Source organism: Gossypium arboreum, chromosome 3, assembly GCF_025698485.1.
Source record: "Gossypium arboreum isolate Shixiya-1 chromosome 3, ASM2569848v2, whole genome shotgun sequence".
NCBI classification, from domain to species: domain Eukaryota; kingdom Viridiplantae; phylum Streptophyta; class Magnoliopsida; order Malvales; family Malvaceae; genus Gossypium; species Gossypium arboreum.
Genome location: NC_069072.1, coordinates 343,323 through 404,270, shown reverse-complemented (window position 1 = coordinate 404,270; position 60,948 = coordinate 343,323). Strand labels below are relative to the sequence as shown.

General features: G+C 31.3%; 10 protein-coding genes and 1 non-coding gene across 15 annotated transcripts; 4 read left to right on the top strand and 7 right to left on the bottom strand.

Moving 5' to 3' along the window:
- The first annotated feature begins 1,739 nt into the window (after window positions 1-1,739).
- On the top strand, window positions 1,740-4,502 carry LOC108474966 (squalene monooxygenase SE1-like). Its single transcript, XM_017776992.2, has 8 exons — window positions 1,740-2,126; window positions 2,210-2,321; window positions 2,661-2,835; window positions 2,915-3,083; window positions 3,163-3,381; window positions 3,471-3,746; window positions 3,838-4,116; window positions 4,209-4,502. Exons 1-8 carry the CDS (start codon window positions 1,917-1,919, stop codon window positions 4,311-4,313), a joined length of 1,545 nt encoding a protein of 514 aa, XP_017632481.1. The 5' UTR covers window positions 1,740-1,916; the 3' UTR covers window positions 4,314-4,502.
- Window positions 4,503-4,578: 76 nt separating this feature from the next.
- On the bottom strand, window positions 4,579-8,123 carry LOC108475958 (LL-diaminopimelate aminotransferase, chloroplastic). 2 transcript variants are annotated; one of them, XM_017777968.2, is made up of 10 exons: window positions 7,913-8,123; window positions 7,688-7,767; window positions 7,410-7,477; window positions 7,105-7,221; window positions 6,893-6,955; window positions 6,549-6,653; window positions 6,406-6,456; window positions 5,478-5,798; window positions 5,179-5,385; window positions 4,579-5,102 (listed from the first exon to the last, which is right to left on the bottom strand). In XM_017777968.2, the coding sequence occupies exons 1-10, from the start codon at window positions 7,993-7,995 to the stop codon at window positions 4,809-4,811; spliced, it is 1,389 nt and encodes a 462-aa protein (XP_017633457.1). In that variant the 5' UTR covers window positions 7,996-8,123; the 3' UTR covers window positions 4,579-4,808. The 2 variants fall into 2 exon arrangements, with proteins under 2 accessions (XP_017633457.1, XP_017633458.1); XM_017777969.2 differs by having other exon boundaries at window positions 7,688-7,764.
- A 182-nt stretch (window positions 8,124-8,305) lies between these two features.
- LOC108475960 (uncharacterized) lies at window positions 8,306-10,249 on the top strand. Its single transcript, XM_017777972.2, has 4 exons — window positions 8,306-8,468; window positions 8,914-9,087; window positions 9,399-9,669; window positions 9,750-10,249. The coding sequence occupies exons 2-4, from the start codon at window positions 8,919-8,921 to the stop codon at window positions 10,066-10,068; spliced, it is 759 nt and encodes a 252-aa protein (XP_017633461.1). The 5' UTR covers window positions 8,306-8,468; window positions 8,914-8,918; the 3' UTR covers window positions 10,069-10,249.
- Window positions 10,250-11,698: 1,449 nt separating this feature from the next.
- On the bottom strand, window positions 11,699-15,163 carry LOC108475959 (DUF21 domain-containing protein At2g14520-like). Of its 2 annotated transcripts, XM_017777970.2 has the most exons (11): window positions 14,612-15,163; window positions 14,343-14,419; window positions 14,152-14,235; window positions 13,817-13,930; window positions 13,655-13,741; window positions 13,313-13,452; window positions 13,127-13,214; window positions 12,769-12,842; window positions 12,514-12,638; window positions 12,107-12,372; window positions 11,699-12,020 (listed from the first exon to the last, which is right to left on the bottom strand). In XM_017777970.2, the coding sequence occupies exons 1-11, from the start codon at window positions 14,787-14,789 to the stop codon at window positions 11,976-11,978; spliced, it is 1,278 nt and encodes a 425-aa protein (XP_017633459.1). In that variant the 5' UTR covers window positions 14,790-15,163; the 3' UTR covers window positions 11,699-11,975. The 2 variants fall into 2 exon arrangements, with proteins under 2 accessions (XP_017633459.1, XP_017633460.1); XM_017777971.2 differs by lacking the exon at window positions 14,343-14,419 and having other exon boundaries at window positions 14,612-14,745.
- A 6,459-nt stretch (window positions 15,164-21,622) lies between these two features.
- Window positions 21,623-25,328, top strand: LOC108476078 (uncharacterized). Of its 2 annotated transcripts, none has more exons than XM_053025334.1 (2): window positions 21,623-21,746; window positions 23,428-25,328. In XM_053025334.1, the coding sequence occupies exon 2, from the start codon at window positions 23,481-23,483 to the stop codon at window positions 25,095-25,097; it is 1,617 nt and encodes a 538-aa protein (XP_052881294.1). In that variant the 5' UTR covers window positions 21,623-21,746; window positions 23,428-23,480; the 3' UTR covers window positions 25,098-25,328. The 2 variants fall into 2 exon arrangements, with proteins under 2 accessions (XP_052881294.1, XP_017633638.1); XM_017778149.2 differs by having other exon boundaries at window positions 21,628-21,887.
- Window positions 25,329-25,517: 189 nt separating this feature from the next.
- On the bottom strand, window positions 25,518-25,601 carry TRNAL-CAA (transfer RNA leucine (anticodon CAA)). Its single transcript has one exon. It is a non-coding gene; the product is annotated as a tRNA-Leu (tRNA).
- Window positions 25,602-28,809: 3,208 nt separating this feature from the next.
- LOC108474633 (uncharacterized) lies at window positions 28,810-30,725 on the bottom strand. The gene is made up of 2 exons (XM_017776625.2): window positions 29,872-30,725; window positions 28,810-29,787 (listed from the first exon to the last, which is right to left on the bottom strand). The coding sequence occupies exons 1-2, from the start codon at window positions 30,456-30,458 to the stop codon at window positions 29,037-29,039; spliced, it is 1,338 nt and encodes a 445-aa protein (XP_017632114.1). The 5' UTR covers window positions 30,459-30,725; the 3' UTR covers window positions 28,810-29,036.
- A 7,739-nt stretch (window positions 30,726-38,464) lies between these two features.
- On the bottom strand, window positions 38,465-39,270 carry LOC108474967 (agamous-like MADS-box protein AGL62). Its single transcript, XM_017776994.2, has 2 exons — window positions 38,944-39,270; window positions 38,465-38,850 (listed from the first exon to the last, which is right to left on the bottom strand). Exons 1-2 carry the CDS (start codon window positions 39,259-39,261, stop codon window positions 38,470-38,472), a joined length of 699 nt encoding a protein of 232 aa, XP_017632483.1. The 5' UTR covers window positions 39,262-39,270; the 3' UTR covers window positions 38,465-38,469.
- A 3,613-nt stretch (window positions 39,271-42,883) lies between these two features.
- Window positions 42,884-46,531, top strand: LOC108474652 (probable E3 ubiquitin-protein ligase ARI2). Of its 2 annotated transcripts, none has more exons than XR_001869915.2 (7): window positions 42,884-43,323; window positions 43,694-43,726; window positions 43,810-44,095; window positions 44,601-45,081; window positions 45,155-45,703; window positions 45,786-46,072; window positions 46,153-46,380. XR_001869915.2 is itself a non-coding variant. In XM_017776646.2 (7 exons), exons 1-7 carry the CDS (start codon window positions 43,201-43,203, stop codon window positions 46,287-46,289), a joined length of 1,776 nt encoding a protein of 591 aa, XP_017632135.1. In that variant the 5' UTR covers window positions 42,905-43,200; the 3' UTR covers window positions 46,290-46,531. The 2 variants fall into 2 exon arrangements, 1 of the variants encoding a protein (XP_017632135.1); XM_017776646.2 differs by having other exon boundaries at window positions 42,905-43,323; window positions 45,786-45,952; window positions 46,153-46,531.
- A 127-nt stretch (window positions 46,532-46,658) lies between these two features.
- Window positions 46,659-47,317, bottom strand: LOC108474968 (uncharacterized). The gene has a single exon (XM_017776995.2). It carries the CDS (start codon window positions 47,208-47,210, stop codon window positions 46,773-46,775), a length of 438 nt encoding a protein of 145 aa, XP_017632484.1. The 5' UTR covers window positions 47,211-47,317; the 3' UTR covers window positions 46,659-46,772.
- Window positions 47,318-49,083: 1,766 nt separating this feature from the next.
- Window positions 49,084-50,048, bottom strand: LOC108475831 (uncharacterized). The gene has a single exon (XM_017777806.2). The coding sequence runs from the start codon at window positions 49,997-49,999 to the stop codon at window positions 49,286-49,288; it is 714 nt and encodes a 237-aa protein (XP_017633295.1). The 5' UTR covers window positions 50,000-50,048; the 3' UTR covers window positions 49,084-49,285.
- Between the last annotated feature and the right edge of the window lie 10,900 nt (window positions 50,049-60,948).

Genomic DNA, 60,948 nt, shown 5'->3' with positions numbered 1-60,948 from the left:
ACTTAAACTTTTAAACATATTTAAAGTAAGACATGTTTGGTATTGAGTGAGCAGCATTGATTAAAGTCGACCAAAAAGGCAGTATTAAAATGAATCTTGTGGTTTTTAATTTTTACCTACTACATACGTGTTTGATAAAAGAGTACACGTAGTTAAATTAGGTTTAAGTCAATTAAGTACTAATATGGATTATTAACGTAGTCAAACCCCATAAATCTTTTATTTCCTTTAATTAGACAACAAGTCTTGGTTTAATTTAATTTATATGCTCCAATTATTAAATATTTGTCATTCATCCAAATGAAATTATTTTTTTAAAGAAAGTCTTCCTTAAACTTCAAAATATTCTAATTACATCCTCAAGTTATCGATGTTAAATCAATCAAGTCCTTTCATTATTGAAACCATGAATTTAACCATAATAGCATGTACATTCTTATGCGATATAAATTTCAAAATTAGAAAAACAAAAAGTAAAACCGAAAAAAAAAAGAAGAGTAAACTTTAGTTTCTGTGAAACCTTCGAAAACCTTAAAAATTTGATTTTTTTTCATTTCAAATTTTGTCATATAAGATTTGATGTCACATTTAACGGTTAAATTAATAATTTTAGTAGCAAAAGGACTTTATTAATATAACATCGATTGTTTAAGGATGTGTTTAAAATATTTAAAATTTAAAGACTAATTTAGAATGAGGTTCATAGTTTCGGATATTTGTGCAATTTACTCATATTAATTTATTAAGAATTCGAGGTGTTCTTCCACTTTATTTAAGGTTTGAATCTTTCTTCAAGAAAAACAAGTAGGGAATCTTAACAACTCAAGAAAATATAAGGTTAAATTCTAATATTAGTACCTTTATTATATGAAAATTGTAGATTTAGTTCCTATAATTAAATTTGATTATTTTTAGTGATTGTACTTTTGAATTTTAAAATTTCAACCATGACCAAATAGTAATTATTAAATTTATTAAATTCTGTTATTTCTATACACATATATAATATGTAAAAAAATTTATGTAATTACAAATTGAAAATGAATTGAATATGATTAACTAATCTCTGTAATTACAAATTAATATAATGATAAATTTTAACATTGACCTCTCTAAAAATTTATTATTCAATTTTGGCCCTTGGTTGCCGCTGCTGTCCTTATATTAAAAAAAAAAATCATTTTGTAGTAAAAAAAATTTGATCCTAAAGTTTGTATCAACTCCACTTTAAGCTAAAATCAAGTGTCTAAGTAACTATGATTCTTTACCAGAATCATAAACTGTGTACTAATTCAATAGTTAACCCATGGTTTACATAGTTTAATAATTTAATAATCTTGATTAAGAGATTAAATGGTAAAAATAACATGGAGGCCCTTGTATTAGAAGTCAACTTGCATTTTGTTCTCTATACTAAAAAATGGACAAATTAATCTCCGTATATTAGATCAAAGACCAAACCGATCCTTCTATTAAAAGTTCCATCAACTTTTTACTGTTAAAAAACTGGTCTTTGTACATTAGCATTTTGTTAATGACGTCTGTTTTTAATAGTAGAAATGGATGGAATTTTTAATAGAAATAACGATTTTGCTCTTTGATCTAATGTACTGGACTGATTTGTTTATTTTTTGATACAAAGTATTTCATGATAGTTTTACCGAGATTAAATATATATTATGGATACCTAGCAAACTGGAATTAAAAGGTCTCAAAGTTTGGCAGTAATAATAGCGTTCTAAAATCACAACAAAACATAAAACAGAACCTTCGTTGAACTTTAAAACACAAAAAAACTTCATAAATTCAGACAGTTTTACATTTCATTATATATATAGAGAGTACCGTCAGCTATCTTATTCCCTCACCAATTAAATCATTTATTGTTCTTTCTTATCTACAGATCTTATAATATCATGGCTTACGAATATATATTTGGAATCTTTGCCTGTTTTCTTGGTTTTGTTTTGTTTTATTACAATACAAGAACCAACAAAACAGCGGCCGCGGCAGCGTCAGCGGTGGTTTCTGCCCGTAATGGTGAGGTTACTGAGGGTACTGCAACCGATATTATTATTGTTGGTGCTGGTGTTGCTGGTGCAGCTCTTGCTTATACACTTGGAAAGGTCCTTACATCACTTATTTCACCTTGTTGTAACATGTTTTCAATGTTAACATGTTTTCTTTTTCGGTTTATTGAACGATTCAGGACGGACGGCGAGTACGTGTGATCGAAAGGGACTTAAATGAACCCGATAGAATTGTTGGTGAACTTTTACAACCAGGGGGATATCTTAAATTGATTGAATTAGGCCTTGAAGGTATCCGAGAACGTCATGCCGGTTGTTGTACGGTAAAAGTATCATAAATGTTCTTCTATTAGGAGTCGGATTGTATTTTGTCCATTGTACGTCAGAATGGACACTTTTATTCTGTCAGCCACGTCAGTTTTTAATAATAAAAACAGATAAAAATTTTAACAAAAAAATCAATTTACTCTTTAATCTAATATAAAATAATTAATATGTCTATTTTTTGAGTAAATGGGACAAAACGTAATCTGACTACTAGTGCAGGAGCCTCTACGATACTTTTATGTTGTTGTGATCTTTGCTCTCTCTCTTTTTCCGGATTTTTAACATTGGTCTTTGGTGTTGCAGATTGCGTAGATGAGATCGATGCTCAACGAGTTTTCGGGTACGCTTTGTTCAAAGACGGAAAGAATACGAAGTTGTCTTATCCTTTGGAAAATTTCCATTCCGATGTTGCCGGACGAAGCTTTCATAACGGACGTTTCATTCAAAGGATGCGCCACAAAGCGGCTTCTCTTCCCAAGTAATAACGCTCTTTTATGTTATTCCAACTTTTCTTTTCTTTTTTAATATTCATATACGATGCACGTATTCATATACAGTGTGAGTTTAGAACAAGGGAGTGTCACATCTCTAATAGAAGAAAAAGGGACCGTTAAAGGAATTCAATACAAAACTAAGGATGGTCAAGAATTTATTGCCTATGCTCCCCTGACGATCGTATGCGACGGTGGTTTCTCAAATTTACGACGCTCTCTTTCTAACCCGAAGGTTAAGAATCTTTTGTTCGAATATTGTTTAAATCAAGCACTTGATCGATGATTTAATGATGTTCGGTTTTTTCGTTCAGGTCGATGTACCTTCTTGTTTTGTCGGTTTGATTCTCGAGAATTGCGAGCTTCCGCATGCGAATCATGGACATGTTATATTAGCAGACCCTTCGCCTATCTTATTTTACCCTATTAGCAGCACTGAGATTCGTTGCTTGGTCGACGTACCCGGCCAAAAAGTACCTTCGGTTTCCAATGGTGAGATGGCTCATTACTTAAAAACTATGGTGGCTCCCCAGGTAACTCGGAGTTAGTTTATGTTCCGTTAAGTATGTTTCGAATCCCTAGGAACATTTAACTGATATTTTGGTCCAATTATGCATATCAGATTCCTCCACAACTATACACGGCGTTTATCACTACGGTCAACAAGGGAAACATAAGAACCATGACGAATAGAAGTATGCCGGCGGCTCCACAACCAACTCCAGGTGCACTTTTACTCGGGGATGCATTCAATATGCGACATCCTTTAACTGGAGGAGGAATGACTGTTGCGTTATCCGATATTGTTCTCTTAAGGGATCTTTTAAGACCACTCCATAATCTTCATGATGCATCTGCTCTTTGTAGATATCTCGAATCATTTTACACCTTACGAAAGGTAAACTTCAAACATGTTCTTAAAAATTCATATAATCGAAGCAAGTAAACACTTACCGGATGGTATCGGCATCGGTTTTTATGACCTGCAGCCAGTGGCATCTACAATAAACACATTGGCTGGTGCTTTATACAAGGTATTTAGTGCCTCAGCTGATAAAGCAAGGGAGGAAATGAGGGAAGCATGCTTCGATTATTTGAGCTTAGGAGGCGCATTTTCCGAGGGACCGATATCTCTACTCTCCGGTCTAAACCCGCATCCTATAAGCCTAGTGCTACATTTCTTTGCCGTGGCAATATACGGTGTTGGCCGTTTGTTACTTCCATTTCCTTCTCCCACACGTATCTGGACTGGGGCTCGATTGATTTCGGTTTGTATCTAATCTATCTTCTTGTTTCTTTTACGAATCGTGTTTCACCACGATACATGACATTTTTTGCTTATAATAATCCGTATTTTCAGGGTGCATCGGGCATCATCTTCCCTATTATCCGAGCTGAAGGAGTTAGACAAATGTTTTTCCCTGCAACTGTGCCTGCATATTACAGAGCTCCTCCAGTTGATTAAATTGAAGGAACAATGGAAAATTTCAGAGCAAACCAAGCTTTATTTTCCTACCTACTAAACACTGAGTTGGAAAATTTGCCACATTCTTTTAATACTTTTTCTAGCTAAGAAACTAAAACAAATGTCCAATAGGAATTATGTAAGCTATTATTTCAGAGAATTATATCAAAATTGGCATTATCAATACCTGTGATCTAAACTGCCATCTGCTTTAACAAACAAGATTTTCATGGAAAATCATGATACTTTCATGGAAAAATCGAGATTTTTCTTGCTTTATTTGCTTGGCGAATACAAGCGGTTATTTATATAAATAAAAAGGTAGTTTTCAGTGAATGTTACAGGATAAATAAGAAGCATTACTAGTCTTTTCTAAGCATAGAATCTGACGAGATATTACAAGCAATATTACGGAATTGAGAACAAAAATCATAGAAGCATACGGCCTTTCGTCTCGGGTCTGAAACCGAGGTAACCAGTCAAATGCTATTAGATTCAATTGTAAAGCTGCTTGAATCTTCTGCAAGCTTCCAAGACATTCTCCCTGTGACCAAATGCGCTGACTCTGATGAAACCTTCACCGCCAGGTCCGAAACCACTTCCAGGCGTAGTAACAATGTGGGTCTTCTCGAGTATTTCGCTGAACACATCCCATGAGCTACGGCCAGGGAAGTGAACCCACACGTATGGTGCATTCTTTCCTCCATATACTTTAAACCCAAGCGAGTTGAACGTTTCTACTATAATTTTGGTGTTTTCTTTATAGAAGCCGATCACCTCTTGCATGGCCTACGAAGAAACAAAACCCAAAATCAGGAGTTTTTCTCTTGCATGCTTTGACAATAAAGCGGCCAAGGACACTAACCTCGAGCCCTTCGGATGAAAGGCAAGCCAAGCCACCAGCTTGGGCAATATTAGATGCACCGTTAAAGCAAGTACAAACGATACGGTTGAAGTCTTTGGCAACAGGGAATCCATCTGAGAACAGAAGCTGTTTTGGAATAACAGTCCAACCGAGACGAACCCCAGTAAACCCAGCATACTTACTAAAAGAAGCTGTTTCAATTGCAACCTACAATATCGAGTAAGGAAATTTACACATCAATTGTATATTTATCCTTTAGTTCTCTAGATAACAAGATAACAAGCAGGGGTGAAGGGAACCTCTTTTGCTCCTGGAATTTCAAAGATAGAACGAGGGTTATCGTCTGACATATACATAGCATATGCAGAATCATAGACTATGATAGACCCATTGTCCTTCGCAAACTTAACCAATCGAGTCAATTGCTCTCGTGTTGCAGCAGCACCAGTAGGATTGTTTGGTGAACAGAAGAATATGATATCAGTTCTAGCAACTTTGGATAAATCAGGAAAGAATCCATTCTCGGGTGTACACCTCATATACTCGATATTTCCATACTTCTCAACATCCTTTTGAAACTGTCCGGTCTGACCCATGATAACGCTGGAATCTACGTAAGCCTGCATAGAATAGCAATAATTATAAAGACACAAGAAGCTATTTCTTTTACAGCTAAATGTTTCTCTTCCCCACATTCCGTTATTATTATTTGTTTTCCACAGGTCTACCTAGGTCAAATAAACAAACTAAAAAGTCGTTCATGGTAAGAAAAACCATGGAGGCACTTGAACAAAAAGTCAAATTGCATTTTGCCCCCTCTACTAAAAAAAATGGACAAATTAGTTCTTATACATTATATCAAAGAGCAAATTGACCTTTCTGTTAAAAATTCCATCCATTTCAACTATTAAAAACTGGTTACTGTTTGTCAGTATGAGGTACACATGACATGCCATATGTCAATATCTAGTTGTTCTGTCAACCTCGCCAGTTATTTACAATACAAATAGACGAAATTTTTAATAGAAAATATCAATTTGCTCTTTGATCTACCGTACAGGGACTAATTTGCCCATTTTTTTAGTAGAGGCAAAATGCAATCTAACTCTCAATACTTTTACCATCATCGTTGAAGCTTCATATGCCAGAGAACCAGACCAGCTAAACATGACATGAAAAAGTAGATCGAAAAAGATTTGACATATTAAGACTACAAAGAAAAGTTACCGGGTATGACGGGTCTTGCACTGCCATTGTGACATTAGATCCAAAAACAACCTGGCCCAAAGCAAAACCGCAACCACCAAGATTATTTCGGATAGACAAGTTAAAATACTAATAATAAAAGAAATCTCACAACTAAATCAAACCTGAAGGCGAGATATGTCACATTTAGCACCATCTGAGACAAAAATATCATCATCCTCAATGCCAAGGTTGCGATAGAATGTTGAAGCAAGTGCAGCTCTCAATGCCTGCACAAATTAACATTAAGGTTGTGTTTTGAAACTTAATATTTCACATCTAAACATAATAAATGCCATTGTATAACACTAGTGGACTTATTTATAGTCCCAATTAAATCCAATTGGGGCCTTTAATTTGTGGTTTGAAAATAATTTATGCGTACTACTAATAAAACCAAACCATAACTTCATTACTGAGCTTCAACTTTGAAGTTTACAATTTACGATAAAGACTCAAAACGGCATACCTTTTCACCTTGTTCAGCTCCATAACCACTGTAACCCTCCAGCGTAGACAATGCATGAGACCTCTGCCAAATAGAAAATAATTCAAATGAATATCAGGCCCTACTTGTTACATAAGCTTGAATAGATTTTGATGATAGAAGTGAGAAACCTCAGGTAGAAACCAATATTTAGCCCTAAATTGACAAAAAAAAAAAAAACAAGGAATACTTACCTTAGCCATTGCAGACGTAATAACATCTGGAATAGGTTCAGTAGTATCACCTATTCCAAGGCTTATCACTTGAGCATTCGGGTACTTGAGCAAGTGTGCAGCCCTTCTCCTGGCAACCTATTACAAAAACATTAAAAAAGTACACTCAAGAGCAAATAAATGGAACTCGAGAAAACCGACTGAGCAAACCATGTCTTCTTATAAAAACCAACGGCAAACATAATCAGTATCTTGAGGGAAAAGTTTATATATAACACCAATGACAACAAAGAAAAGCATTAGACACAATGAGAAATGACACGGACCTCTGGAAACAGGTAACCAGCTTGAAGCTTAGCTATGTTCGCATTGCGAGAAACTTTAGTTTTGTAAGCTTCAAAACAAACAGAAACCATAGCTCAGTCATAAAATTATTGAAGTTTAAAAGCACTTATTGAAAATTAAGTCATTTGCGTAACTACTCATGAATTGAACAGTTTGTTCTCAGTAACATTACCAACTCAACTAGCTTTAAAACAACAAAAATTCAAGTATTAACATACCAAAAAAAGCAATAATAATGAAAAATTATAAGAATGATCACCATTTTGTTGTTCTTGAGGAGTGGCAACACATTTAACTATATTGATGCTTTTCAATGGAACTGAAACACTCTGGGTTCTGCTGCATTGTACCAATAAATAAAAACCCAACAAAAGAAATTAAAAAATAAACTAAGAACCTTGTTTAATGATAAAATGAAAGAGAACTTGGCTTTTTGTTTTCTCAGAAACCAAACAGAAGAAAATCAAAAGGAAAAAAGTAGTACCTTGAATTGAAACTGGTTGGAGCCAAGAAAGTAGATGAAGATGAAGAAATCATTGAAGTTGATAGATTGTTCATCAGAGACATTTTCAGATTTTTTTTTCCCCTTTATTTTCCCTCCGAAATTAATGGAAAAAGCTGCTTCTTTTTTATGCGGCCAAATAACCACAAATGTGATGCCTTCACGATTATAGGCCGAAGCTGATATTTAACCCTAACGGGCTAACCCTAATAGTTGGGCTCTTTGAGAGTCAACGTTGTCAAAATTAATTACCTTCACGCACCCTATGCCACGTCATGTAGGGCCCAATTTTTGTCTTGTTATTATCCTACGTGGCAGAAACCTTTCCACGCGAAATAAAGGAAAATAACATTTACGCGCTAATTTTAAAATAAATAAATATATACATACTATTTAGGAAAAGTGAAAAAGCCTTCACCTTCAATCCAGAATAAATTTTGGATTAGGGTTTTCGATTTCAAAGGAGAAAAGCGGTGTGGTTGCTTAAATTGATCCAGATTTTCACTTTGGATTTCGCATTAGCCGTTTAATTGATTGGGTAAGTTTACTGATTTTATTGTTCTTGATGTTTATTTTGCTTAGAAATCTTATTGTTCAAGTTGTTTGTGAGGCAAAAAAAAGGGGGTTTTATTTCTTTTTTGGGGGTTTTTCGATGTGAACTGCTGGTTTTTAATTGGGTTTTGAGGATAATGAAAAAGGGATGTTTTTTTTTTCCTGTGCCGATGCGTGTCGATTAGGATTAATGTATTGAACTATGGCTTGGATAATTAAAATTTTATGTTGTTTATATTTGGTGTTGGGGCTGATAGTCTTCCATGCTAAAATCTCTGGGTTTTTTTTGGAGAAATCAAGAGAGCCTAGTTTTCATATTTGATCATAGCTTTTTAATGCCTTTTGATAGTTTTTTTGCGTTTATTTGTTCAAATTTGTGTTTTCAATGAGAAATCTGTTAAATTCATCTGGGTTTTAATATGCTATTTCAGCTTAAATGGATTTGGAAACTGAAAACAGAATAGCAGCTATTCTCTTAAAAGAGGCAGCCGAACTGAAACGGCAAGCGGACAAGGAAGGTGTTCATGTTTATCTTCAGCAGCCAAAAGTAAGGGGTCGGCCAAATTCGCGCTTCCTCACCGCTACTGTGCTTGGTGTACAGCAAGGTTTGTTATCCCATTCTTCTATTAAGCTTGCATTTTCTAATAGTAGAGCGAGTTTAGGTTAAGGTTTGTAACAACAGTGACTAGTTTTATGAATTTTCATAAATTCGAATTCGAGTGTATGAAAGAACTGAGAGATCTTTTACATACCTTAAACTAATGATGATTAGGTGCTCCTTGAAAGCACAAGTACGGTACACATGAATCCAATAGATTAGTAGAAAATAAGATGGCAACCTTTCGGTTTCCCCTTTTGGATTTTATTGCTAATGCATGAATGCTGCGTGTGCCTCTTTCTTTCACTTCTTTCTCAGCTAACCGAGCTGTTGAAGTGAATGAGATGTGGCGAGTTCGACAAAAGGAGATTGAATTAAACGATAGGCTAAAAGGAAGATCAAAAAAAGATACCAGCCACATCAGGAGTTATGGGGACACTAGCAATTCCTCCAGAAGAACCAGTGGGAAGCACGAGAGTGATTTTAGTGCTTCATGCTCATCAAGCAAGAGACCAGATGAGAGTTCTCGTTCAAGGGAAGATGATGAAGGTCTAAGAGACGAAGAGATCGAGGAATTTCTTCAGTCAAGGTTTGTACCTTTAACCGTTTGTAATTTTATCCCCGGCATTTATACGGAAAACTGACTGACACAAACCTGTTTTATGATAGGGTGAAGCGCGGTCGAGGTTCTATAGGTTCAAGGATGGATGAAACAGGACCTTACCTACCCACCGACTCTCCAGGAATGCTGTCAACGGACCCCATTATAAGGGAACATCGTGTCACATTAGGTCCCAAGAAACCACCTTCACTGAAATCCGAGGAATTTTCTTCCGATGAGGAAGTACGAGAACATAGACGGAAGAAAGAAAAAGACCATTCTAAGAGCTTAGATAAGAAGCATAGAAGGAAGCATAAATCTAAAGAAAAATATATAGATAAGAAAAAGAAGAGGAAGGAAGAAAAAAGAAGTAAACATCGGAAGTGAGTAATATAAAGGTTTTATTATCAATTTATGTACTATTTGGTGACAATCAATAGTTTAGTTTTATCTAATTTTATGTACCATTTGTGGTAATAATCAATGATTGATTGTAGCTTTGTAAAAAGGGTCATTCCCTGTTCTACGAAGAAAATATGCATAAAAGCTGACGTTGAGGCTTTCTTTCTTTCGGCCCTGTTTCATTTTTACTTGGTAAATTTCCTTTTTGTTATAGATGACCGTATAATTATTTAATTTTGTTGGTAATTTTAAATTTTACGTAATAACAATTTTAACTTTTAATAGTTATACATTATATCAATTTAATCTTGATATTAAATCATTTAACCCTTCAATTTTGCATATTGCATTATTTTATTTTTTTACTCTTCTAACCTAAAAATTAAAAAAAATAAATTAAAAGTTCATAAAACTTACGACAAACGGAATACTAAAAATTCTAATATAGTAGTTTTCATATTTTCTTATTCTTTTTAAAATTAATCTTCAATATCACAAAAAATATCAAATTACACATAAAGTTAACTTTTTAAAATCAAAGTTAAATTGATATAATTTATAAATGTTTAGGTTCAAGTTAACTATAATGCTAATTTTAAATGCTACCACCATTAGTCTGCTAATAAGCGAAAAATATAAATTAAATAATTAAGTAATTATCTTGTAACTTTTCACAATTAAATAACTAAAAATATTTATTAATAATTAGATTATTACTAATGTAGTTTACTCAAAAAAAAAAAACATGAGCACTTAAACAAACCTATAATCGAGCTAGGCTGAATCCAAATATGGACAATGTTGAGCTCGACTCAAGATTATCTTGATTAAACACAAACTCAACTCAAGATATAAGCCCTATTTGGCAATTAGTTGATTGTTGATTGTAGTGGTTGGTTTGATCAACTGATTCTATTAACTGTTTATTTAAAAGTGTTTGGTAAATCTTAGTTGATAGTTGAAAGCTGATATATGTAAAAAAAAAAAAAAAGGTAAACAAATAAGAGCATGACACATTTCATTGTTAGGTATTTATTTGTTTGTAATACTTAGTTTTTATTAGGTGAAATTATTGAAATAAAACATTATTATCAAAAAATTAAAACATTCATTATGAAAATTAATTAGTGAATATTTTTGAATTTAAAATAAACAAATTTCTTAAGTTATTTATTTGCAAATATTAATGTTGTAGAAATTAAAAATATTAAAAGTGTATTAATATAATTGCAAATTATATTCTTAGTAATAATTATGACATGTTCTTAATATGTTATCATGTCACACTTCGAATAAATTTATAGTAGCATATTTCAATTAATATAAAGTTACATAAAAATCATTTTACACAAATAAATCGAAAATAAATTAAGAATATAAATATTCAAGAAATAGATGTGGCTAAGAGTAATTTTTGAGCAAACATGTGACAAAGGGAGTACAATATTTTTTATTGAACTATAAAAAAACCCAAAACTCTGTTTACCGAACACTCCATACTCAATTTTGATTAAGCTCGTTTATCAATTTTTGTACCCGATTTTTATATTTGAAAGGTAATAACCAAATTTAATATAAAAATAAAACCCACAACCAATTTCGAAAGTTGCTCGAGTTCAAACTCAACTAATAATTATAAAATTGCGAATAACTAGAACAAAAGAAAATAAATTCGAGTTTTTACATTACCATCCATTTATAAATGGAATGTTTGCTTTTGTCCTACTTACAAAAATATATAGTTTCCATTAACTCGAATGCCTAATGCATTTCGCATACAACCAGCATGTGTCTACAATAAGCTCTAACAAACCAACTTCTACTGCGTGCCAAACAAGAAACAACAAATAATCAGTGCCGTAGAAAAACTTTGCGACGAAGTAAGGCAAATGTCATGAGTCATCGTAATGATGATCCGTCTCGTCAAAGATCTCCTCCTGAGAAAGGTCACATACAAGGCAAATGTGTGAGAAACGTTTGACGGAAATGAAATCAGAAGTTAGCTAATAGTAGGAATATGTACCTGTAAAAGCTCTTCAATGACATCTTCCATTGTTATAATGCCAACAGCCTCCTCTTCTTCAGGGAGCTGTGGGAGTGGACTGCCATTTAGATGTAAGATGTCAGAATCAGTACCCTTTGACCATTTTCGGCTCCGGGAACCACTTTTAAAAGAATCATTCGAAGTGGGAAAGCTCTTCCACTTCTTCAGTGATCGTTTACGTCTTAAAGCGTTTTCTTGAGGATATTTCTCACCATCAATGTCAACCTTCACTTCCGGCAAAGGGCCTATTTCAAGAGAGGAACAAACAGATAAAGACGAATAAAAAGCAATAGAGAATTATGCATTATAAACGAAGTTTCCATGGACGGCTAACTGGTATAAGTGGAAATTCAGTGAGAATATTCTAATAAGAGGGTGATACTTACTCATAGATGAGTTGTTAGAAGGCGGCTGGTCTGCCTTGTTGCACTGTCTTACAACAACGGCCATATGGCTATGACCTTTTTGAAATTCATTTAATATATCGTACAATGGTAGAGTTTCTTGAACCCTGTAACAAGCAAATATACAAATATAAATATGGAGGATCAACCAAAGAGTATGGTGCAGATAGTCATATTCTTTGCAGAACGACATGAATACAAGTTGTCTTCTTTTAGAGTTTATTTAATATAAGATACCTTGGAATCCTTCGTATAGTGACACTCTTCACAGGAACTTCATCTTCAGGGTGGACTGTTAATAAATTCTTGACCTGTAAGATTAAAAGATAAATGATGTTCAATAAAATACCAGAATAAAAACATTTGAAAGTAAAAGCCTAAGGAATAGGGAAACGTCAAATAAGTAACAAAATGTTAATGTTCAGAAAGGAACTCGTATACAGGTGGTGGGATGCATAAATGATTCATGCAACCATTAGCATGGCTAACTATAAAGCCTGTCATATCACAGAGCATCATCCAGTTGGAAACAATTACATAATAACACTCAACCAACTGTAAATGATGTTAGTTTTAGCTGAAGAAAAATGATTACCAAAACAAGTCCAATAATGTTTGTAGAGTGCTCATAATAAACTGGAACTCTGCTATGTCCTTTCTCTAAAATTAAACTCATCAATTCCCTGTCCATAGCAAGCATGTAATGGTACCTTAGAAAATCTGAGGGAAATTGAGAATGATATTAAATGTCATGTTTCTTGATAATTTACAGAAATCATACCTGTCAAGCTTGGCGTTAATATCAATTGCAAATGTTTCGGATATAGGAGTCATGGCATCTTTAGCTGTTTTCTCGGAGAGCTCAAGTGCTCCAGCTATAATTGTTGTCTCATCGTGCGTCAGTTCTCCACCTTTTCCAGCCTAATAAAGGTTCAATAGAAGGATCAAAAATCTCAAAATTATCATGAAAGAAAGCATATCCCCCAAAAGGCATTGCACTTACAATGGAATTGATTTGATAAATGGAAACAACCAAGTAAATAATAACTAGAAGAAAGCAATGTAAACAACTATAGATAAAAATAAAAAGCTTGTATGCAAACCAAGAAGTTGTAAACCAAACCTCGTTCCCGTGCAAATTTACTAGGGTTTTCAACTCGGCTCTTCGAAAAAGTGCTACATGTCCATGGCCTAGTAAAAAGTCTAACAGCTGAAGAATAGATAAGATCAGTCAAGAGAGCAATTTGCAGAATTCAAAGTGAGTATCTATAGCAACATTCATTACCTTGCTTATTGGGTATGCAACAGGAAAACAGACCCAAACAAGAACTTGAACAAATGGAGCTACAGTTGCACCAATTGCCAAACCATATCGAGAACAGACAGATTGCGGTATTATCTGCACAAACAATTAAATTGCAATTAGGATTTAGGACATGCATAGAACTTCTTGCCTTTTTCTACCATAGTTGCTCAGCCAAAACTTCAGTAAACGATATCGAGTAACACACATCAAAATAGTAGAAACACAAAATGTCATGTTCAGGGTGTAACAAGGATTTCTATTTTCTATCTCTGCCGAGTTCGAAACAGCTAATACGATCTAAGGTAGATCCTCACCTCACCAAACAGAAGAATCAAGGTCACTGAAATCAAGATAGCACCCCAAGCAGTGACCAAACCATCAAGGAAAATGGGAAGTGCCTGAAAAAAATAACAAAACAAGTTCCATACATTAATTAAAAATTTCCAAACAAAACCATATCACAGGTCAGGCTGAAGCTGTATCTATAACATATATATACATATACCTCCATCGCAGCAGCATTGCATATAAGTAGTGTACAAAGCAACAAATGCTGTTTTTTGACAACCGGCAATATTTTTTCTGTTTCAAAATGGGGGGATAAAATTAGCTTGTGTACCCTTTTATCTGACTAACCATCACTTAACTAGATGATCAAATTTCAATTTTGCCATCTAAGTTTTCAGTCCAACATTCCAAATTCAAACCTCGCTCAAAAAAAAGGTAAATTATTCCAATCATTCAGTTAAAGAAGAAACAAATGAAAAAGAGTACCAGCATGTTTACGATCCTTGGGAGTTCCGGACTTGGCAAGAACCTCTAGATCGACGAGACTCATCGACATAAGGCCCAAAGTAAGCCCCGACATCAAACCCGCGAACAATACCAACAACACTACTATTAATATGTGAATAAAGAACTCCAATTCACAACAACTATACTCCACCGCCATTCAAAGTTCTCTCTTTATATAAAAAAAAACAACCTCACAAATCAAGCAAAAATTAAAATAAAAACTTAGGGTTTCGTTAGAGAAACGAAGAACAAAGATGATAAAGCTCTTCCATTACGAAAGCAACATTAGCTAATAGCAAAAAAACAAAAGAGTAAAGTGAAATCCCGTCGAAACGGATTCGGTGTAGATTATTATGGTTTTTGTGGATGAAATTGAAAGCTGAAGCTAATAAATGGGTTATAATCTAAACAGCTGTGAGTTTTTCGGTTTTCGAGCTCTATGATTAATTATTTATAGTGATGTTGAGGATGATCTTCATCTACGTGTACTGTTTACTTACAGTTTAGTGTTTTTCTTTTTCCCAAATGTAAACTAATTTATATGTCTGAGCCATAGTTTAACTCGTTATTCGAGTTTGAGCTTAATTAAATTGGTGATTTATTTAAATTTGAATTGTTTAAATTAGATTGAATTAATTAAAAATCAATTCAATTTTTATTAAGTTTTTAATATTTTTATAAATTTTAATAATTATTTAATCAAATTAGATAAACCGACTTGCAAATATTGAATAGAATTAATCATTAATCTTTTATATTAAAATAACAAGTTGCTAAATACATAAAAAAAAAAAACATTTAAGGCGCTAAATTCCGGGATAAACTCAAACAAATGTTTACCTTCCTCCAATGAAAAATGGTGTTAATATATATTTTAGGTATTAATTAATTAATTGAATTTTAATTTAACTGGAATAAATATTATTGTTAATGTAAAATGATATGGATTTCATATTTTTCTATTTATAAATTTAGAAGGAATTATAAATAATTTTTAATATTATATTAAAAATATATAATCAAAATTTATAGTGAAATTATAAGAAATATATTAATTCTGGTGTAATTCCCAATTAAAGATAAGATTTAAATTTAGTATTATTTAATAAAGGTAATATATACATCAAAATGAGGGTCGGACCTTATCGGAAAAATAAATAAATGTTGGCCAGCTACCATTGATGTCAAATTGTGTCTTGACAATCAAAGGTTATACCCTTGTCATTTACGTACTTGAATAGAGTATGTCATGATATTGGCATTGACAAATGTAATGCATGCATACATTTTTGTCTATGCTACTAAATTTAAAAATTGATTGATATTATGTTGAATCATTGTTTAAAAATTAAAAATTTATAAAATTTTCAAGCTATCGTATGTTACAATATTTGAATATCACGTATAATGTTTTATAATTAAATTAGTGGTTGAATTGATCAGACCTTTCAACCGGTTTGATTGATGCTAAACAAGCAATAATTAAATAAATATTTAAAATTTTATAAAAATAACAACTCATTTATTTAACCTACTATATTGATCGATTTTTAATTTAACTGATCTGACTAACAAATCTAATCATGTTCTAAAAATATTGTTCGGATCATCAACTAGTGATATCTTGATTTCAAATCAGAGTTTGAAACTGATTTGATGTCTTGTTTTATCTGATAAACAACCAAATAACATCAATTAGGTAAGCTGTCACCATTTCAGCCCTGTCGAGCTTGCGGACCAACTCACATGATGTTTCAATACGACAACTGCATCAGCATTGCCTTATAATTCTCGCCTCGTCGCTTTTCATAGTATTAATATATATTTTCTAATCCTTACATAATTCTTTTTTATGATCTCAATCAAACGAATTTATATGATTACAGGTTGCAAGTAAGGACTTGCCTTTATTACAATAAAAATATTATCATTGAAGATTTTATTAGGGTGTTTTCAGTAAGATTGATTTGGATCGGATTTTAGATTTTTATTTTTAATTAAATACTTAGTCATGTCTATATTAAATTTGCCAAGGTTTGGTCCATTGGAGTTCAAGCTCCAACTAGCATAAAACTTACACAAGTTGAAGTTCCTTTTTGGTAATTTAAATATATATTCAAGATTTGTGATTATTTTTTTAATAATATTATTTTTAAAATTAAAATTAATTTTTTTTAAGAGTGTAATATACATTGGCAAAAAGAAAGCCTAAATATGCTAGCAAAAAACAATTGCACGTGGTATTCGGGAGAATCACCTCTTTCTAGCGAAAGAAGCTTCTACATAGCTCAAAGGCAATGTGCAAAGCATGAGTAGCCAATGGCCCTAACAAATAGATTTCGCTAAGGGTTAGATTTGGGTAGTCAATACGCAACCCAAAGCTCCATTTTAAAGATATATTACGTATCGAGTTTGACCTTTCACCTTAGATATGACGAGGATATTTAGGTTGTGTTTAGATGGATAATTAAGTGTAATGCATACATTTATTTTTAAGTGTTTAAGTGACTTAAATATTGACTTAAAAATCGAAAAACTTTCAAGTATCTTAATTCTTCTTATTTTCATGTTTACTAAAAATGACATCAAATTTGAATTTGATATTTAGTAAAGTTAAAATACATGTATTAAATTTGTAATACATAATTATCAAATGGGTAGTTGGATTTAACGTGTGAAAAATATAGTATCAATAAATATTGAGTACTAAATTATTATTAAGTTTATGTCTTGGCCACTAATCTTTTAAAAAGTTACAAAATAGTTATTGAATTATTTGAAAGTTTTCATTTAAGTCATTGAACTTTTTGAAGGTTTTTAACTTACGTCATTAGATTGTTAAGTTTTTTTTTTTTTAAGTTCGGTTAGCGAGCTTCAACTGATGATTCGACAATCGGTACGATGGATCAGTACTCATTGATGAGTAAAATAACATACTATAGATCTAAGTCAATTTGACGAGTAGTGTTGGAGATCAAATGAGAAAACTGTTTGAGTTTTACTTCACATATTTATAACATTCAAAATTATTTCATAAAAAAATTTAAATTACAGAAAAAATATTGAAAATAAAAACCTTTAATTGGTGTAAATAATACGAATAAAGAAGATAATTCAATAACAATTTTAACAACCTATTAATTTAAATGAAAGCTTATAACTTTTTGAAGTGATTAAAATTTTAAATTATTAATAATTTAATAACTCTATACTGTATTTACCCTTAATTATTACCATAACTTTACAAAGAAAAAGGAAAGAAAAGACACGAGTGCGGTGAGGTAAGCAGGGTCGGATCCGCCATAAAAGGCTGCCGGCATTGGCTTCTGGCCATGTTGGAGCCTGATACAGGGAATCTTCTCTGTCTCTGCAACTGTGTCAACTCGGACAGAAACGGGAGTGTCATGGAAATACTTAGTCCAAAAGTCTTGAACGCGAATTCACTGTTTACTCCAATGAAGCAATCCAAAACCATTGTAATTTTAAAGGGGTTTTCCTTCTTCTATAAATGCAATGAGATTTGATTCCCCGATAAGATGAGTGCTTTAATTGTAAGAGCATAAAAAATAGTTATTTGATGGCCCTTGGATTTCGTGAAGGGTAATTGATGTGGATTAGTGTTGTTAAACTGATTTGATCGTAAATTAATTAGTCTATTAATTCAAATAAAGAAGTTAAATTGATTGAATTAAAACTGCTTGAAATAAAAAATTGAAAGTTGAGATAAAACTAATAATTGAATAATTTAATATATATCTTTTATAATTTTAATTATTTATTTATTTAGTTTTTATTTAGCTTTTGAACCAATTAAATTATGAATTAGTGGTTTGATTAGTTCAATTATTAGTTCGGTTGGTAAAATATTGTATGTGACACACTGAGATTATATCATGTCATCACCTGAAAATTTATATAACTTTTTTAATTTTCAAGTGATGATGTGGCACAATATCAAACAGTCGTGCCATCAAACTTTTGTATTTTTCAAGTTTAAGGACCAAAATGAATTTAGTTGTCAAATTCAGAGGTAAAAATTATATTATCTTTGTTAAGAAAGATAATCATGAACTTTGAAAAGGATTAATGAAGGACCAAGAGAGAGTGCGGAATGGGAAAACTTTATTCTAAACTCTCAAAATTTATAAAATTATAATTTAATACAAAATAAAATTATAATTTAACCTTCAAGTTAATAAAATTTTGATTTAATCATTTTAAAAATTATAAAACTATAAATCAATAAAATAGTAACTTTCTAAAAATACAAAATTTTGCCAAAAATATTCATAACTTCAATCCTAAAGTTCATATTTATGGATTGTGAGGCAGAGAATCTCAAACAAAATGTCATTTTGGGTTAATCCAAACTATATTTTTGGACCCTCATTAAATTCATTTGAATGCATCCCCAACATCGTGTTATGTGTTGGGATTTTCGGCCATTGTTATTACGTCCATAAGATCCTTGCCCCAAGGGGCAACGAGACCCATGCACTAACAAACCTTTGAGCTTTTTAACACGATGTTGGGATCTTCGGCCATTGTTATTACGTCCATAAGATCCTTGCCCTAAGGGACAATGAGGCCCATGCACTAACAAACCTTTGAGTTTTTTTTATAGCTTCCATTAAAGGTTACAGTTTTAGAAAATGAAATTGTTGAGAGGAATAGTTTTGAATATTAAACATAAATCATAAAATGAATATTGAGAAAATTTAAAAAAATTATGTATTTTTGTAACAATTTAATATTTGATATATTACCTTTAGAAAATTTTAATTACAGAAGAAAATTTCAAATATAGTTAAACTGCTGTTAAAGAGTACTACAATAACTATACTTTAAGCTATACAACAAATTAACCAACGATACCTCAAGAAGCACAAATTGAGCCAAAAATTATATTATCCTATTAAATAAAAAAATACTTTATACAAGATAAGTGAAATTCGAAATTTTTTGACCCAAACAATAGCAGTTAATTTTGTTTGGTTAAATTCAAATACTAATCCATTTTCTACAATTAGATCATTCTAAGTCCCTATACTTTTTTAAGTTAAAAATTTCAGCCTTAACACAAATGACAGAAGTTACTCTATTAACTTGATTTTTAGTGAATAATATGTGAAAATAATAAACTAACATGACAGTACACATATGATAATATGTTTGGCACATCGATTTCGGAAATAGCAAAACTATATTTAATGAATTTAAAATTATTATTTGGTGAGGATTGAAATCTTAAATTTAAAAAAATACAAAGACTAACAGTAGAATTTAACTAAAACAAAATATATAACTATACGTATATTCTCAAATTTAGGGACTAAAATGAACTTAATTATTAAATTTAAATGTTAAAAAAAAATCCAGATATCAAAATAAATGAGCTCCAATAACTTTATTATCAATCCAGGGATGGGATGAGGAAAGCAACATTCGCGATGAACAGAAAGATGGCTTTTCAGTTTAGCTTAATTTTGCACGAAATTATTAGCACAATGATATAATAATCAAGTATTATATTCTGATCCGGTTCTGGTTTTTCTTTTTAAATAAAATGGTCAAATTTTGGTTTTAGTCCCTCCATCATGCTTAAATTTAATTTCTAGTTTTTAAACTTACATTATTTTGACATAATTTAGCCATCAATTTTTATAATATCATTAATTAATCTAAATAAATAGCACAATTAACTATTGATGTTAAAAATGTAAATATTTTCCTAAAACACCCAAAAATGAAATGAATTTTATAATAACATTATTTAATAATGTTATTAACAATATTTTTTATGATTTTGATAAAATTTCAAGACATTAAATAAATTTTAAATAAATAAAATAAGGATAACGTTTTTGTCTTAAAAGTTACACGAGCAATAATTTAATAGTGATAGATAGCTAAAATGAATATGAAATTAAAATATATTTTAGCTTAAGTTACAATTTTACCCCTAAAACATTTATTATTATTATTTTGATATTCCCATTTTATTACATTTTCATCCACAACTAACTTTTTTAAATTTAAGATAAACGTGTTTAATTTAGTAATTAAATAATGTTAAATTATGTTATTAATCATTGTACTTTGTGAAAATTGTAATTTGAATAATTTTAGTTCATGTAGTTTTCAATTAATTAATTTTAGTCCTTGTACTTTTTTGAAATTTGAAAATTTAGTCCTAATCCAAATAGTATCATTTAAATCTAATTGGTTAAATTCAATTAGTAGTCACATACTATACGTACATTTGTAAATTTAGTCTATATTTTTTAATCAGATCTTTCTAAGTCTTTAGAGCGTAATATGTGGAAACAATAAACCAACATGACATTAAAAATATGATAATATGTTCCACACATCAGATTTTGGAAATAATATAACTTAATGAATTTAATAGTTGTCATTTGACTAAGACTAAGAATTCAAATTTAGGGAAGTACGGGAATAAATTTGACCAAATTAAAGTATAAGGATTAAATTTAATACTTTTGTAAAGTACAAGGACTGATGGCTAAATTTAATTGATTAAATAAGGGTATACAACATTCAAGGTCACTAAACTATTAGTAAATTTTCATTTAAGTTATTGGGCTGTTAAAATTGCTATTGTGTGGCCTCTTTCATTTGCACCATTTTGCACTAATAAAAAACTCTTCTTCCTCTTTACTTCTAAAGTTCATTTTTTTTTCATAAAATAGCTTTGAACGTTGTGAACTTGCGAACCAAAATCCACCATACTGATAATTGTATCGTCTTTTGGAATTCACTAGTCAAACTTAAAAAAAAAATTTAATAGCCTTGTGACTTAAATAAAAACAATCGTATAGTTCAATGACTTAAATAATTTTTTGAATAATTCAGTGACCGTTTTGTAACTTTTTGAAGTTGAGTGACCAAAACGTAAATTGACTAACAGTTTGATGACCATTGGTGTAGTTTACCCATTAAATAATGAGTTAAACCAATTTTTTTTTTTTGAGGGATTGAGGAACCAAATGGGAAATCTTGGCGGCGACAGAAATATACTGACTAGTGGGTGTAAGGGAAATTTTGAGGGGTTCGTCTTGGATCCAGAAGGAGAGGGGGCAGTGAGAAAACTGTGAAAGACTTTCCCTTTACCTCATCTCTCTCTCTCTCTCTCTCTCTCTCTCTCACACACACACACTTGAAACAATTTTTTTGTGTTACACATTTGACTGCTTTCATCTTTTTTATCTGCAAGTCTCTTTTTTTTCTCCAGGTATTTATTTATTTTGGCTTCATCATCCAGTTTTGTTTGGATCTTGTGTACTTTTATTCATCAGCTTTAGCAAGTTCTTTTGTTGTAGTTACAGGCTTACAGCATGATTTTTTTCTTCATATTTTGATTCTTTGTTTTGGTTGCTATTTTTTTTTGGGGGGGTGGGGGGGATGGGTTTTGTTTATGAATATCTAAATTTGTTGGGTGTTTTTGTTGTTGCTTCACTGTGCTGTTATTTAGGGCTTCCATGGAGGGGTTTCCTTTCATTTGAGCAAATATCCCTTTTTTTCACTTTAAAAGTAAATCTTTATAATTTTTTTAATAGCTTGTGATGTGGATTTGAACTTGGTTCATTCTTCATTAATGGAGTTGAACCAAGGGGTTTTGCTTAATTTGCAGAGGAACTGCTATTTCCTTTGATATATTTCATATATCCAAAGTTCTTTCATATGCTAAAGCGTTCTTTATACCATATGAGACTGTAAATATCACTATAATTCAATGTCATGCATGGTTTCAATATGGATTAGTTTGGATTCTTTGATTTCTAGCAGTTTAGTACTATGAAATAACATTGAAACCTATTTGTTAATGCTAGTATTGAAAATATAATGAGAGATAGTATGATGGAAATGGTTTAATGCATCCATAGGTCTCAGAAGAAGTGGAGTGAACTTTTTCCCGGGTTATTTGGACTGAGTTCGATTCTTAGAGTCATTACTCATTACTATTGGGAGGACTTTACCTGAACACCACCCCGGCTTCAACAAGATTAGACTCAGCTCGTAAAACATAAGAGGACACCAATAGGTGGTTGGAAGAATTGGAGTGGATTTTATCCCGAGTCATTTGGACTGAGTTTGGTTCTTGTAGTCGTTAATATTGGGAGGGCTTCACCTGAACACCACCCTAGCTTGAACAGGATTGTTCTCAGCCCGTAAAACAGATCTGAGATAAATAAAAGAGAAATGGTTTAAAGCAAAATTTCCTAATGTCCCTTCTTTCCCACTTCATTCAAATCGGTCTGTGTTTCTATCATTTATAGGTGGGTAGTAATGAACTTAGAAAACAACCAGTTTATGTGACAGGTTTCGAAAAAAAGGTCATAAAATTTGCCTGTTCTTTTGATTTTTTTCACATGTTCTTGAAAAGGACACTTCGTCCTTAAGAAATCATATCGAAATCTTAAACAAGACATGTGATCTTGTTTGTTTGTTTGACATCACTTGTTTTGACACTTAGTTTCACAAGTTATACAAGAACAAGTTCACTTTTTCCTGTAAGAATTTGAAAGTTGCCTCTTGTTCTGTTATTTTTGCTGAATGAAAGTTGAGCATATTGATTTCAACTAGTTGTGGTATTGCGGTTCCATGTCCGTATAGGCAAAGATTGCATTGTTTCTGAATTGGTTTTATGTCAAAGATATTGCCGAGAATTTGGGTATTTTATAATTTAGCATTTGGATATGATTTTGGTCACTCAAGTATACATGCAATTTGATTTTTCAAATGGTTAATCAGTCCTTTTAATCAATTTTCAGTCAATATATATAAAGGAAGGAAATCAGTGTAGGGGGGTCTTTGGATTTCCATCATGTTCAAGAAGACATCAAGTAGAAACCAAAGATCGAAAGGAATCAGGATAAAACATGTCCTTCAGATTTGCCTGTTACTCGGGGTTTGCTTCTGGTTAATCTACCAAGTCAAGCGCTCGCATGATAAGAGAAAAGAATTTGATGCAAAAGATGCTAAAGTCTCTGTGAAAGAACAAGCCGATGATTTGATCTTAAAATTCGGGAGGAAAGACCTACCTCACGTGCAGGAAGCATCTAAGAACTTCAAACACGAAGAAGAAGAGGAAGAAGAAAATGTGATAGAGGATGAAAATAAACACGATGAAGAACAGGAAGAAAAAACTAAGAGGCAAGAAGCAGAGGAGCATGAAGGAGCAATAAAACACGTAGAAGAGGAACGGGTAGAAGGAAGCAAACATGAAGAAGAGGAGCAGGAAGAAGGAAGTAAACACGAAGAAGAGGAGGAAGAAGAAACAAACAAACATGAAGAAGATGAAGAGGCTGAAGAAGTGCGGAGCAAGCATGAGGATGAAGAGCAAGAAGCTGAAATTAAGGATGAAGAAGCGGAAGATGAAGGAAAAGTAGTTGGAGATGATGAGGTCGATGAAAACGAGCAAGAAAGAGCAGATGCTGAAGTTGGTAATGAAGAAGAATTAATGGACGAGGAGAAAGAGAGAGAAGCCGAGGGTGATGATAAAGAGAACGAGGAAAAAGAGGGTCATGAAGGAAATGAGGAGTCAGCAAATGATCAGAATGTCGATGGAGGGGATAGGGATACACACGAGGCAAGAGAGGAGCAATACAAGGGAGATGATGCTTCCAGTGCCGTGTCCCATGACACACAAATTACTACCTCTGAAACTGATAAATTAGAAATGGAAAATCCTAATGACAACTTGACAACGAATGTTTTGGAGCAGGAGAGCAAAGCCAATGCTACTGAGAAAACCGATGGTGATGAAAACAAGTCTGAAGGTAAACAATCTGAAGGTGGTAGCTCGTCTACTGGTGATGAAAACAAGTCAGATTTGAAGGCCGATGAAGGTAAACATTCCGAAACTGGTAGTTACTTGAACACGACTGACAGTAAAGCAAATGATCACGACACTGGATCATCAAACTCTGAGCATATCTCTCTTCAAAACACAACAGACACAACAGAGCCCATTGTCCAAGCAAGCAATAACTCTACGGAAGAGAGTAAAGAAACCAACAACGAGGCTGGTTCACTGCAAAACGGGACTTCAGCTCTAGATACAACAGGAGGTGGTAGGGTTATTGAAGAAATATATAAAGAAAAAGCCAATGAGACCGTAGTAGATGCAAGCAAGATCGAGAACGTAGTAGATGATACCCCGAGGATAAATGTAACAACCGAAGGTAACGGTTTTGAATCTTCCACGAATAAGGAGACTACTGATAATGAGAAACAAGAAGGTGACAATGAATCAGATGGAAAAGATGAAAACGAAGACACTTCTTCCTCTAATGAGACTGTGGACGGAAATCATAACGACCCCATTGATACTTCCGACAATTCGGTTTCACAAGAAGAGAAAGGTACTGAAATAGATTTGAGTACATTGCCAGATACTACAATAGAGGGGGCGAACAATGAAGATAGTGTAGCTGAATAAAAATTCTGGTTAGATAAATGGTTTGTTCAGTTTTTGTGAACTGCTTTAAAACTGGTAATGGTTTTTTAGAGAGCTTTGTTTCTACTTTATTTAAATATCAAACTATGTTTAGAGAATACGGTTTCTTCTTTAAAAATCAAAATGTGTAGACTATTATATTATATTGTTAGTGGATGCAATCTGTATAATTTGTGGCAAGTTCTTTTATGTGAATATTATTTTTCTTTTAAATCTTTCATTTTCCATTTGTTTGGCATGGCTTAATGCACGAGTGTGTGGTATGGTAGCTAAAAGACATTGCTTAATGCATGACAGCATGAGTGGTGAGAACAATGCAGGCTGTAATTAGATGTCAAGGCGTGAAGTCAAAAATTAGTGTAGTGGCTTAGTAAATTGAACTTGCTGCAAAAACGCAAAAGCTGTCAGAAGTGGGATTTGAACCCACGCCTTCTCACGAAGACCAGAACTTGAGTCTGGCGCCTTAGTCCACTCGGCCATCCTGACTTGATGAACAACATCTCTAAACTGTTTTATAAGATAATTTCATATATTTTTCTTTGTTTACTGCTATCTGTGATCTCATTTTTATATTCATGAATAAAAATTTAAGAATAAATTACATTAGTAGTCATCCAACTATTAATAAATTTTGTTTTGGTCATTAAATTATGAAAAGTTATAAAATAGTCGTTCAACTATTCGATTTTATCATTTTTGGTCATCAAAAGGCTAATGGTGATATTTTTGAAATTGACATAATAACAACTTTAACTCTCAACATTTATAAGTTACATCAATTTAGTCTTCATTCGTATAAAAAATTAGTCCTAAACGTTTACATATTCTATAATTTGATTTATTGTTTGCACTTTTGCTTCTTTGTGACTTTGGGATTAAATTGTTTTTGTTAACTTTTTTGGTGAAAGGGTCACCTAGAAAAACAAAACTGTAAATAGAGATCAAATTACACAATACATAAATGTTGAAGGTATAAAAATCAAATTACTAATAATGAAGTCGCTATTAATTTCTATTTCATTTGAGGGGAAAAAAGAATCAGACAGTATCCAAAGCCTGAGATCCCTGTCATGTTACAAGAAATCTTGAAAGAAAAAACACAGCCTCAAATTGTTAAAGACAGGCTGTTTAGTAGGGCAATGTATGAGAATTTTAATGATGACAGAGAAAGAAAACTTTTCACACCATTTATCCACATGATCCCTTTTCTGCTACTAATTGAGGCCACAAATCCAGGCCTCTATACATGCTTGGCAGCAGATTTAACCTCAAACTAATTGTAGGTTACCAAATGCCAACCTGCTTACATGACATTCTCTATTTAGTCACACTAACAGCCTTACACCCTTTTGCTGAGAAGTAAAGCATATATGGATGGCTAGAAAAGTAAACTAGTGTAGAAAATAGTTGAATTTGTATTCAGCTTTCAAGGTTCTTTTCAAGTTGATGTGAATTATACTTCAACATCATCCATATTGTCAATGTGCATGATCAACATAATGCGAGAGGTCTAATCTTTTACCAAAAATCTTATTATAGGTCCAGTAATTGCAGGTTGTCTAGTTGTTAAAGGCAGTATTAGGTGCAGAATTCAATTTCAAAAGGTGTATCATATACACCAGAAAACAAGGCTCATTAAATTTTCAAATTAACTGAGATGTAGAGTAGAAATAGGTGAAAGTATCATGGAGGCTTTTATATTAAGAGTTAGTTCTTGTACATTAAAAAATTCATCTAATTGTACTGTTAAAAACCTAACTAACGAAATAACAAGGCAATGACATGTGACATGCTATATGTATCTTATGTTAATGTATAGAGACCAATTTTTTTTACTAAAATGAATAAAAGTTTTAATAAAAGGATTAATTTACTATTTAATCTAACTTAAAAGGGATTAATTTACTCATGTTAAAGGATTAGTTTGCTTTTTTACTGTAGCTGCGAAAGGAGGTAAGGGCTGATGGTCATGGTACCAAGAAATGACCAAAAGGCTATGTGAATGACTTAAAAGTAACCAAGTAGAGGGCCTTTTTTTTCAAAGATTAAATGCACACAAATAGCATAAGTGAACCCACCAGTATCAGCTGCCAACTTAAAGCCTTCATATAGGGATGAAAGAGATGTATGTTTTCACCTCATTTGGAAGACCTCACCATATCACACATGGAGACTTCACCCATCAGTTTTAGAGGTAATTTCGTCACCATCTCACTTTGTTAAATGCTGCATGGCTATAAATACATGGTCCTCACACACCCCATACATGTTTCACGGGGCTTAGAGAGCTATATTAGCCTTTCTCCATACCTTATAGGGATTCCTAATTCTTTCTACACGAGAAAACCATACGTGAAAGCACCTACGACTCTCGGCCTTGGGATGAACCACCGTCAACAATCGAATATGAATTTGGTCTAATTTGAACCCTTTTTATTCGTCCCTTACTGTCCTATTGGCCACAGATAAAAACTTTTAGCATAATCAATGAGATAAACAAGGTAGTAAGGACACAAGTCATAGGGACACAAGTCATAGGGACTTTGATGCATATCTCCAATAAATTTTTAGATTCTAATATGCCAAAATTTTAGCTACTTTTTAAGATTTGGTACACTCTAAAAGCTAAAATATGCCAAAAAAGTGCTTCTGAAATATCCAAGAACTTAAGTATTCATATGCTTTCTTTTTCGGTTTGATCAAAATAGTCCTTGGCCTTTCACTATCCAATAAAAGCTAGTCCTATTATTATCCTCATCTTATATTCATATCTGCACCCACTAATATGAAAACTCCATTGAAGTTGATGAACATTTAATTGATTTTGCTTATAGTTGCAGAAAAAAAGTCCAACAAATATTACCCAAGTAATAAATGCTGCATTATGAAAAAAATTAAGTCTTTGGAGGACTAAATCTGCTTCTACATTAATCCTTGCAACTTGACATGTGGATTTTCTTCAATCCAACACTTCCACATGTCCAACATAGGATTCCCAGTCACAATAAGTCATATATTATATATGGTTAATATAATATTTGGTATCTAAATTTAACTTTAATGTTTAATTCGATACTTGATGTTTTTCCAATTTGATATTTTTTTAACAGTTTAGCACCTAAATTTGGCTTTAATATTCAATTGGGCACCTGAGCTTTTTTTTTCTTCCAATTAAGTATCTATGATTTAATTTAGGTACCAAATTAAACATTGAAGCCAGACTTAAATATTAAACCGTGATAAAAAAAGCTCAAGTTTCAAATTGGAAAAACTCAGATACCAACAGATGCGAATGCAAAGGGGGCATGCTGGCCTCTCCCCCAATGGAAAATTACATTTCAACTCCAGTAAAAATCATTAAATTATAAATTTATATATGATAAAATTACACTCTGACAATTAAAATGAAAAAAATTATTTAGTTCTTTTAAAGAAAATGATGAAATAATAAACTAATGCATGGTAAAATTATATTTTGATCCCTTCTAATTTTTTTCTTAGATTTACTGTTGAATACAAAATTAAACATTTAAGTTAAACTCAAATACTTAACCGTAAAAGAAAAAACTTAAGTATCAAATCGAAAAAATTCATGTACTAAATTGAACGAAGGTTAAAAGGAAGGTGAAAAGAAAAGGAATAATGGGGTATGTATAATAAACAAGAAAGATGAAGTAGAAAAAGATGAATAAAATTGAGTAATCACAAGGAATTTAATGAAATTAAAAAAGGGAAAAAGTATGAATGCCATGTCATTCCGCACTGTACAAATAATAATTAAAAAAATCCAGCTCAAGGGATTTGCTGTTAGTTTATCTGCCGAAAAGAATCATCCCCCAAAAAGAACACCTCAGATCAGTTTTACTTTAACCACAAAAACCAAAACCTAGAAACGACAAAAAAATTCCCACCACCACTAGATTAAACGACAAAGTTCTGAGTTTGCTGTTGTCTCAGTTCTTTCCTTAGCTTTTGATTAAAAGACCGACAAGCATCCATACTTAGATCCATAGCCGCTGCTAATGCCACGAAAGCTGCTGCATCCTCCGTGCATGTCACGTGATGTACCCCTACTTCCACTTCCGGTTTACTGCATTTCCCCGTTCCTTCCACCGTTGATGACATCACGAACCCTCCCCTGAATTGATTTTGCGGCGAAAACCCGAAATCTGATCCTGATCCGGATCCTGGTCTTGACCCGGAACGTGATCCTGACCCGAAATCACCACTGCTTTGTGGACTTATTGATGGGGTTGATAAACTTGTTGTCATATCCATGGTGAATTTCCCGCCAAGTTTGGTGTTGATGGTGGAGCTGGCGACGGTGGATGTTACACTTGCGGCGGTAGTGATATCGTCGTGGAAGAGGTCGAACCTGAATCCAATGGCGTCGGTGAAACTAGGTTCACGCCAAGCTTCGAGACGACCCCAAGGTTTCCATGTTCCACAACCTGGTCGGAGAATTAACCATGCACCGGGGTTGGATTTTGTGACCCTGTCTGAACCAGGAGATGGTACGAAGGGTGTCACCATTGACGCCATTGCTACCGGTGAACCAGTAAGGTTATGGATTGTAATTGACCACCCTTTTCGTTCTTTAGAAGGCTGGTCTTTATCTGTTTTTAATGAAGGTAGCCATTTCCTTGGAGCTTTTGATTCAGACAAAGAGGATCTGTACAATAACATAACCAAAAATCAAAACTTTATAATGTAAAAGAAGATCCTTTGAACTTTATATAATAAAAAAAAAGCTAACCTTGATCCTAGGTTCCGGTCGCTTGTGTTTCTAAAACCAAACTTGCAAGTAAAAACAGCTTGTTTAACATTTCCTTGAACTTGAAAAACCTGTGGACTACATTCAGGTTCACCACCGAACTGGAACACGAATCTTGGGTCTCGCTCGGTTCTAACCGTTAAACACAACTGTAAAGATGAACCATTTTTGCCTATAGTAACCCATCCATTGTGCGCCACACACGGCCTTGATTCAGCTCCGAGTAGATCCAACGGCACCGAGACCTTCCCTAGTAATTTCCCTGACGACAACCCACACGTACTGCCGCTTCCGCTGCCACCGGTGTAAACCTCGATGGAAACTTTATACGACGAACCCCATTTCGAGACGATGTTGTCGATCTGAGACTTGCTAAGACTAAAACAAGCAGCCAACGGTTTCTGAGAAGAACAGTTGTTGGTTTCTATGTCTTGATGTGGGATTGTAGCTACTTGGTGCGGGAAGTTCTTGAGTTTAATCTTGCAATAACATGAAGAAGATGACTGTGTTGATGGGAATTTTAGGGCTAAATTACCCACCAGGATCCTTACAAAATGGCAGGGATCCATTTAAAAGTTTGGGTTTCTTTCTTTTTTCCCTTATTCTTTGGGATGAGGATTTTTTTGGACCTATGGGGGAGGGATTCAAAATAAAGAGATTTTAAGAGCAAAACGTAAGCAAAAAGAAAATGAGAAACCAGGCTGTAATATTAGCTGGGGGGTTACTGCAGACAAGGGAAGGGGACAAGGATGTGGAGCCAGCCAAGAACCAGGTGAGGTCAAGCTCAGCATCACGCCTTTGGGATTAAACCCCTCCACTGAGATTTTTCAGTTTTTTAAAGCGTCCATTTTAGTGTTCTGTTTATGATAAAAAGGGAAAACTTTTTGGGTAAATTCAATCTAAGGTCACTAAACTATTATAAGTTTACTTTTTGTTCATACAATTTCAAAATATTACAAAATGATCATTGAACTTAAGTCATTAGGTTGTTAAGTTTTTTTCTTTAAAAAAGTCTAGCTAGCATGCTTCAAGCAAGTGGATCAATACCCATTAACAAGTAGAATAATATACTTTAAATTTAAGTTGATCTAACAAACTAAACTACAAAAAAGAAGAGATAGGAAAAGTTTTGATTTTTGTAGGTGACTCAAATGGAAAAGGGTATATAACAACTATTTTAACAACTCAGTGACTTAAATAAAAATTTCGAATATTTCAATAACTATTTTGTAACTTTTTGAAGTTGAGTGACTAAAACCTAAACTTACTAATATTTCAGTTACCTTAGATGAAATATTCCCAAAAGTTTTTAATGATTTCTGTGGAACAGCTAAGCTACCACTGTTTTTTTTTTTTTTGCTTAGTCAAAAAGAAAGTTTTAATTGACTAATTAATACTCTTTCCTGCTTTAAAACGATAAACCAAAAAGTCTAATGTGACTAATGGATATAATTAATGTGCACATAACCATCATAAAGAAAAATGAAACCAGAACCAGCTAAAGCCAAAAATTCAATAATTTTTCTACTATTATTTATATTTTTAATCTTATTTTTGAGTTTTAAAATTTCACCCGACTCAATTTATTTGGTTAAATTTTATTATTAGTAGTTTATTATGCATAAAATTATATATTTAGTGTATATTTTTAATTTAATTATTTTTAATTTTTATAATCTTTTTAGTTATAAAAGGAAGTTGAATTATAACGTTTAATCGATAACAATAGACTAATTACTCAATATTTGTCTCTCAACATTATATTTTGCACTGTCAGAGGCGGTTGTGAGAAAAAAATAAAAACCTAGTTGGTAACACCTTACTGCCTTGTGTAATACCCCTACCCGTATTCATTGCCGGAATAGGATACGAGGCATTACCGGAGTTTACGAATTAATTTTTTTTTTTTTTATATTCAATATAGCCCTTTTATAAATATCTAACCTTCCCTGTAATATTAAATCGAGACCAATCCACATCAACCAAATCAATTCAATATATTTTTATGATAGATTCATGCATTTATATAAAATAACGTCATCACATATCTATAACCAGGTTTGTTAACCATACTAATGGCTAACTTTACATTCATTTCACGTTAACATTTACTTTGTTAGCTTATACATGCCATTGATTTCCAAAATAAAGTTTCTTTATATACCAAATCCCGAGGTTGACAAAGTGATGTGTCTCCACCAAATCCGACCTCCGAGCTCTTAACACTACAAAACAGAAAAAGGAAGCGGAGTAAGCACTTTGTGCTTAGTAAGCTCATGTAACAAGAATTATACTTACCTAATATTTTCAATACAATATAATAAACATTCATATATCCATTCAATGCATTATTACCCTAACATGCACAAACTCAACATTCAAGTTAGTACAATAATTTCCATGTATCAATAATATATATATATATACCATGATTTTCATTCCTTATTATTTTCATATTTATCCCGTTGAATTTATCGAATTTCAATGGATTTTCGAGGTACACTTTTAGTGTACAATTCGGTCCGTCAATTCATATTCATGTGCGACATTTCCATTTCAGAGAGCACACTCATGAACCTCAACCTTGCAATGGGATTACCACCCAGCTAAATCCTGCAATATAAACTCATAGAGTATTGTCGGGATTACCATCCAAGCTAAATCCTCAACGACAATTACTCTAATGAGCTTGGATCCAATTACCATCCAAAGCTAAATTGAGACCCTAATTCGGATTACCCATCCGGCTAAATCCATTTTACACATATTCTTCGGAGGGCTATATCAGATAGGATCACCCGTCCGGCTAGATCCTTTTACCGTCAATTCCTTTTCGTAAATCCATCGAATTTTCCTTTCATTCAAACGGGATTTCTTCCCATTTTATCAAATATATCAATGTTTCATAAATTTTCATACAATGAACATTCAAATCATATTCATATCAAAAACATACAATCTCAAGTAATTTAAGAATATAATTCAAGTTACACGAACTTACCTTGATACTTGATTGTAAACAAGAAAATCTATTAATCCCGAACTTTTTCCTTTCCTCGATCTAGCTTCAGATTTGAATCTTCTGGATCTAAATAAATAAATTTAATTATCAATTTAATACATTTCATGTTCATATGCAACATTCTCTATAATTCAACTATTATTTATAGTTCATTCAAAGCTGTCTACTTGAGTCATAGTCACTAAATTATTTATAACTTGAGCTACGGAACTCGAAATTAAGATCCGTTAATTTTTCCTGAAACTAGACTCATATATATTTTTACCATAAAATTTTCAGAATTTTTGGTTTAGCCAATCAGTACAGTTTATTCTTCAAAGTCACCCTGTTCTGTTGTCTAACAGTTCTGACCCTTCTTCACTAAAAATAAATTATCTCTTTATACAGAATTCAAATGATGTTCTTGCTTGTTTCTATTAAAATAGACTCATTCAGAATTCTAGACATATAAATTTAAGTCCCTAATTATTTTTATTCAATTTTTATAATTTCTCAAAATCAGAACAGGGAACCTGAATTTATTCTGACCTTGTCTCACAAAATTCATTATATCTCAAAATTTACAAATCCATTGCTTACAATATTTCTTCTATGAGAAACTAGACTCAATAAGCTTTAATTACATATTTTGTTCATCTTCTAATTCGATTCCTACAATTTTTGGTGATTTTTCAAAGTTAGTCTACTGCTGCTGTCCAAACTGTTTTAGTGCAAGCTGTTTATTACCATTTTTCCCCTAAGCTTTTAATAAATGATAATTTCGTCCCTACTCAATTAGCCTCTCAATTGAGCTGATTTTTCTCAATTAACATTTTATTCTATCACCTTAAACTAGTTTACAACCTTTAGGAATCATAATTTCAGCAATAGACTTTAATTCCAAACATTTTCACAATTAGGTCCCAAAATCAATTTCCATTGAAATTGCCTAATAAAATCATCTCATAAACAAATTAAAGCTTTAATTTCATTCTATTTCATCATAAACTTACAGAACTCAACCATGGTGACTTTAAATTTCATCCATGAAATCAAAAACTAATGAATTTAATAGTAGGATCTAGTTGTAAAAGTCTTAGAAACACAAAATTACAAGAAAAGGCAAGGATTAACTCACTTGGTGCAAAAATTATGAAATACCAGCTTAGAGAACCCTCCTATGGCGTTTTTAGCTGCTGGAATTGAAGAGAAATGAAGAGAAATCTAGATATTTCCTATTTAGTCCTAGTTTTATTTAGTTAATTTTGCAATATTCCAATTTTACCCTTAATTTATCAATTTTTCTGCTGATTGCATACCCTTGCCGGCCAGCCCAAATAACTTTTGGGTCTAATTACCTTTTAAATCCTTTCTCATTAGACTAATAAGCTATTTAATCACTCTAGCAACTTTTACACCTATTACAATTCAGTCCTTTTCATTTAATTGACTACCCAAACATTAAAATTTCCTAACGAAATTTTAATACCACATTAATAACATTTCATAAATATTTATAAAATTATTTTTGACTCGGTTTTACGAGATAGAGGTCCCGATACCTTATTTTACCCAATTTCTTCAATAATTTCTTTTCTAACTAATCACTAAATCGATAAAATTTTCCTATCAATATTTTCATACGATTTTCCTATCATATAAATTTTCAAGCAAAAATATTAAAATAAATTTTTCTTTAAATCGGATTTATGGTTACGAAACCATTATTCCGATAACCTTGAATTTAGGCCATTACACCTTGTGTATAGTATTAGCAACCATATGTGCTGTTCGTGGTACATGTCGAATCTCCACTTACCAATCCCTTGACATCCAGTTGCGAACCTTCAATGTCAATCTCGGCGATTAAGTTTATTTCTTTTTAACATCAACCTTTTGGTTAGTATTGAAATTTTAAATTTTGAAAAGTTGTAAAATTAGTTCATATTCTCCGATTTGATTTTTTTCATCTTGATACTTTTTGAACATTTTGAAATTTTAATCTTACAGAAACAACAACTATTTATCCCATTAACAGAATTTTTTGTGAAGGGTAAACTACTAAATAATCACTTTTGTTTATCTCAGGTTACATTTTAATCACTTATGTTTGAAATGTTGCGTTTTAATCACTTACATTAACATGTTGTAACATTTTAGTCACTGAGCCGTTAATTATCGTTAACGATGTAACGGTAAGCTGACGTGACACGTTAAATCATCATTTCAAATAAAAAATTTAGGTTAAATTATACAATTAGTCCCTATATTTTTTATTTTATCATATTTTAACTTTTTTTTTCTTTCTCTTCTGCTTCTTCCTCTGTTTTATTCCCATTCTCCATAATTTTTAATTAGTTTTTCTATGTTTTCTTGTTTTCTTGTTTTCTTCTTTTCTCCGTCACTTTTAATTAGTTTTTCTATATTTTCCATTTGTTAAAATTAAATGCGAAAAAGAAAAGGAAAAAAAGAAAAAATTATTCAAATAATAAAAGTATAGGGACTAGTTTTAACAAATGAAAAATATAGAAAAACTAGGTTAAAAGAGATTGAGAAGATAATAGAAAATAAAAAAAAAAAATTAAATTAAATTGTTCAAAATAAAAATATACGAAGACTTTTGAAAATATTTTAAAATTTTAATCTTATATCTATTAACAGACTTTTTGTGAACAATATGCAAAAATAAGAGAAGTTTCAAAAATTCAAAAAAAGGAAAAAAGAAAACCTAAAATCAAATATAAACTAATGGTAGAATTTACCCATAAAATTTCACCATACATGGGGAATGGATAGACTCCGAGGAATTGATTACAAATACAAAGAAATGAGCTGGCTCATAATGCAAACGACAAGTAGATACATACAATAAACAAGATGCCAGACAGCAAAGAAGAGCATCAATGTTCAAATCCTATGCTACTCTTTTGTCGTTTCCCCTTTGTCTATCTTTTGTCGTTTCTAATTTTGATTGATATGGTGTAATAATTTATATAAAACAATACAAAAACTCATTTAATATTTGACATAATCTAACAGAGAGGATGATCCAATAGAGAGTGGGAAAGTGGGATGGGTTGGAGACGTGGGGGGTGTGGGGGCAATGACTAAAGTACCGAACTGAAAGTGGTTAACAGGTCGGAAACATTGCATGGAGCCGAAGAACAGTGGATGATGATGATGATGCTGAATGTAACACAACATAACTGCGGCTGCCTGAGTTAGGGACAGAGAGTCCCACTCCATGCAAATACGAGGTCCCACGATAATAGAGCCTTCTTCACTTCATTTCTTTGGATTCACACTCATCTCTATGACCAGGACTCCCGTCTTCATCTTCACTTATTTGATTTAAAAGTCCACGAATCTCTTTCATGAATTCATATTAGATCAACTGAGTCTTAGAGATTGTTTGAAAACGTTATGAGTTTAATAAAATAAGAGTGAATCATACTTGATATGGAGAATTATATTATCTAATTTTGTCTAAATTGAATTAAATTAAAAATCAGTTAATATATCATAATTTAAACAAAAAAATTAGATCGATTTTAGAGTGAATTGTTACTTGTGAACCGGTTCAATCAGGTTTTTATGTTTTTAGCTCAAGTTAATAATCCAAGTCAAGGAAAAAAAACCCAACTAGCTTAGGACAGATCCAATCCATTCAAATACAATAATAAAAAAAGCTTAACCTACCTAAATTGGCGTGTATAATCTGATTGATTCTATGATCGATTTAGTTTTAAAAATTTTACTGTTACCATTTGAGTTAGTTGAGTCGAAAAAAACTTTAATATTGATTTATTGAAAAAATTATCAACTTTCGTATAAACAATTTCTCCCAAAATAATGTGTATGACTAGGGAAAAGGGTTAAAACATATTTAATCAATGACACGTGCAGGTGATATGCTAATTAGTAAATTCTAGAAGACAAGACAAAACAAAACAAAACTAAGATTGTTTCAGATTTTTGTTCTTTTCTTTTCCAACAGAAATTGAGGTATGCTTTTAGTGAGTGGATATTTTGGGCCTTAAACCAGCATGACTTTTGGTCTTTTATGGCCTTTTGGGATATGTCTTAGGGCCTTAATATGCTCTAATAAATCCTAACAAAATGCAATTATTTGTTTTCTCTTCAGGGATGGATGTGGAAAATCAGAAAACATGAGAGGTGTTCATGGAGTTGTTTCCGACGTATGTTACAATTCAAGTTAATTATTGTCCTAAACTATCATTATTATACTAATTAAAAATTACTTTGTATGATTAACCCATGATTTTGTAGGTTACCAAAATCTTCATCCTTTATGTAGAATCACTATACAACTAAATATACAAACGTTTGATCTTTGAAAGCAAATTCAGTTCCTTTAAAAGATATCACTGAAATTAAATTAGTGATTGCAATTTACATTAATCTTAAGTTATGTTTTAAATGATTAATTTCTCCTAACACTTGGAAGTTACAAAATCTTATTACATTGAATTGGTGATTGATGCAAGAAACTTAAAAAAATACAAGTTAATATACTTTTAGGGCATGTTTGTTTGCATGTCAAATATTTTTCTTAAAACATTTTCATTATTTTACGGTATTTGTTTGGTGGAAAGTGAATTACTAAAGAAAATTATTCTAAAAAAAGAGGGTAAAATTAAAGCTTTTTTAAGGAAAAAGACATTTTCTAAACTGATGATAAGACTTTGTTCATTATCTTTACTATCAAAGAAACAAAAAGGGAAGGCTTTCATAGCAATAGTGGGGAAGTTCTCTTCACTGCCGAAGAAAACAGTCTCTTATATTCTAATTTTATATTTTTAGTGAAAATAATCTCTGAACTTGACAATCAAGTTTACTTAGGTATCTATATATTTTTTTTGTCTGCTTTAGTATTTGACTTTGGATTCCATCAGAATTTGATGACATGACACATATTAATGCCATGTCATTAAACTTTTTTTTTTTATATTTGTTAAGTTCAAGGATTAAAATCGATATAGTTGTCAAGTTCAAGTATTAAAACGAAAAAAAAAATATAAATATCAAAGTAAGCAAGGACTAAATGTTATATTAACCCCAAAAAAATCATATCCACGAAATTCAACATTTGTAAATGAACCTCAGCCAAGTGATTAAATCAATATTGCATGTAAGGCAAGTTTATCATTATGGATTTATGCACATCGTATGGAGACAGTTTAGAGTATGTCTCAAAACGATCCCTCCCACTAACCTTTCTTGGCATTATCATTTCATACCATATTTGGATTCAAAATTCATGGTTGAATTTACATTTAGATTATCAAACGACAACAAATAAAGAGAACATATAAGAAAAATTCAAAAAATGCCAGTTACTATAACATGGTGACAATCTTGTCTGTAATTCCAACATAAAAAAAAACTGGGTTCCATTTTCCAATGGTGATCCAAGAACATTAACGAGAAAAATGGTTGAAATTGATATTAAAGCATAAAACTAAATTTACATACATAAAAAAACCATACACACTGTGTCGGTGTACTGTAATTCTTTGTTTATTTGATAAAGAAAGTAAATAACTTAATTAATTAATTTAAAAAAACGCATGTCCAAATCCAGGAGGACAAGGATTGTATAGTTCAGGATTAGGGTTGAATCCAGGAGGTATCATGTTGGGAACATTGTTGTATCCTTGAGACATCGTGTTCGGGTCGAACTCGACGTTGTTGGGGAACATCCCGGCACTTGAACTTCCGACGAAAAACGGCTGCGAATTCGTTGTCTGAATAAGAAGCTTCTCCACTTGCTTTGCCACATTCTTTTTCAACTCCTCTAATGCAGATTTCAACTGCTGGAGTTGTTGAGGGTTCTGTTCCTCGATCGGTGATTCCCACCAGTACTGGCTTTGGCTTGCTCTTCTCATTTGGTTAAGCTCTTCGCCCCGCCGTTTCTCGATTTCGATCTGATTCACCAACTGAATGCAAAACAACATCGACTAATATCATTTCATCAACGATAAACAAACAAACAAACAAACAAATAACTAATATATTAGTCAAATCCGAACCTCGGTGAGCTGCATGTTGAGTTCACGAACATTAGCATTACGGTGAGCCTCGATGAGATGCAACGTACCCGAATTATCAGGAGGGTTACCGTTGACATACCGATCGATGACGTTCCCGATTTCAGGGTGGCCGAAAGAGAAGACTTTGTTGCCCGGAGAGAAGACGATGATGCCGATTTCAACACCGCAAAGGGTGCAAAGCTCACTAGCCTTTTTAAAAAGACCGGAACGACGTTTCGAGAAAGTCACTTGAAGATTGCTATTGTTCTTCATTTTCACCATCTCAACCTTTTGACGGCCTAAGCTTTTCTTCCCCATGGCAATGGCAATGGCAATATGAATAGAGAAAGGGGAAGGTTAGTATTTATATGGGGATGGGATATTAGGATATTCAACACTTTGAGCTGTCTAAATTTACTATGTTTTTTTTTATGTACAAAAAATTCCCTGCTGTGCTTTGCTTGAATTAAATTACATACTGATTTAGGATGCTTTGTAATCTTATTTTGGGTTCACATATATGGGAATAAATACCCAAAATTTTTTAAATAAAATGTATTTGTAACTCTTCAACTTTGTATTAAACACTTTCCCATTTTATCATAATAAAATATTATATACAACTCAGATATTTCTGGGAAAAAAATTTGGTCATTATTTCATGTTTCAATGGGTAGGAGTTGTTGGTAATTCATAATCATATGAAACAGTCATTTCCCCATGTGTATACATATCTAAAATAAAATAAATTTCTTTTTAAGTTATATCTTAAATAATTAAGGATAAATTTTAGTGAGATATAAAAGAAATTAAAATAAGTAGTGAGATATATATTTGAATGTAAACGTAACAATATTGATGAGTAGGAACGAAGTCAAAAATCACTTTTAGAGAAATTAAAATGAATTATAAATTATTGGGAAATACAATTTTATCTTTAATATTAACATGTAATTTTATGAAAATTTAAGTGATTAAATCACGAATCTAATATTTTATCTTTGTCCATGTTGGTGAGGTAAATTGTAGTAAAAATACAAGATGACAATTAAGGATGTTGAGTGAAGTCTTGACTGTGCTGAAACATGCAACCCAAACATACAGTTGTGGTGCGATTTAGCTAAAAGGCAAGGGTGACGCCGAGGGAAAGGTAGTGGCTTTGGTCATTTTGATTGGTGATGTTGTGTTTTAGAAAATGTTGTTTGAATCAGAATGAACTAGTTTGATGGATCAAGAATTGATTGGGGTATTGAATTGGAGAGTAGCTTTAAAGCGGTTAAATTAAGAGTCGATACAAACTGGTTGAACCAACTAAAAAACTTCTAGAATTGGTTGAACCGTGTTTTTATTTTTATTTTTTGAACTTAATAATTTTTAATTGAATTCGTTAGACTGATTGAATCGATGAACTGGTGACCTAAACGATTTCACTTCCAATTTGCTTTAAAAAATATTACTTTTAGACCTTTAAAGTTTATAATGTTATAATTAATAAAATGGTAAAATTTTTGTTTGGACCCTCAAAATTTCACAATTCAATTTCGACTCACTATAAAATTCCTTCTTCGAATAATGCGTTTTCAAACTTATAGGTTAAATTATGCTATTAATCCCTAAACTATGTGTAAGATGTGGATTTAATCTCTATACTTTTATTTTGGCTATTTTTAGTCACTATACTTCTCAAATTTTATTTTTTTGTCCCGACCAAACAATAACTGTTAAATTTATTATGTTCAACTATTTTCAAAATCTGATACGACAAATGTATTATCTTATGTGTAATGTAATTTTAATTTGTTATTTCCACGTTTTGCTTTAAAAAAGCTAGTTAATGGACTTAACAACTTTTATTTGCATTAAAATTTAAAATTTGAAATTCAAAAAGTATAGGGATTATAAATAATTCAATTAAAGAATATGGATTAAATCTACAACTTTACATGCAATAGAAAACTAATAATATAATTTAAAAACTAAAAAATTGTATTTAAATACTAAAGTTTGTATCGGGATTGAAATTTAAAACTCAAAAAGTACAAGGAAACTAAAATAAGCGAATTGAAAATTACAATGACTAAACATTGACAAAATTAAAGTATAATGATTAAATCTACAACTTACAAATATTACAAATACTAGTAGCAAAATTTGACCAAAACTATATTTTATCCATTTAAGATTTGTACGAAAATTAGATATGCGGTGAAAACAATATTATAAAGAATTGTAATTCTCTATACCTGTTTGGCTGATCGTAATTTCTTATACCATATTTTGTGGTACAAATTGTAATTGCACGATTACATAATTTATATATATATTTAAAAATATTGGTTACTATAAAAATTATTATTATGAAGCAAGTAACAAAATTAAAATCAATTCATCATATGTATTATGTTAGTCTAAAATATAGTTGATAATATGATTACTAATAAAAATAGTAAGAAAAATAAATCATATTAATTTTATCTAATTGTTCTAGCTAGCGCATATTTGTTGGGGTTATTCTCTTTTTAATATTCAACATATCCCGTTATCATCATTTGTTAGTCATTGATCGAGTTCATCATCATTTGAATTTGTATCTATATCATCGAGATTATCAAAATCTCATTCTTTTATATACTCTACGAGATATGAGACATCTCAATTCCATCCATAATTGTAATTATGAAATATGTAACATACTAGTACGATTTAACTTTATTTTTTTTATGTTAAATTGATGTGATGTTGTTAATATGAGAAATAATTTTTTTAGAACAACAAATGTCTTCTCAACTATATTTCGAAACTTTAAATGTCTCAAATTTAAGAGGTCGCGAGACATTATTATCTGAAATGGTATCATACCCCACGATTTGATGCAAGAAAACTTTTTTATTTGCATAATTAATATCAACCTTATAATATTTAGATTTACAGTCCAAATATTTTATAACTTATGTATTATATTTTTAACATAAATTTAAAAATAATCAATTTTCATAGGTTTGATACATTTTTCGAAAAATTCGAACTTAGAAAAAATAATTGTGTACTTAAAATTTGACTAATTCTTCCAATAAAAAGAAAATGAAAATGAGATATCTATTGAAAAATATATATTATTATCTGATTTGTTAACAGAAGATAAAATTATATCTCATCAATACATCACTTTTTAATTCAAATAAAAATATTTAATTATAAAATTATCTCCAAATTATATTATATTTCACACTTAGAAATGTAATATTTTTAAAAATAATATTTAAATTATCAATTTTATTGTATAGATCACATTTTTATTGGTTAGATTTTTATTAGTTAGGATTGTGTTTTTGAGTAAAATGAGATGAAATTAATAATTTAAATATCATTTTTAATAAAAGAAATTTTAGGTACCTAAGTGTAAAAATATATAATTGTGGACAAATTTTATATTTAGACTTATTTTAACAAGGCTTCTAAAGAGCACTTTTAGTAGAGGCGTAGTTAAATGGGTTGGCGAGACTTCATTATCATTTAAAATTTTAAAATTTTAAATTAATAAAATTAAAATTATATTTTAACTTTTTTAAAAATAATAAAATTTAATTTAATTCTTTAAAATTATAAAAAAATTATATTTTTAATATCGTAATAATTATAATTTAATTCGGCTTTCTAACAAAATTTTTGACTTTACACAAAAAACGCTTTTAAAATAAAACCATTCCTACAAAAAATATCCCAACAGTTTTTGAAAAAATATTTTTAAAAATAAAATATTTTATCTTCTTTTTAAAAAAATTATCCAAAAATGCTTCTCAGTGAAAAGTTAAAGCAGAGATAATATTTTCTAATATTGGGCGTTGGGTTATTTGAAAATATCTCAACACTTCAGCGTAAAATAAGGAAGTTCTATATAAACAAAAATTTTATTTATTTATTTGATAAAATATTTTCACACGAAATAAAAAATAAAATAAAAAAACACAATTTTATTGGTTGTATAATAATAACTTGTCACTTACAAAGGAAAGCAAGTCTTTTCTTCTTCTCTACTATTTTTTGCCGGCAAAACAAAAAAAAAGGGAAACTTTAGCCGGAAACGAGGGTTTTTTCCCCACTGATCGATTAAAGGCTTCAATAAATTCATCTTTATAAATATTTGTTTATGAACGTTTTGTTAAATTCGCTTTTAAAAAGTTTCTGTTTTTAGAGATATTATAACAAGAACAATCATAATTATTGTATAAATTTGATTTGTTTTGGTTTGATCGGACGATGGAGGATTTTTCGAGCAGCGACGAGGATTATTACTATTCGTCCGATCGAGATTCCCTTGACGGTTTCGAGAATGACGAGTCCGATTCTCAGTGGGTCACTTCCAGGAGTCCCACTACAAAGGTCAATTTTTGTTTTTATTTCCCTTTTTTTTTCTGGGTTTCTTTGAAAATTTTCAATTTCTTGTTCGAATTATCGTTTTGATTTTTGTTTCAATTTTCAGTGAAAAGGGTGTTTTTTTTTATTGGTTGCTTTCTGGGTTTTCAGTGAATAGAGAAATGTTGTTGATCATCAAATGAGTGATTTTTTTTTCTTATTTTGTGTGTTAAACTGCATTGTGTTTATTTTATTTTAATGGGGAAAAAATCAAGCTTTAATTTTAATGTGAAAAACATGACAGGATATCCAGTTTCTATGTTGTTTTGTATTTTTTTATCTTCTTTTTGGACTCTTATGTACTAAATTTCGAAGAACCAATTTGGCATTTATACAGGTTATTACAAAAGAATCACTTTTAGCTGCACAGGTAAAATTTTTGTTTTATTTTTGGGGTTTTGTATTTTTTATTGTTTGAGGACTGAATTGCTTATTGTTTTTGGTTATGGCTAGAGGGAGGATTTAAGGAGAGTAATGGACATGTTATCTATAAGGGAACACCATGCTCGAACTTTACTAATCCATTACCGATGGGATGTTGAGAAATTGCTAGCCGTGCTGGTGGAGAATGGAAAATCGTACTTGTTCGCCTCGGCAGGTGTTTCTGTTGTTGAGGGTGAGCATACAGGAACCTCTGTATTGTCGTTGTCATCTACATCCATGTGTGAGATATGCATTGAGGAGTTACCGGTTGATAAGATGACGAAAATGGAATGCGGGCACGGGTTTTGCAATGACTGTAAGCATCCTCTTTAATTGTCACATTGTTATTGAACCATGTTTCTGTAACATCACGATATAGCATCAGCATGTTAAGTGTCAACAAGGCCGAGAGATTGTCAAAATGACCCTTTAGAATTAACATGGAGATGCATATCGGTTTTGTTGTTGCGTGCATAATGTTATTGAATTTGTATCAGCTTGTCTGCAGGGGCAATGCTAGAAATTTTTGTAAGGGGCTAAGATTAAGTTATGTATTTTAATGAGAGCTAAAATGCAATTTCACTTTTATATTGGCTTATATCTTGATAGTTTTCAAAAGGACTAAACTGAAATTCTAGCATCTGGGGGAGTGCAAACTATAATTTTACCATATATTAACTTGAGATTTTATAAATTTTGGGTGACTAAGGTAGCAATTTTCCATTTTGGAGGGGACAAGGCCCCCTGTCTTCCCCCTTCCCTTTGCCCCTGCTTGTATGTCTTTGTCTTTTGAATTGATATTTAAGCTCTTTGTTTACCAGGTTGGACGGAACATTTCGTTGTGAAAATAAATGAAGGACAAAGTAGGCGAATTAGGTGCATGGCGCACAAATGCAATGCTGTTTGTGATGAATCTGTTGTGAGAAATCTAGTCAGTAAAAGGCATCCCGATTTGGCCGAGAAATTTGATCGATTTCTTCTCGAGTCCTACATAGAAGATAATAGGATGGTTAAATGGTGTCCTAGTACTCCACATTGTGGAAATGCAATACGTGTCGAGGATGATGAATTTTGTGAGGTAGAGTGCTCTTGTGGTCTGCAGTTTTGTTTTAGTTGCTTATCCGAAGCACATTCGCCATGTTCGTGTATGATGTGGGAGCTTTGGACCAAGAAATGTCGAGATGAGTCGGAAACAGTAAATTGGATCACTGTTCATACAAAGCCATGTCCACAGTGTCACAAACCCGTGGAGAAGAATGGTGGTTGTAATCTTGTGAGCTGTATCTGCGGACAAGCATTTTGGTGAGTGTTGCTTTTATTTTACTTTTCAAGAATAAACGGTCTTGTTAAAAGCTTTTGAACTTGCACAATGCAGTTGGCTATGTGGGGGAGCTACGGGGCGGGATCACACTTGGTCAACAATTGCAGGTCATAGCTGTGGTCGCTACAAAGAAGATCAAGCAAAAAAGACTGAACGAGCGAAGCGAGATCTTTATCGATACATGCACTATCTCAACCGTTATAAAGCTCATACAGATTCTTTTAAGCTTGAGAGTAAACTCAAGGAGACTATTTTGGAGAAGATATCGATTTCAGAAGAAAGGGAGTCAATTCTTAGAGATTTCAGTTGGGTAACGAACGGACTCAATAGGCTTTTCAGATCGAGACGGGTTCTTTCATATTCATACCCATTTGCATTCTACATGTTTGGAGAAGAAATATTCGTTGACGAGATGACAAATAAGGAAAGGGAAATAAAACAGCATTTATTTGAGGATCAACAGCAGCAACTCGAGGCAAATGTTGAGAAACTCTCTAAGATTTTAGAAGAGCCCTTTGATCAATACAGTGATGATAAAGTAACGGAGATGAGAATGCAAATCATCAATCTCACCGTGATCACTGATACCCTTTGCAAGAAAATGTAAGTATACATAGCCATGCATGTATTAATCGATGTTTTGAGATAGTTTTTCGAAATCATGTTCTGAGACAATGACTTGCAGGTATGAATGCATCGAGAACGATCTATTGGGATCTCTCCAATGCAATACACATAACATAGCTCCGTACAAATCTAAGGGCATCGAGAAAGCATCCGAGCTTGCCGTTTGTTGGAACAGTAAACCGAGTACTACCGAGAAATGTGTTACATCTGATTCTAGCACTAGCGGTAAGCAGACTTTACATTTTGGAGACCAACATGCACTTTCACTCGCACATACACATATAGTTTGAAGATAACTAAAGCTCAATACTGAGAAATGTGTTCCATCCGATTCTGGCGCTAACGGTAAGTAAACCAAATGCACTCTCACTTACACATGCACCTTCTAAAACTCGATATACATTTGTTGACACATTGTGGTTCAGGCAAACGGGATCGACCTTTTGGTTTTGGGAGTTCGGAAGACAGTGGTTGCCCGTCCCAGAGGCGACCTAAAAAGGAGACTTATGGCGGTGTATTCTTCGATATAAGTATGCCAGCTGAAGTTCTTCATAGGAATTGATTTTTTTTTTTCTTTTCCTGCTTTATTTTTAGATAATGTACAGATCTAACTGGAGACTAATATTTTGCTTAATGGGATTTGCCTGTTTATATTTTCTGGTACTTATTCTATACATAGATATGGGTCTTTTATCTTTTAAGGAACTTTGAACTGTACATAAGCCATATGTTGGGCTTTGTTTTTTTCTTATGGTGTCTTTTTTTAACATAATATGCAAATTAATCCTTTTATATTTGATAAAATGCAAATCAATCCTTTTATATTTGATAAAAATTTCATTATTTTTATTGTCAAAAATTGATCATTATAGGTTAACATGAGGTATAGGTGGTGCATTAAATAAATAAAATTTTTAATAAAAATGAACAATTTGCTTTTAATCCAACAAACAAAGATTATTATTATTATTATTATTATTTTAAATAGAAAGAGTAAAATCAATGATTTCAGACATGGAGGTTATTTACCATAATAATATTAAATTTATATGATTCCAATGGGATGATGTTTCACAACATTTTTAATGAGTTGCAGCTGCAATAAACCAGATATGCACACTTCTTTGTGAGAATAAGCCTCATTCAAACGAGATAATGTAGCACCAGCTTTAATGGCGAGCGAACATAATTCTTCAAGTGAAAGTGGTGCTTGAGACATAGACAGTGGCATTAGAAAATAGATTTGGTCCAGCTGAAGTTGTTCGTCACCGGGTACCTGAGGCAGGCACGAGTTCACATACATGAGCTCCGAGTTGCAAAGGAAACAACTCGGGTTCTGGGACAGAACAACGCTGGCTTTGATGGGTTGACTTAGTTGTTGAAGGTTTCCATCTGGGTATATTATTTTGGTGGTGGTGGGCGGCGGCCAGGTAAGGCGATTGTCGGCCTTTGTCGTGTATTGAGAAGATGAACAAATACCCATTGTTGTAATAATTTTTTTCTCTGAGAAAAGGGAAAAAAAAAAACACAGATATGGAGCTTTGAATGATGATTTGAGAGACGAAAGGGGAAGCTGAGCTATTGCTGGGCTGGTGTGGAGTAAAGATGGCGTTGAGCTTTATATAGACGAAGACGTGCAATGGCAAAGTGTCTTATGTTTTAATCTACGGGATAATTGCACTGGACGTCCTAAACTATGATCTAAATTCTAATTTGGTTTTAAATTTCAAAATGTTTTGGTAAAAGCACCATGGAGGCCCTTATACTAGGATTCAGATTGCATTTTGCTCTCTCTAATCAAAAAATGAGAAATTAGTCATTGTACCTTAGATCAAATACCAAATTGAATAAAAATTTTATCCATTTCTACTATTAAAAATTGGTCCCTTTTTAACAGTACAAATGGGTTTAATTTTTTATTGGAATGACCAATTTGCTCTTTGATCTAATGTACAGGGGCTAATTTGCTCATTTTTTGAATAATAGGGGCAAAATGCAATATGACTATTAGTACTTTTACCAAATGTTTTTGTTGAGACTCAAAGTATGAGTATCGTATTGATTTGGTCTTTTGTCATCTTAGTCATTGGTTCGGACAATAAATGGAAGCTTATATTTGATATGAGAGATACTTAAAACACGTGGATTAAATTTTAAACATGTGTACTTATTGTATAGATTGTTCAGATGTGACAACTTAAAATTTAGAAGCTTTTTTTTTAGTTAAATGCTTAAATTGAGGCTAAACCTTTTAAAATAGTCAAATAAGGGTCAAACCTTATTGAAGATGCTCAAATAAGGGTTTTCCAAATGTCGATAATAAATTTCAAGTTATGTTATTAATTTTTTCCTTTTTTTAAAGTAATATATGATTTAAATACCATATGCTTTATTCTAAACATATCAATATTTACCTAATTTTATAATAAAAATTAGAGTAAATTGCATGAAAAACCTTTATTTGAGCTTTTATACGAGCACTTAGCTTTTTTTTAAACACATTATACTTAAATTATAATACACGCATACTCTTAAGTCATATTTTAGCTAATATTCAACCTCTAAGTTGACAATTATATTGACAAAAGATACAATTAATCTAATACTAAAACTTTAAAATTTAATCAAAATGTTTTGAAGTTTAAGGATGAATTTAAAATCTAAATCATAATCGAAGGATATCAAATGAAATTAACCCATTTCATCTCACGATATTGATTAATAGTATTTCGGGTCGGGTGCGTATCTCTCACTAGAAACGTACACGTTTTTCAGACCTCTGCCATAAAATGACTGAGAGATGGTTTCCCACCGTGAAGCATGCAGGTCATTAATGATGCTAAGGACACAATATATACATACATTATATATATGGTTAGATTATTGAGATTTGATATGTTTGTTTTTTTTCATTTTGTGGTGTTTTGCATTGTAGTCCTTAGTTTCATCATTTTACATTTTTTTTATATAAATAATTTTGGGGACCCATGTTTGTAAAACTGTCTCAATTATTGCATTCTTTTTTCTTTCGTCCTTTTCTCTTCTTTTGCATAATTAAAAAGCCATTTAAACAACTATAATTCTTATCTTTTTTGTTGGCCTTTTTGCATTGCTATACCTTTTCTCGACATGTTCTCTAAATCTCATATATGTTTCCTTCTCAACCATAAGCTAAGCCTTTGCATTGTTCTACTTTTATAGGTTCACATCTCATGAGGATTTAAGATTTTGAATATTTAGATTTGAATCTCAACACATGTATTTCTAATACATACATAATTACTTAGGGTAGGCTTAATCCGATAGATATATTTCATTTGTTCGATTTGAATTTTAATAAAATAAGCCCAACAAAGTCCAAGGAAAATGGTATTTTCATGCACAGAATTTATTCACAAACAGATAATTAACAGGTAAAAGCATGAGCTTCAGCTACCTCAAAGCTAAACATTCTACTCTCTTCATGTTCTTTTTTCATACACAAAACACCTACATGAACTTGAACTAAACCAGGCAAGACAACAAACAGTTAGAAACCCCCATAATTTACAATCAACCTCACGACATCAATGTTCCAATAACTCCAGCAATAAGACTTGTGGGATCCCCAAGCACAGCCGATATCACAAATTGTAAAGCCAAACCAGCCATTTCACAACATTTCTTTACTTTCCCTTTCCTTCTCTTATGTGGTGTTTGCAATGTGTTTTTCAAACTTGGGATTCTATTTTCCAATTTCTTAATACCCTTTCCATATCCAAAATACAATTCATGCCAATTTTCCACTAACATTTCCCTAACACATGCAACATGCAAATTATATTTCTTACAACTAGACCTATAACTCCAACTCCTCCCTTTACGTCCACATTTATGACATGGTGCCCTCACTTTCCTATACAAATACAAATTCGTTTCTCCGTCGTCTAATACCATCGGTAACTTCGCACAACATGGGTGAAGATCGAACCCGCATGACTTACAATGGTAAACGAACCCGGTAATGTCTTTTTCACAAGCGTTGCAATAACGAGGTGTGTCTCCGGGTGGTCTCGAGAAGAATTGGAAGGAACATTTGGGGTAAAAAGGGTGGTGGATTGAAAGAGAAGGTATGGCGCAGTGTGTATGGAGATCGAAATCGCAAAAGGAACATCTGTAATGTGAGCCGATGCCGACTTCTTTGCACCCGTCGCACTTGAATGGGGTTTCGGTGTAGTCGAATGTTAGTGTGTGTTGAGGGTGGCTGAAATGGGATATCTCATTGTATTTCATGGCTTTTTTTTTTGTGTGTGTGTGGGTAAAGAAACAATGTGGATGGTGATTTATAATTAGTTTATGGCTTGAAGTTGAAGCTGAAAGAGGAATTATGCTTTAAAAATGGTAGTCATGGACCAATGGTGGTAAGTGACATATGTACATAGAAGAATCCTGATGTTTTAGAAGAGAGGCACAAGGCATTTATGTTTATGCTCCATTGAAGAATACGAATTTTCACTTTATAACGTTGAAAACGGCTCTCATATTGTTCATGTCATCATGTCTCTACTAGACGTGTGCATGGGACGTGTGCATGGGCCGAGTCGGGTTTAGATCGATTTGTTAGGCCTGGGCCTAGCCCGAAAAATAGGCCTAAAATTTTATTTAAATTCGACCCGGATAAAAATGCTAAAACTCGGACTCGACCCGGTCCGTCCATATTAATTTTATATAATTTTAAAATATATATAATACATAAAAACACTAAAAACATCAAAATAGATATTTTCCAACAAATTAAAAATAAAATTTAAAATATACATAACAATAAGATAGATGTAACTTAACAAGCAAATGCCTTTAAAATAATAACAAAATTAACAATAAAATAAGTTTTATATAATATCCAAACAATAACAACAAAATAGTAGTAACATAATAGTAAAATGATAGCAAAATAGAGAGAAAATAACATTAAAAAATAAAAATAAAAATTTGTTTGTCCTTTAGTGAATTAGGGCCGAGCTGGGCTCGGGCCAAAATGACTTACCTGAGGCCTGACTCAATTTTTAAACGTGCCTTATTTTTTTTTGTCTCAGCTTATTTTTTGGGCCTATATTTATCTCCAAACCGTCCCACATTTTGGGCGAGCCTTCGGGCTGGGTGACCCGACTCATGAACAAGTCTAGTCTCTACTAATCAACATCATCATAATAACTACTATTGTTTACATATAATAACAAATTTAGCCGTCAACTTTTACACATTTATTCAACTTGACCCTTTTTTTATTTAAAGTAAATTGAAAATTTAGCCTCAATAACAAATTTTAAAAATCAATTAAACCTTTTAAAATTTAAAATTTATAAACAAAATTTATAAAAAATTATAAAAATTTTAAATTTATAAATTTTTATTAAAAATAACAACACTAACCCAATAAAAGAGTAAGAGACAAATTTTTTTAAGACTTTATAACCAGAGATTTTAATGGGTCGGTCTGTTATTTTTTAATTTTTTTATGATTTTAGATGATTTTAAATTTTATAAAGGTTTAGTTGATTTTTTTAAAATTTTTTACTAAGGCCTTTTGACCCTTTAGCTTTATTAGTTTCAAAATTTTCTAATTTACTTCCAATAAAATAGTAGGGATCAAATTGAATAAATGTGTAAAGGGTGAAGGCTAAATTTGTTATTATACTTTATATATAAATACCAAATTTTAACGAAGTCGCTGTTTTGCTCACTATCTAATGTACAATGGTTAATTTACTCATGTTTTCGATAAAATGGCTAAAATGCAATCCATAATATAGTACGGATGATTTTGTGGTACTTTTACTCTATTCTCCATAAAATTTTGAATTTCATATCTAAAATTAAAAAGTTAGTCCATTTACTTTAGTTTTCAAAAATTCAGTCCTTATATATTTAAAAGAAAAGATAAAGATCAAACTTATACGTGAACTTTGATTCAATATGTAAGTCATACATAAACTTTGATTTTGTACGATTTTATACATTAAATTTTAATTTGATTTAAATTTCACAAATCACTAACAATATTATCGAATTAGCACTATTTTACGTTAATATATTGTATACACAAACAATTATATTAATATGTATGAAAAAAATATATATTCATTTATTTAAATGTGTATAATTGAATCAAAATAAAAGTTCATGTATCAAATTACACATTATATCAAAATTCATGTATAATTTTGATATTTATTTTAAAATTTAAAAGTTAGCCTAATCGAGGAATAGCTTTAAAATTTATTGTTAAATTTCAATAATATATATTTAAAAATTAGAAAAATAGCAGTCTGGTAAATTATATGCAACAAATTAGCAAAATCAATTGTTAAACTTCATGTGTTTACCAATAATTGGACTAATTTTTCAATTTTAACGAAGTATATAAGGATAAAATTCTGATAAATTAAAATAAAGGGAATAAAACCTTATTTGATAAGCAATTGAAAATTTAATATTTTCAATTGATTTATTTCTTTAAACATATTTAATAATCTCTAATAAAAAAAAACCAAAGATTGAATTTTAGAAAGTAATAATCCCTAATGGAACATATTTTCAATTTTTTATTTTATTTTAACATTTTATAAATTTTGAGTACTTTACATTCAAAAATTTTTAAAATTTACGTTTATCAAATAATTTAATTATATTTTATATTTAATTTCGTAATACACCAAACACCTAATTTCTTAATTTTCGAGAGGAGAACAATGAAATTATAAAATGACAAAAGGGTTAGTAGAGTCTTGGCCTCTCAAAATGAAAAAATAATGAAATTAAAAATTTATTATTGTAAAATAATACTTTGATCCCTTCAAAAATAAAATAAAAATTGTATTTAATCCTTTTAAAAATAATGAAATCATAAGTTAATATACAATAAAATTATAATTTTAATCTAAAATTTTTATAATTTAATTTCCATTTTTTTTTAAGGTTATGACAAAGGCTAAAAAGTGTTTGGTAAGCTAAATAGGAAAAAGAGATTAAAGGAGAGGATTTATGTGAAGGGATCAAATACTTGGTGTAAATTTAAGGATCCAATGAGCAAAAGAAGAATCTTAGCATCTTTAAAAGATGATTTTAGTTTCTCTCAGATAAGTAAAGCATCCAACACCAACACAATTACATTCAACAAACCTAGCTAAGCCAAGAATGTTTTCATCCTAAGTGGTCAACTATATCTTATAAATATATACATTTTTCATTTTTTAAGGATACAAATGGAATGAGATAATATATATATATATATATATATATATATATATATATAATGCTAGAAGGAATAGAATCATAATTACGAGACTTGAGACCGAAACATGGTTTTGAGAGATAATACTTTTTGATAATAGTAAAGGTTATTGTTCAAATTCAAGGATTGCTCAAATATTAAAAAATTAGAAAAATACTGAAGTCAAAAAAAGTTTAAAAATAGAATTTTTTAAAACGGTCGAACTTTAATTTTAATATTTCAAATTCAAGCCTGATTTGACTATTTTATATATTATACAATTTGTATCACATGCCATATAAACATTAAAAAATATTTGGGAATAAAAAAATAGAATTACAAAATACAATGTTTGAGTTTAAATTTTAAAATAAATTTAAATTATTTATTTATAAATATAAATAAATTTTAATAATATTATAAATTGATCCGATTTAAAAAAATAAAAATATATTAATATGATAAGGGTGGATTGAAGGATGACATATGAGAGAACAAATTCCTACCCAAATAGACCAACATCTCCAATATTCTCTCAGATGAGATGAGATGATATGATATTGATATTATCCATTTGCATGCTTATATCTTCAACTTGAGTCATTAATATCTATGATTTGGCATCTGTCCCCATACTGATGTGGCAGCATGTGATTGATTACCTGGAATTTATTCTTTTCTTAATTAATGATTTAAAAAAAATAAGGAAAAAACAAAGCATTGATTTAGATATTATATGGTAGGTTTAATATAATATTTGGTAATTAAATTTGACAAAAAAATTTAATTTGGCACTTAGGTTTTTTGTGGTCTAACTTGGTAATTGAGCTCGACATTTTTCTTAATTTAGTATTTAAGTTTTTTTTTAAACTCAATTTGATACTTAAATTTGTTAAATGATATACAAATTACCCTAAAACACTAACGGTGTTAAAAAGTTCGTGTTATGCTACAAAAATATCACCAATATTAGAGGAAATTCATGTTTAAAATTATGCATTGAGCTATACTTAATGAATTAATATTGAATAAGAAAATAAGAGTTTTAAAACCCAAAATAAAAGACATTCATTATTTTAATTTAATAAAATGAAATAAAAAACTAAACTAAACTAAAGAAATACCTTGCAATTTGTTAAGTGTCGATCATACATTGATTAGTTTTGCTACTCATAAAAAATTAACACAATTAGTATATTCGAGTAATTTGCACCAAATTAGGAAAAAAAATTAAGTTCAAGTATCAAATTAAAAAAAAAAAGATTTAAGTACTAAATTAAAAAAAATCAAATCTAAGTACCAAATTAGAAAGAAATGTAAAGTTTAGGTACAAAAGTTATATGAAATTAGCTACAATTTCTTGATGGCTCCTTTTGTGCTAATGGAAGATTAAGTTGAAAAGCATTGACTGTTTGGGTGGAAGCGGCATTAGGTTATCCCTCTGCCACTTGCTGACCCTAGCTTCATAATCAATGTTAATAGCAGTGAAGATAGAAGAATCAGATAATAACAGAGACCAGACCAGCAAACATCATTGTGGTGTGTTCTTGTCCTTATTGTCATGGTTTGTTTTGGAACAAAGAGAAAAATATCTGGAATATTCGAATAACTGGTAAAGATTAGTGAAGTAATCGTCTACATCGCGGCTATTGCAGTCTTGTACTTCCAACAATGGAGGAAGTGGACCTTGAAATTTGATGCCTTTTTTTTTCTTGTTTCAACTTTCCTTCTTACTGTCCCTTTCTTGGTTATGTCATTTGATGCTTAGTTCATCATATTATTTGATAGTTTCTCTAACATTTGAAACAGGATATATATATATATATATATATATATATATATATAACAATCATGGTTAAAGTATCATGAAAACTTTTATGTTAAGAGTCAAATTATATTTTACACTTATTAAAAAAAATTAATTTTTATAAAGAGTAGATTAGTTTTTTTTAAATTTCTATTTATTTATACCTTTAAAATTTTTATCTATTTTAATTATTAAAATTAATTCATGTACATCAATATGAGAAATATATGTCAAATTACGTGTTATTATTTAATTATTTTATTAATTATATTAATTTTAACGGTACATATAGAAAAAAATTATAATAGATATAATTAATTTAATTATAAGAGTTAATTTAATAATAAATAAATGATCCTTATCGTTACATAGCGGTTTTTGAAACATGCTACTTATGCAGCGGTTTTGTAAAGTAAGGAAAACGTAACTTAAACCGACTTGAAGGTCTCATTGTCGTGTTTGGAAAGACAAAATATAATAAAAAATTATCCTTGTAACTTATCTCAGAGCACAATGATACAATCATTACTACAAAGAACGTGTGCCGCCGCTGACAACCGACCGGAAAACCACCCATCAACTTCCATATATATACCCCTTAGTGACAGTTAGCCACTTCACATCCCAAATTATCAGAAAAGAAAATCTTCCAATTGCTTGCCCCTTTTGTTGTCTGATTTTGAGTTAGCTATGTCTGCGCTTGTGGATATATGGAGCGATGAGCTTGCTAAGCTGCGAGAGAAGGGTCAAACCCTTTTCTCTACTGGTTCAACCCCTACTACTGCTGAGTCTGGTCAAGCGGTTCGATCACTAAAGAAGAGCTCAACTGAGTCAGCTGGAGCTTTTGTTAGCAGAGTGACGCGAGTCAAGTCTCCTGTTGTGCTGTGCTCCGAGGGTTCCATTTCCATGCTTGTTGAATGCTTTAGCCCTTGAAATAAGAGTGTAACATGATCGGATTTTTGTTCTTTATGTCCGATTTTCTGTTTATGGATTTCAAGTATTCATTCCTTGTTGTAAAATATATGACGTATTGAAATCTACGGTACTTTTGATTGAAACCAAGGACTTAGTTGATTGTGTGATTCCGACTATGACATGAACATTTAATTAACATAATATCTTTGCACTTGCTGATATGTTCTTACAAATTTTGAAGCAAAGCAGGGCCAGACAAGCTAGGCAGCCATATTTAGTATTTTCTTAGTGATGATTTGGGAACTTTTTCTTGCATTTAAACACTTTATATATATATATATATATGCTTGGATTATAATGCAAGGAAAAGTAGGCAGCGGTTTTGAAGTCATTGTAAAGACCCCAAGAAATGAAAGATAACCTTAACCGACCTGAACGTCTGCTTGTCTCTTATCTCAAAGCTCATACACAGAACCAGTAACACAAGCAATGTGTGCCGCCGGAAAATCCACCCGTTAACTTCCATATATATATACCCCTACACAACCTAAAATATCAGAAAAATTTAAAATCTTTCAATTGCTTTACCTTTCTTTTTATTGTCTGCTTTTGAGTTAGCTATGTCTGCGCTTGTGGATATATGGAGCAATGAGCTTGTCAAACCCTTTTCTCTACGGGTTCAACCTCGACTGCTGATGAGTCCGAAAAGAAGAGCTCAACTGAGTTAGCTCGAGCTTTTTTTAACAGAGTTACGCGAGCCAAAATAAAATCTCCTGTAGTGCTTTGCTCTGAGGATTCTATTTCCATGCTGGTTGAATACTTCAGCCCTTGATTAAAAGAAAAAGAAGAAGAAATAACAGTATAGCATGATTACCAATGTTTGTGTAAATTATATAATGCAAGAAAAAGTTTCAATTTTGATATAGCATTTTGTGTTGGATGATGCTTTATGGTCCGAACAGGGGATGTGACATCCCTATGCTGTAGTTTCAATTCAAGATGCTGCCTTTGCACTTGAATAAAAAGTTGCTTACATTCATATTATTGTTATGGTTAATTAAATAGTTCAAGTTTCTTACCGCTATGGAATCATGTAGTTTCAGCTCTGAGATTTGGCAAAAACCTACTAAAATAAACTCGGTTTTGGGTAGAAGAATCTATGACTTTAGAATCCATTTTTGTTACCTATTTCTTATTGATTACCACATAAATATTAGCATTTAATATGCAAGGTTGCATTTTTATGAAATCTATGAACTACAAGCCTCAAGGAGTAATCTAAACTTAATTGGGTCGATTGTATATTTTTGCTTACTATATTTTAATATATGAGTTTGATGTTAGATTTATTTTTATTCATGAATTTGACAAATATAAAAAATAGAGGTGACATCAAACGTCGTTTCCTTAAAATTAAAATTTTAAATTGTCCGTTTAAAACTTTATATTATCCCAAATTCGAAACTTGCACTAAAAGCTTTATCTTCCACAATCTCAAAAAAGAGAGGGGGAGGGAACATAGTTCAATGCGAAGCATTAAGTTTATCCATATCTTAAAGCACACAGATAAGTTAATACAGTGAATATATATATATATATAATATTCCACCGCAGAAGGTGTGCGCCGTGGGCTCGACAATAAAAAAATCCACATATTTTTTGCATTCCTATAAAATCCAACCAAAGGAAGCCTAAATATCTGAAAAGCACTTTCAAACAAGATTATTAACCATGTCTGGTGTTGTGGATAAGTGGCGGAGGGAGCTCACGAAGCTACGCGAAAAGGGTCAATCCATTTTTTCTACTGGTTCGAGCCCTGCCAGTATGGAGTCCGACCAGGTGGTTCAGTCACAAGAAAGAAGCTCAAATGGGTTGATACAAGGTTTTGTTACCCAAGTCATGCCTAGTAAATCAACCATGGTGCCATGCTCTGAGGGCTCTATTTCCATGCTTGTTGATTGCTTTAGCCCTTAGTTTCCTTTATTCCACTGTGGGTGTTTATGTGAGTTGTGAAAATGATATGTTTTTTTGTGTAAATATAGACTACATTAACTTTTTTAAGTTGAAAATGTGTCACAATACAGTTTTCTTATGGACCTGATTGTAATTATTTTATAATTTATGTAATCTTTTGCTTTACATTTTAAATATTATAAGTTAGATTGTATTTTATCTTTTTATTAAAAATTTAAATAAATTAGTCCATTTATGATAGATTAAAGAACAAATTAACTATTTTATTAAAAATTTTATTCATTTCTACAAGAACAATCATATCGCGACTCTCAAAAATATAAAAAAAATTATAGTTTTAAATTAATATAGAGTAAAATTACATTTTGACTCTTCTAAAAATAAAAAAAACTATATTTAATCTCTTCAAAATAATAAATTAATAAATTAATACACCATAAAATCTATATTTTGACATCTTAAAAATTTTATTTAACTCTTGTATTTGTATAATAAATTCACGTGTAACTATACGGTATTCGTCAACTATATTAATTTTTAATAATAAAATTGGATAAAATTTTTAAGACACGATGAATTTGGTGTTTGATCTGATCTAATAGTGTTTCATTAAACATTTAGAAGAAAATCTCAAATCTACGAAGCCAATGGAAAACTAAAATCTGGGGACCAATGTCCAATGGAATACAAGTCCACAGAGAGCCACATGCTCATTGCCCTGCTGGCGTTCTATCGGAACTTTCCAACGTTGAGAACTATTTTGTTGCTTAGCTCCCAGGCCACGTGAAGTCGCCGAAGATATTTTTAACTTTTCTACAGAAACAAAACAACAGTTCCCTTCTATCAATAAACAAAAGGGTTAATTAATATTTGGTACCTAAATTTGATTTCAATATTCAATTTGATACTTAAAATTTTCTTTTGTCTCAATTTATATCTGAATTTGGTTTCAATATTCAATTTAATATTACCTGTGTTTCTTCAATTTAATACTTGAATTTTTTGTCCTTATTAAAGTACTCGAATTTGACTTCAATATTTAATTTGATTTTTTAGTGTTTGTGTTTTTATCTCAATTAAGTACCTAAATAGACGGAAATAATAATGGAGCCTATGCAAACCTTTAAAATTTTTAAAATTTTTACTTAGAACTGCCAAATTTTTTAAATTTTCTCATTAAGTCCTCAAATTTTTTTGAAATTTTTAGCTAACCCCCCTCCCCTCAAAAAGAAAATTAATCCCAAGATTAGCATTGTACCTATACATATATTTACCAGAGTAAACATTTCAATTATTAATTGAGCCACATGATATCATTTAGTCTTGATATCAAATTGAACATTAAAGTCAATCAGTATCAAATTAGGACAGAAAAACTTCAAGTACAAATCAAACATCAAAGTGAAATTCATGTACTAAATTATATATTAACCCTAAAGGAAAGATACCACCATTGAGGAATATGCAAAACTATATCCATTTCTCCCAATTTAACAGTATCTAGGGGCCAACCACACAGATTTTTTTTTTTCTTTTTCTTTTAATTTTTGCTGCCGAAGAGTCAAATTTGACAGCCTTAACGTCACTAATAGATACTAAACTGGTTTCTTCGAAACCATAACTCTATTATATAAACACCTTCGTGCAGAGCAAAAGCATGTAAACACAACACATTCAAAAGAAAAAAAGGGTTTTATTTAGCTTCAAGTTTTAGTAAGAAAAAAAAAATCCATGTCGACAATATTAGGGGTGTGGATGGATGAATTTGAAAGGCTCAAAGAGAGAGTTCAATCTAAAAGGTCGTTCATGTTGAAGGCTAAAAAGGATCAGCAGCTTGTTAAGGAAAGACATGTTGAAGAAGAAAAAGAAGCTGGTAAAGAAACTATAATGTCGGAAGCTACACTTTGTATGCTTATGGACAGGTTTGCACCGTGTTGATTGAAGAGAACAGAAAAGAAAACGTATGAGAAGAAGTTCCAGTGTGTGTACTATATTTGATGGAGCTTTGAGTGTTGTATGTAAAAGATAACAAGGTTTGTTTATACGTTGTGTAATTATGTGGAGATATGGTTCATTGTTAAGTTAAATGACTTTTGCTTTTCAATGTATGTTGATTTGAATTGAATATACAATTTTTTTTTTATTTTGTAATGAACCGAAAGTTACGGTATCGGAAATTGAGTCTTGAGTACTGTTTCCGTGAAATTTATTCATGAATATTTATTAGAAATATTTATGAATTATAGTTGAATGGTTATTTAGTGTTTAATTAAGTGAAGTAGCTTGAATTTAGTTTAAAGGATTAAATTGCATAAGGAATAAAAGTTTAATTATAGATTAAAGAAGTAAAAGGGACTAATCTAGCAATTAGACCCTAAGTGCCATGTGTGTGAATGTATGATATAACATGTGTAATAGTTGGTATATATGTGTAATAGCTATAAGATATTTTATGTTATAGCTATTACACATGTTAATTTATATTTTTATAGGTTAATAATAATATAATATAGTATAATGAATAAATAATAATGAGTAAAGAAACATAGAAAGAGTTACAGAGAGCAAACGTGAGAAAGAAAGAAGGAAAGAAAGAAAGAAAAGAAAAGGAAATTTGAGGATTAAGGCCCTAAAGTTTAATTGGTAAGTTGTTTTAGCTCATTTTCTTATGATTTTTATGTTTATGGATGCCTAATTCAAAGTTCTACATGTATGAGGTTAAAATGAAGAAAAATAGAAAATTTTAGATATTGATTTAGTTGAATAAATTGAGGTTTTATGGGTTAAATTGATAGGAATTGAAGTTAGAAGTGAAAATTGAGTGATTTATTAAAAGAATTCTAAGTTAGGTTTAAATAGGGATTAAGTTGAATAGAGCTCAAAATTTATGTTTTATAATGAATTTTATGAGTTAGAAATTGTTAATGAGTTGATTAAAAGAGAATATGAAGCTTAAGTTAAAGAAAAAGATTAGTAATGGAAAAAGGACGAAATTGGAATTTTGTAAAAGTTTGATAGAAAGTGAAAATGTGTTTTATGAATTAGTATATTGATGAATTTTAATTGTATGATTGTTAGTAGCAAACGTAGCAATCGGATACGTCGTCAAAGAAGGAAAAGAGAAAGTGAACGAAGATATCGATTAAATTCGATAAATAGTGGTTTGTATTTCTATAAACCGAGCTTAATCGTTATTGCTATATTTGATATTTATATTGTATGAAAATGTGAATGAGGTAAGTATTTTTACCATATTAAAATGAATGTGATTTT

Excerpts from the sequence above, each read along its gene's own strand:
- LOC108474966 (XM_017776992.2), top strand. The coding sequence starts at position 1,917 with ATGGCTTACGAATATATATTTGGAATCTTTGCCTGTTTTCTTGGTTTT. Across the intron at positions 3,084-3,162 it reads GCTCTCTTTCTAACCCGAAG|GTCGATGTACCTTCTTGTTT; the intron begins GTTAAGAATCTT and ends TTTTTCGTTCAG. Across the intron at positions 4,117-4,208 it reads CTGGGGCTCGATTGATTTCG|GGTGCATCGGGCATCATCTT; the intron begins GTTTGTATCTAA and ends CCGTATTTTCAG.
- LOC108475958 (XM_017777968.2), bottom strand. The coding sequence starts at position 7,995 with ATGTCTCTGATGAACAATCTATCAACTTCAATGATTTCTTCATCTTCA. Across the intron at positions 6,956-7,104 it reads TTACGTCTGCAATGGCTAAG|AGGTCTCATGCATTGTCTAC; the intron begins GTAAGTATTCCT and ends TCTATTTGGCAG. Across the intron at positions 5,799-6,405 it reads TGCAAGACCCGTCATACCCG|GCTTACGTAGATTCCAGCGT; the intron begins GTAACTTTTCTT and ends TATTCTATGCAG.
- LOC108475960 (XM_017777972.2), top strand. The coding sequence starts at position 8,919 with ATGGATTTGGAAACTGAAAACAGAATAGCAGCTATTCTCTTAAAAGAG. Across the intron at positions 9,088-9,398 it reads TGTGCTTGGTGTACAGCAAG|CTAACCGAGCTGTTGAAGTG; the intron begins GTTTGTTATCCC and ends CTTCTTTCTCAG. Across the intron at positions 9,670-9,749 it reads GAGGAATTTCTTCAGTCAAG|GGTGAAGCGCGGTCGAGGTT; the intron begins GTTTGTACCTTT and ends GTTTTATGATAG.
- LOC108475959 (XM_017777970.2), bottom strand. The coding sequence starts at position 14,789 with ATGGCGGTGGAGTATAGTTGTTGTGAATTGGAGTTCTTTATTCACATA. Across the intron at positions 13,742-13,816 it reads TTGCATACCCAATAAGCAAG|CTGTTAGACTTTTTACTAGG; the intron begins GTAATGAATGTT and ends TCTATTCTTCAG. Across the intron at positions 12,373-12,513 it reads TTCTAACAACTCATCTATGA|GCCCTTTGCCGGAAGTGAAG; the intron begins GTAAGTATCACC and ends CTCTTGAAATAG.
- LOC108476078 (XM_053025334.1), top strand. The coding sequence starts at position 23,481 with ATGTTCAAGAAGACATCAAGTAGAAACCAAAGATCGAAAGGAATCAGG.
- LOC108474633 (XM_017776625.2), bottom strand. The coding sequence starts at position 30,458 with ATGGATCCCTGCCATTTTGTAAGGATCCTGGTGGGTAATTTAGCCCTA. Across the intron at positions 29,788-29,871 it reads GACCGGAACCTAGGATCAAG|ATCCTCTTTGTCTGAATCAA; the intron begins GTTAGCTTTTTT and ends GTTATTGTACAG.
- LOC108474967 (XM_017776994.2), bottom strand. The coding sequence starts at position 39,261 with ATGGGGAAGAAAAGCTTAGGCCGTCAAAAGGTTGAGATGGTGAAAATG. Across the intron at positions 38,851-38,943 it reads TCAACATGCAGCTCACCGAG|TTGGTGAATCAGATCGAAAT; the intron begins GTTCGGATTTGA and ends TTTTGCATTCAG.
- LOC108474652 (XM_017776646.2), top strand. The coding sequence starts at position 43,201 with ATGGAGGATTTTTCGAGCAGCGACGAGGATTATTACTATTCGTCCGAT. Across the intron at positions 45,082-45,154 it reads ATCTGCGGACAAGCATTTTG|TTGGCTATGTGGGGGAGCTA; the intron begins GTGAGTGTTGCT and ends TGCACAATGCAG. Across the intron at positions 45,953-46,152 it reads ATCTGATTCTAGCACTAGCG|GCAAACGGGATCGACCTTTT; the intron begins GTAAGCAGACTT and ends ATTGTGGTTCAG.
- LOC108474968 (XM_017776995.2), bottom strand. The coding sequence starts at position 47,210 with ATGGGTATTTGTTCATCTTCTCAATACACGACAAAGGCCGACAATCGC.
- LOC108475831 (XM_017777806.2), bottom strand. The coding sequence starts at position 49,999 with ATGAAATACAATGAGATATCCCATTTCAGCCACCCTCAACACACACTA.